This window comes from Calypte anna, chromosome 27 (assembly GCF_003957555.1).
Source record: "Calypte anna isolate BGI_N300 chromosome 27, bCalAnn1_v1.p, whole genome shotgun sequence".
Lineage (NCBI taxonomy): Eukaryota > Metazoa > Chordata > Aves > Apodiformes > Trochilidae > Calypte > Calypte anna.
Window position 1 is genome coordinate 4,920,686 of NC_044272.1, and position 60,948 is coordinate 4,981,633.

General features: G+C 62.6%; 6 protein-coding genes across 7 annotated transcripts in view; 1 reads left to right on the forward strand and 5 right to left on the reverse strand.

Moving 5' to 3' along the window:
* Positions 1-2,217, reverse strand: part of FMNL1 (formin like 1) — a 15,534-nt gene extending 13,317 nt beyond the window's left edge. The window contains 2 exon segments of the mRNA XM_030465884.1: positions 2,064-2,133; positions 2,135-2,217. Coding sequence (XP_030321744.1) covers positions 2,064-2,133; positions 2,135-2,217 — 153 coding nt within the window.
* Positions 2,218-7,983: 5,766 nt separating this feature from the next.
* Positions 7,984-13,088, reverse strand: LOC103529846 (myosin light chain kinase, smooth muscle). The gene is made up of 13 exons (XM_030465744.1): positions 12,992-13,088; positions 12,650-12,851; positions 12,079-12,159; positions 11,594-11,715; positions 11,154-11,244; positions 10,859-11,062; positions 10,207-10,424; positions 9,707-9,830; positions 9,481-9,633; positions 9,205-9,322; positions 9,035-9,125; positions 8,845-8,871; positions 7,984-8,024 (listed from the first exon to the last, which is right to left on the reverse strand). The coding sequence occupies exons 4-13, from the start codon at positions 11,607-11,609 to the stop codon at positions 7,984-7,986; spliced, it is 1,083 nt and encodes a 360-aa protein (XP_030321604.1). The 5' UTR covers positions 11,610-11,715; positions 12,079-12,159; positions 12,650-12,851; positions 12,992-13,088.
* An 8,042-nt stretch (positions 13,089-21,130) lies between these two features.
* HEXIM1 (HEXIM P-TEFb complex subunit 1) lies at positions 21,131-22,570 on the reverse strand. Its single transcript, XM_008495329.2, has one exon. The coding sequence runs from the start codon at positions 22,371-22,373 to the stop codon at positions 21,462-21,464; it is 912 nt and encodes a 303-aa protein (XP_008493551.2). The 5' UTR covers positions 22,374-22,570; the 3' UTR covers positions 21,131-21,461.
* Positions 22,571-24,028: 1,458 nt separating this feature from the next.
* Positions 24,029-30,107, reverse strand: ACBD4 (acyl-CoA binding domain containing 4). Of its 2 annotated transcripts, XM_030465902.1 has the most exons (10): positions 29,982-30,107; positions 29,754-29,874; positions 29,574-29,658; positions 29,384-29,504; positions 27,670-27,753; positions 26,637-26,743; positions 25,959-26,046; positions 24,938-25,098; positions 24,641-24,685; positions 24,029-24,269 (listed from the first exon to the last, which is right to left on the reverse strand). In XM_030465902.1, exons 1-10 carry the CDS (start codon positions 30,052-30,054, stop codon positions 24,159-24,161), a joined length of 996 nt encoding a protein of 331 aa, XP_030321762.1. In that variant the 5' UTR covers positions 30,055-30,107; the 3' UTR covers positions 24,029-24,158. The 2 variants fall into 2 exon arrangements, with proteins under 2 accessions (XP_030321762.1, XP_030321763.1); XM_030465903.1 differs by lacking the exon at positions 24,641-24,685.
* Positions 30,108-35,051: 4,944 nt separating this feature from the next.
* NMT1 (N-myristoyltransferase 1) lies at positions 35,052-49,455 on the reverse strand. Its single transcript, XM_030466003.1, has 12 exons — positions 49,113-49,455; positions 43,103-43,214; positions 41,827-41,971; positions 41,159-41,277; positions 40,148-40,239; positions 39,492-39,608; positions 38,885-39,055; positions 38,399-38,507; positions 37,127-37,297; positions 36,771-36,938; positions 36,381-36,518; positions 35,052-35,276 (listed from the first exon to the last, which is right to left on the reverse strand). Exons 1-12 carry the CDS (start codon positions 49,238-49,240, stop codon positions 35,256-35,258), a joined length of 1,491 nt encoding a protein of 496 aa, XP_030321863.1. The 5' UTR covers positions 49,241-49,455; the 3' UTR covers positions 35,052-35,255.
* Positions 49,456-49,674: 219 nt separating this feature from the next.
* DCAKD (dephospho-CoA kinase domain containing) lies at positions 49,675-58,264 on the forward strand. Its single transcript, XM_008495342.2, has 5 exons — positions 49,675-49,881; positions 51,946-52,060; positions 54,274-54,477; positions 56,096-56,183; positions 57,535-58,264. The coding sequence occupies exons 2-5, from the start codon at positions 51,949-51,951 to the stop codon at positions 57,812-57,814; spliced, it is 684 nt and encodes a 227-aa protein (XP_008493564.2). The 5' UTR covers positions 49,675-49,881; positions 51,946-51,948; the 3' UTR covers positions 57,815-58,264.
* Positions 58,265-60,948: the final 2,684 nt, after the last annotated feature.

A 60,948-nucleotide genomic window follows, 5' to 3' on the forward strand; every position in this document is an offset into this window, starting at 1 on the left:
CACCACACCCCTGCCTCACCACCTCACTTTTGTATTCCCGATTTCTACTTCCTGATGTGCAAAGAGGCACAAAAACAACTGCCCCAAGCAGGAGCATCCCAGCGTCCCCATCCCAGGAGGCAAGATGCTCCCCTTCCTTCACTCCATCCCAAAAAGGCACCTCGGCACATCCCAAGTCACTTGGCTTGGGGACAACCCTCCCACGATGCTGCCAATGTGGCATCTGCTGTGCTGCCCTAGCTGGGAAGGAGCCAGTTTTGAGGGAATAAAACTAAATTCTCCATTTCTTGGCAAGCCACAGGTTTACCCGACCCCTTCCTGCTGGTGCTTTGGATCCCCCTGGGCTCCACCGTTGGGGTTATTTTACCTGCCAGGTTTTGCCCCGCCAGCTCTCCCAGTTTAGGGTGTCCAGCTCAAAACTGGTTTGCACCAACGTGCTCTCCTGGCATCACCGTAACCATGGCAACGGGCTGGATCTGGACCACGTCCCACTGGGAGATGCCCAACCCAGCACCGAGCTCACAAACTCAGGAGGCGGAAAACTTGAATCCCAAGTTGAGGAATGAGGTTGGGGTTGGTGAGGATGGAGGGAGCAGCCTTGTCCTGTCCCCCTGGGGGTCCAGCTGCCCCCCCAGCATGGGAAGGGGGAAGGGAACCTGCTGAAGGCGGAAGCGAGACTGGGACACCCGATTTCACAAGATGCCTGCCTGGTTCCTGTCTGCCAACCCCCACCCCTGGGTCATCCCTGCTCCCTCTCCCTCGGGATGGAGGCACCAGGGGCCTGCAGCATCATTTTCCCCTTTTCTGATCACTTTTCAGCTCGCTCTTGCCAACCTGCTGTCACCTCCCTGCCGTTTCCTGAGGCCTCGCAGGGGTGGCGGAAGCACCCTGAGGTCCCTGTCCCCTCCTGTCACCACAGCACCCAGCACCCATTGCCCACATCCCCACCCTGCTCAGCCACCTCCCAACCTGCCCCGGCAGTGGATGTCCCACAGCACAGCCCCCCCTCTCCTAGGGGATTTTGGGGTCCTTGCTGAACCCTTCACCAGGTAGACAGCGGGGTAGAGGTGGCTGCTCCAGCTGTGATTCCTGTACCCAGATCATCCTATAAAACCCAGGAGATCCAAACAACCTTCCCAAGAAATCACATCAGGGCTGGGCTGGAGGATCCCAGCAGATCCCATTCCCAGCAGATTCCATTCCCAGCAGATCCCACCCTCACAGTGGGACCTTGTGCCCACCATGGGGTGGGTAACGGGGCTCCAGCTCCCCCCCCACGAGCTTGAGGCATTAAACACCATTAATAGGAATTATTTTTTTTCCCAGATCCCAGCCCAACCCTCCCCCACGGAACATTTTTGGGAAGGGCACGGAGAGGGGATGGAGCCCGGTGGGACCGTGGCGCCAAGGTCACGGCCAGCCGACCCTGCTCAAGGACGGGGGGTGGGGGGCAGCAGGGAGCTCCCCCCTCGGGGGTGCCGGGGGATGGTGGGTCCGGAGGGATCGGGAGCGGTGCCGGTGGCTCTGCCGGGAGAGGAGGAGGTGACAGCCGCAGCCCCGGTTGTCTGCGGCACGCTGCCGGCTCCGGGCCCTGCCGCTGCCTCCAGCCATGGCGGAGAACCGGGACCCGAGAACCGGGACCGGGGACGGGAGAGCTGGGGTCACCCGCAGAGAGCGGGGGGAGGGGGGTTCTGAGGAGGGGGGGCACAGGGGGACCCCCTCGGGCAGGGCCTGGCATCCCCCGGGGGGGTAAAAAAAATTAATGAAATGCTGCTAAATAGTAAGAAGGGATCAGTAACATCATCAGTGGTGTGGTGGCGATAAAACAACTCCAACAGTTGCAGTCTGTCTCCGGAGGATCAGGCCGGTAACGCTGCTGAGGATGCTGCGATGCCGATGATGCTGAGAAAAAGTCCGGGCAAGATTCTGCCCCCCCCCCCCCCCCCCCCCAAAACATCCCCTGAAGCGGGGGTGCCCCCCCAGCCCCCTTCCTCCCCAGCACCCCCCGTAAGGAGGGTACCCCCAGCCCCCCCCCCCCAGCCCCCCCGGAGCCCCCCACTCACCAGGGCCCTCCCGAATCGCTCCTCCAGTTCCGCAGCCGCGGGCATCGGCTGCCGGGCGGGCGGGGCGGCCGCGGGGGGGGGCCTGGGGCGGGCGGGGGTCTCGGCTCTCCCTGCCCGCAGCCCCCCCCTCCATGCCCCCGGCCGCGTTGCCCATGGCGGGGCGCGGGGTGGTGCTGGGCAGCGGGGGTGCCCGGGGAGGCTTCTCCTCCTCCTCCTCCTCCTCCTCCTCCTCTCTCCCCCCTTCTCCTCCGCCGCTCTTCGCCGCTTGCAACTTCTCCGGGGCGTTATTGCGCTGCCAACGCCTCCCCCCGCCCCCCCCCGCCCCGCGGGATGGGCTGAGCCCGACCCGGCCCCGCGGCCACAGCCCGGCGAGAGAGGCGGCACCGGCACCGGCACCGGCACCGGCACCGGCACCTGCCGGGGCTGCAGCAGCCCCGCTCCGCTCCTCTTGGGCTGGGCTATTTATTTTATTTTATTTTATTTTATTTTATTTTATTTTATTTTATTTTATTTTATTTATTATTTCCTTTTATTTTATTATTACTTTATTTACTTTACTTTGTTATTTTATTGACTTTATTATTTTATTTTCTTTTATTTTTACTTGCCTTTTAGTTATTCAATTATTTATACTTTTCAATTATATTTTATTTTACCTATTTTTCACTCCATTCCATTACACACTTTAAATTTTATTTCAGTTTTTATTTTATCATTTTCCATTCATTTCATTATCTTGTTTGACTTCAATTTTATATTGTAAATTTTATTTTATTTTTATTAATTATTTTGTCTTATTTGTTTGAATCTTGATTTTATTTTACTTTCAGTGTTTTTTAAATCTTACTTCAGTCACTCTTTCATTTGCTGTTTATATAATTTTATATTTATTTTACTCTCCTTTTTTACAGCATTTATTTCACTATTTACTGCATGTACTTTTATTTTTTTATTTTACTTCCACTTTTAATCTTATTTACATCACTATTTGTTCTGTTCCATACACATTCTTTTTTTCCCATTATTTATTTTTTATTTTCTTTTCCTTTTAGCAGTTCCCCCCCCACACCCCTGGGCTGCCCCAGCCCTGCAGCCACTTCACCCCCTCCCGTCTGGGCTGTTCGCCCCCCAGCAGGGGCTGCAAACCCTGCCCGGACACAGAGCTGTCACAGCACTGAGGTTTGGGGAGAAATCCTGAGATCTGGGGTGAGATTTGGTGAGATTTGGTGAGATCTGGGGAGGTCTGATAAGAGTTGGGGAGATTTACTGAGATTTACTGAGATTTGGTGAGATTTGGTGAGAATTGGTAAGATTTGGGGAGATTTGGGGAGATTTGGGGAGATTCAGTGAGCTCTGGGGAGGTGGCTGAGGTGTGGGAGCAGGGGGTGAGGTCAGAGGGGTTTGGGGTGCTTGTGGATGGATCCCATGGGACCCTGGGACCCCCTGTCCCCCACCCCACACATCCCTGGGCCCCATGGTGCCTGTGGCAGGGCGGGCGGTACTGGGCCAGGGCAGGCGGTACCGGGATGGGGCAGGCGGTACTGGGATGGGGCAGGCGGTACCAGGGTGGGGCAGGTGGTACTGGGATGGGGCAGGCGGTACCAGGGTGGGGCAGGTGGTACCGGGATGGGGCAGGCGGTACCGGGATGGGGCAGGCGGTACTGGGATGGGGCAGGCGGTACCAGGATGGGGCAGGTGGTACCGGGATGGAGCAGGCAGTACCGGGATGGGGCAGGCGGTAGTGGGCCAGGGCAGGTGGTACTGGGATGGGGCAGGTGGTACCGGGATGGGGCAGGCAGTACTGGGCCAGGGGAAGGTTCCCATCCTGCTCCACCATTTCTTGTCCTCCCCTGGCTCCCGGGCAGGGGACGTGGGACAGGGCCCAGGTGGCTGCCACCAGCTCCCTGGGGACACCGCGTCCTCCCCGGCACCTCCGGGGGTTTGGGAGGTGGGAGAGGACCCGTGGCAGCACCCGAATTGGGGTCACCCACATTTGGGTTTGCTCTGTTCTCCTCAGCTCAGTTTCGCTGCTGGAATCTCTGCGTTTCATTAATTATGTCAGCAACTCGTTAAATATTTTGCCTTTAATTCCCTGATCCTGGATTTTAAGGGAAGACATCACCACCCTCTGTGGGGATAGGGGTGGCCACACTCCCCGAGGGGTGTCTGTGTGAGGTGACACAGATGTCCCACACCAGGGACAGGCTCTGCTCTGGGGCAGGGGGTCTGGGGGGACCCCAGGGGTCTGTGGTCTCCCTCCTGCAGCTGGGTGAAACGTGGGTGCTGTGACTGCCACAGCTCCATCCTGGTGGGACACGGGTGCTAGGACAGGTCCTGGGCCGCCTGGGACAGTTTGATCCCATCATGTCCCCCAGCTGGGAGTGGGATGTCCCCTCGTCACGGAGCAGCAGGCAGGGGTGGGCAGGGGGGGGGCCAAGGGATCCATGTCCTGGTCCATGGGATGAGGCCATGAAATCAGAGGGAGAAACAAGGGCTGTGCCCTGAGCAGGACAGGTTTGGGGCCTCCTTGGCATGGGCCGAGCCTCACCATGGACCTGGGGTCCCTCTGACCCCCGGGGAGATGTTCCTGAGCTGCAAGGAGGGAGCCCAGTCCTGAGTTTGGAGTGCTGGGGGTTGCACCTTGGCCATGGCTGCCCCAGCACCCTGAGTACCAGGAGGGTGAGGGAGAGGAGTGCCCTGGGCACCCCAGGGACTGGGGCGACTCCAGAGCTGGAAAAACATCCAGAGTTCTGTGGTCCTTCACCTGGGTGACTTCAGGGCTCTTATCTGCTCTTCCACCCTGCAGAACCAGTCCTGGGTGCTGCACCCTGGGCTGATGAGTGTTGACCTCAAAGAGCCCCAACCACCAGAACCCAGTCAGAAGGTGGCCATGTCCCTTGGGAGGTGAGGACACCCCACATGGGTGTTCCTGAGCTTCCCTCATCACCAAAATTCCTGCGCTCACGGAGCTGCCTCTGCATCCAGCACTCCTCGAGTCTTCTCTCCTCCCACCACTTCTTTGCTGTTGGACTTGTGATTTCTGGAAGCTTTTCTCTGATGGTTCAAATCCCCTGGCTGTTACCTCCCTGCTAGAACAGTTCAGACAAAACCCAGAAACAACAGAACACATTCATCTTCAATACTTGCCCTGGGCAAATTTCTATTTTATCTCAGGAGGGTTGGCATCAGGCTCAGGTTTGTTTTCTTCATCACTTTCAGTTCACTGAAAGCCCCCAAGCAGGACACCATCCTCCTCTGTGGCTTTTTGCCCTTGTATTCACAGCTCCACAGATTTCTCAGCATTACCCCTACCCAGGAGATGGTTCCTCATCCAAACCAATGTTCCTAGGTCTGGGTTGTGAAGCCCAGACTGAAGCCTGGATTATCAGAATCTCTTGGCCCTGAGGATCCTGATGCTCCAGGAGCCCCAGGGGATTTGGCCAACTGAGCCCACCCCATGTACCCCCCCAGGAACCTGAGCCTTGGGGTGTCTGGGATGGGGGGGCTGCTCCCCCAGGCTCCCCAGGGGCATCACTCTGCCTGCGTGGGGCATTTCCTGTGCTTTATGACTCGTGGCTGAAGTGAAGGTCAACCCAAGAGTCCTTCTTGATGGAAAGATCAAGATCTTCATTCCTGTGCCTCCGAGATGCTGAGATTGGATTTCTATTTTCAGTCCTGCTGAATTTCTCAACAATTTTAATGAGTCCTGGGCCTAACTCTGCTCTTCACTCAGCCCATCACTCTCCAGAACCCATTTCTGTGCTGTCACCCACGGGGAGCAGCAGAAGGAGGAGACCCAGGTCCCTCCTGCAGCTGCTTCTGTTGGTACCTTGGGGTTTTCCACATAAAAACCAGAACTGCAGCAAGAAACCTCAGGCCTGGAGTCCTGGGAGATGGGTGTCAGGGCTGCCAGGAGGTTGGAAAACAGAGGAAGATAAACACAGTGTCCAACCAGAAATATTTTGGTGCTGTCATGTGGCTTGATGAGCCCTAACGTGGTGTTTGTTATCAGCTGCAGCTCCAGGCATTCAGCTGGGATCCCCAGGGACACGGCAGAGTCCAGGGCTGAGGAACGAGGAAAACAGGACAGAAAATGGGTAAAAAGTGGGATATGATGTGTGTGGACATGAAGGGAGGAGCAGGGGAGGAGGAAGAGGTTCCTTGGCCTCCCTCTGTTCTCCTGGGAAGGGGAAGCAAATGCCACGGGTAAAACAGGGAATAGTTTGGTTTGTTTATTTGCTTCCAAGGAGTTTCTGGTCCAACTCGGAGCAGCGAATTCACTTCTCCTGCTGTGGCAGCAGGGGAGGAACAGGAAAGAGGTGAGCTCTGAGCATTGAGAGAGGTGCTCAGACCCTGGGGGGAATGAGCCACGATGTGTGAAAACATGGAGGTGGCCTCAGCATGGTGGGGGGGTCCCCGAAAGGGCTCCTCATTCTCCAGCTGAAGTTCCCAGCTTCCAAACCAGGTTCCTTCTTCAGTGGCATCTCCTGCTCCCACCCAGGGGTGGTCCTGGGCACGGGACCTCCTGCATCCCCTGGGCAGAGGTACCCAGAACAGTGTCAGCCGTGGCCACCACCCACGGGACCAGAGCTGTGACACAGGAACTCCAGGCAGGGCTGGGTGCAGCTGGGGAGCTCCTGACACAGCAAGGGGACAACAGGGTGACAGCATCCCTCCCCCCTGACCCGGAGAAGAGCTGATGAGAGCCACAAAGTCTCCCAGCCCCGGGACCACAGGCACCCCAGTGATATCCCATCTCCAGAGGCAGCAGGATGCCCAAAGCCTGATGTGGGACCCTCCCTACGTGGTGGCCACCAGAAGGTTCTGCAAGCTGAGAGCAGGTTTTCCATGGCTCCTGTCCCTTCCATCCCTGTCCCATGCTCACTCCTGACAGCACCTCTGACACGTGTCCCCTCCGTGGATGTGAGGGGGTGGATTTGGTTCAGTTTAATTAAAACATTTTATTCCCCCTGCCCCTCGTGGCTTCACCCAGGAGGTGAGGAGGAAAAGAGGGGGAGGAGGAGGAGGAAAAGAGGGGCAGGAAAAGAGGGGCAGGAAAAGAGGGGCAGGAAAAGAGGGGCAGGAAAAGAGGGGCAGGAAAAGAGGGGCAGGAAAAGAGGGGCAGGAAAAGAGGGGCAGGAAAAGAGGGGCAGGAAAAGAGGGGCAGGAAAAGGAAGAAGAAGAGTGCCTCAGCCTTGCATTGCTGGCAGAGGGCTGGACCCTCCAGGGCAGAACCACAAGCAGGAGGGGAGGGTGACAGAGGCACAGGGTGGCTGAGGTTGAGGGGATCTCTGGAGGTCATCTGGCCCATCCTCCTGCTCCAGCAGGGCCCCCTCGAGCAGGCTGCCCAGGACCATGCCCAGATCATTTTATATCCTCAGGTGGGGGGATCACACACCCTCCCTGGCACCCTCTGCCCATGATCCATCCCCAGGTAAAAAACGTTTCCTGAGGGTCAGATGGAGCCTCCTGTGGCCCAGCCCATGGCCTCTGGTCCTGTCACCAAGCTGACTCTGGCTCTGTCCTCTCCCCCCTCTCCCTTCAGGTGGTCCCACACATGGATGGGATGCTCCTGAGCAGTCCCAGCTCCCTCAGCCTTTCCTCAGCATTCCATCACCCTTCACCGGATTCTCACCAGTATGTCCACACCTCCCTGGTACTGGGGATCCCCGAACATGACACAGATCACAGGGTGACCACAGAATGCTCTGAGCTGGAAGGGACCTTAAAGCTCCCTCAGTTCCAACCCTGCCATGCCATGGGCTGGGACCCTTCCTGCAGCTGCAGCCTCAGCCCTGCAGAGTAAAGGGAAGGAATCCCCATCCCCGAAGGAATCCCCATTCCCAAAGGAATCCCCATCCCTGGGGGGTTTCACAGCCGTGGAGCTGAGGGCCATGGGGCGGTGGTGGCCTTGTCAGTGCTAGGGGTAGAGATGGGCTTTGGGATCTCCCAGGTTGTTTCCTAGCAGAAGGATTAGGGTTTCTCAGGGTCCCCTTTCCCCACCTGCTGGTCAGACTCTGCCTAACACAGCCCAGAAACCCCTTCCCAGTACGGACACATCCTTGGGGCACGCACAACCCGGGGTCCCCAGCTGGGTGTCCCCCAGCCCCCGCCGGGTCCTGCCGTGTCCCCAGGGCAGGGCTGGGCACGTTTTTTGCAGGAAAGGGACTCCAGCCCCTGGTTTCTCCCCAAGCTGCCTCCACAGGAGGAGGTTGGAGGTGACACAGCAAGTTCTGGGTCCCCCACAGCCCTGCTGGTACCAGAACTGGCCCAGAAACAGGGAGAGCAGAGTCGCCAGGGATCATCCCGGCCCTTGCTGGGCTCAGGCCATGGTGCCAAACCCCCCCCTGAAGATGTGGGAAGAGTCTTGTGAAGCAGGGGCTGCTGGTGAGCATCCCCACCCTGTCCCTGCAGCATCCCTCCTGGACAGACAGAGGTGATGGATGGACCAGCTCCCAAAGGGAGACACAGCTCAGGCAGCTCTTTCCCAGCAATTATTTTTGGGTGGGTGGCAAAGAGCAGCACAGAGAGTGCAGAGATGCTCAGTGCTTTACTGGTGCCAAGTGAAGGCCGTGCTGAGGACAGCAGGCAGGGCTGTCCCCACAGGGACACTGTGGGAACCCAAGATCACCCCAAGAAGAGGAAACCTGGGGTCTGGATCTGGCACTTGGCCAGGCTCCTGGGGGGAGCTGCTGGAGGAGGTTTCATCTCCATCACTGCCTGCTCCCTGCCTGTCCTGGGGTTGCAGAGCTCACACCTCTCTCCTCCTCCTCCTCTTGGGCTGGCAGCTGCTCTGAGGAGCTGGGACCTGGTGGTGACAGAAGAGAAATGCCACACTGGGGACATGCCCGAGGGTTTGCTGGTGCCAGGACAGGTTGGAGAAGCTGCCCGGGACCAGAAGTTTGGGGTGACAAGGCAGAGAGAAGGGGGCTGGTGGGACACATTGGGATTGATGCTTCAGGGGCCATCACCTTCCTCATCCCCAGCCTCTGACACTCTCCTCTCCGGGCTCTGGGTCAGCAGGGTCAGCCTGTTGAGGGCCAGCAGGGCTCTGCCAGTTTTCTGGAGAGAAGAGAAGAGGAGAGGAGGAGCTCTGAGCCCCACCAGAACCATCCCCACATCCCCACATCCCCCTGGGTACCTGCCACTTGCGACGGGTCAGGAACTGCCTGATCCTCTCCTTGGAGAGCACCTTGGTGCTGCTGGGCTGGGGCTGCAGCCAGGGATGGAGCAGAGCCCCCGAGCTGGAGAGACGGCGGCTGGGGCAGAGGAGGGGGTGTCAGGGGGGGCTGCACCACCACCAGACCCTCAGGAGGTGGCATTGTCCCCTGGAGTGTCCCCTCCAGCCACCACATCCAGCTCTTTCCCCTCCAAAGCCCAGCCCAACTCTGCCCATGGGATCCCCCCCAGCTCCTACCCAGGCTCCTTCTGCAGCAGTTGCCCAATGAAGTTCTTGGCTTGCTGGGAGATCTCTGAGAAGGTCTCGTCCTCAAAGTCCCACTGGGCAGCTGTGACGTTGCTCAGTGTCTCCATGTCACTGTTCCCCAGGAAAGGGGACTCCCCGCTCAGCCTGGGGGGTGACAGGGCCATCAGTGGCAGCTCAGCCCCCCCAGCCTGCGCTGCTGTCCCCAGGAGGCACTCACAGGATGTAGCAGATGACACCAACGCTCCACATGTCCGTGGAGCAGCTCACGGGCTCAAAGGCCACCACTTCAGGAGCCATGAACTCGGGGGTGCCGTGCAGCACCTTCACAGGGGTGTCTGGAGCTGCAGAAATGAGGGAGACCACGGGGCAGGTGTGGAGCTGGGGTCTCCCTGGGGCACCCCAGCACCTCCTGGGCACATGAACCCCCACATCCAGGTGGAGCTGCCACCCCCCAGGACCCACTGCAGGTCTTGGTGCTCTCCTACACCATCTCTGGATGCCAAGAACCCCCAGAACCCGGGGGGTTTTGGGGTCTCCACCTCAGGGGCAGGGCTGGGGAGATGCAGGGCCCAGATCCAGCACCCCAGGGCTGTCTGTCCCAGAGGAAGGGGCAGAGGACATCAGGTTCCTCACTGAGGTGCCCAGGACAGGCCATGTCCCTGGGATGGTGACAGTCCCTGCCCTGGTGCCCCCCAGCAGCCCCCCCCCGTTGCTCACCCAGCTGCCGTGCCAAGCCAAAGTCGATGATCTTGAGGCAGTGGCTGCCGGGGCTGACGCAGACGATGTTCTCAGGTTTGAGGTCAAGGTGGACGATGGTCTGGTTGTGCATGAACTGCAGCCCCTCCAGGATCTGCTGCAGGTACTGGGCACTGCTGGGCTCCGTGTGCTCAAACTCATCGCCCACGATGCGCTCAAAGAGCTCCCCCCCCGCCACGCTGCAGGGGGAGGAGGTGCTGGGGACCCTGCTGGGACCCCAAGGAGGAGAAGCCCCTTCCCCAACCAGGGAACCCAGACCCAGTGCTCTGGGACCACCTCACCACTCATCTCCCCTGGGTCTGCAGGTTTCCCATCCATCCTGCACCCTATGCCAGCACCCCAGGGTGCAGGGACCCCTCCCCAATGTGCTCTGCTGGGGGAGGGCACGGTGCTGGAGACCCCCCTGAGATCTACAAACCCCAAAGACAACAAGCCCAACCAGGGAACACACTCAGTGCTCTGGGAGCATCTCATCACCCTTTTCTCCAGGGTCTGCAGACACCCCATCCATCCTGCACCCCAGGCTGCAGGGACCCCTCCCCACCCTCAGTGCTCTTCCTCGCAGGGTTCAGCACTGTCCCCCCACCCAGCCCTGTCCCTCTGCCCCACTCACTACTCCATCACCATCACCAGCTCGGTGGGGCTCTGGAAGGCAGCCAGGCACTGCACAAGACGTGGGTGATGCAGAAGGTTCATGAGCTCCACCTCTGCCCGAGCTGCCCCTTTCTCTCTTGCCGTCCTTGTCCGGAAGTATTTCCCAGCCCGGATTTTGCCGCTGGATTTTTCCTGCAGCCGGTACACGGTCCCGAACCTTCCCCTGGGGCAGAGCGAGGGTGAGAAGCCATCACCCCCCATCCCACATCCCATCCCAAATCCCCAAGCAGAGGGGGTGCAGGGTCCCCACTTACTCCCCCAGCTTCTCCAGCCGGGTGTAGAGATCAGAAACCTTCTGCTGGGTGTTGATGGCCACGTCGCAGTGCTCAAAGCTCCCCTCAGCTCCTGGGGGATGGGGCAGGGATGGAGCCTTCACAACTGGGGATCAGTTCCCTGTGCTCCCCCTCTCATGGTCATTTCTGTGCCCCCCCAGGTCTGGCCACCCTCCCCACGTGGAGTGGGACCCGGGGGTAGAGGCACCCAGGCTGGTGCCAGAGGAGCTGCTGGCAGAGCCCAGCACCCTGCAGCTCAGCTTGGGATGAAAGGATCAGGAGTCCAAGGGAAACAGGGCATGAAACAGGAGGGGATGGGAGTTGGTGTGGATCTGGGGGGGAGGGGGCTCACACCAGCACTGGGGTCCCCATGCCAGCACCTCCATCACCTCTCCTGGGGCAGTGCCCCTGCTCAGCCCTACCTGCTGCCTGGGCCATGCTGGTGCCACAGCTCCTGCCTGGGGGTGCTGGCACTGTTCAGGACGGGTGCTGGCACTGTCAGGATGGGTGCTGGATGTGGCCCCGGGTGCTGAGGGAGGTGATGCTGCAGTGTGGAGCCCCACGCTGTCACCCTGCCAGGAGAGACCCCCAGCATCCCCCACCCCATGTCCCCAGGAGGGGACCCAAAGCCCCTCAGCAAGGGGCCAAGAGCAAGAGGCCCCCTTGGCAAGGTCCCTTCTCAGGTGGGGCCAAGGTCACTCCCTGCCACCACTTTTCTCCTGCCACATCTTGCATCAGCCAGGAAATCCCCCGGAAAAGCCACATTTCTGGGGCAAAGGACCTGCTTCCTCCTGCACCTCCCTCCCCCCTCCATCCTCCCAAGGTTTGGGGCACAGGGTGATGACACCCAAGGGTGGCAGCACCCAGACCCCAACCCTCGAGCCTCAGTCACTGACCTGTCACTGACCTGTCACCAGAGGGTCCCCTCCTGTCCCAGGCCCCCCTCAGGTCCTTGCTGCTTCCCAGTCACTGTGGAGCCACCACGGAGCTGGGAAGGAAGGAGCAGTGCTGGGGGTCCTGACCCAGGAGGCTGAGGGTGTCCTGGGACCACCTCAGGGTGCAGCCCGGAGCATCCCTCCCTCTCGGGTGCTGGGAAGAGCCCGGAGCTCTCCTCCCCTTCCTTCCCAGTGGAGCCTTTCCGGGCTTGGGGGGTAAACAACCTCCAGCAGCACAGCTGAGCCCTCCCCGAACCCTGCCCAGCACCCTGGGCCCCCACCCCTCAGCACCCCCTTGAGGGTCACAAGTTGGGCTCAGCTGCCCGGGCAGGGACCTGCAGAGACCTGGCACAGCTCATGACACCGCAGAGCTCAACCCTCCCCGAGCAAATCCCGACCCTGGAGCTCCTCAGGATTTAAATCCCAGCCCCGCTCACACCCCCGCCCCCTCCCCACCCCCTCTGCGGCCGGATTCCCGCAGAGCTCCCGCACCTGAGCCTTATTCCCGGCTCCCACCCCCCCATCGCTGCCCCCAGACCCCACCCTGGGCTTGGGCTTTGCCCGGGTGAGCTCAGCTCCAGGCTCAGGGAAGCTGGGATGGAAGGGATGGGGTGCTGCAAAACTCCTCCGGGCCTCTGAGCCGGGCGGTTTGGAGGAAAACCGGGGTTTTTCGGCTCTTCTCTCCCCAAAAGCCACCTTGAGCAGCTGCTCTGGCACCCGCTGCACCGCCGTGCCTCAGTTTCCCCTGTTTCAAACCAGGAATAACACCGTGATTTCCTCCCGGAGCCGAATCCGAAGCCGGGGGTTGGGCAGTGGCCCCGAGAAGAGACCCTCCCCCTGCCCCCCCGTGTCACAGCATCCCTCGGGGATGTCACCCCCTGTCACCTGCTGCTCTGACGTTGGGTCCTGGGGTGATCCGGGGCTCTGCCAGCGCTGCCAGACGCGTCACCTCCGCTCCCGATCGGCACAAAGTCCGCGGCTGCAGCAGTGGCGGGGGACAAATGTCCCCAGGGGCACCGCGGCCTCGCTGCCTGCCTGGCCCTGTCACCTTGCCACCGGCGGGGTCGAGCTGCTGGGTGAGGGTGGTGTGGCCGGGGGTCCCCAGCGGTGTCCCCGGTGTGGTGACACTGGGAACCGATTGCTGTGCTGGGGACAGGAGCAGGACACGGGGATGGCCGGGATGGGGACAGGAGCAGGACAGCCCCATGGGAACGTGACAGCATCCAGCACTCAGACAAAGGGAAAACCCATTGGGAGCTGCTTCCCATCACCATTCCCCATCCCATCCCCATCCTCATCCCATCCCATCCCCATCCCCATCCCATCCCATCCCCATCCTCATCCCATCCCATCCCCATCCCATCCCATCCTCATCCCCATCCCATCCCATCCCCATCCCATCCCATCCCATCCCATCCCATCCCATCCCATCCCATCCCATCCCATCCCATCCCATTCCATCCCATCCCATCCCCATCCCATCCCCACCCCACTCCATCCCCATCCCATCCCCATCCCATCTCCTTCCCTCCAGGACAAGCCAGGAATCGGGGTCACATCCCCGGGACAGCTCTGTGACACCAGCCCAGTGTCCTCAGGGACGCCGCGGTGACCCCGGGAGGTGACAAGCCAGCACAGCCAGGACCAGTTCTTGTCACTAGTGTTTTTCCCAGTTCCCGCTGGGCACCGGGAAGGGCTCCATGGACCTCACCCCCACCCCTGCCCTTTGTCACACCATGGGTGTTGGGTTTGGGGACATGGCCCATCCGTGTGTCACCCACCACAGCCATCCCCCTCCCGTTAATTAATTTCCCCGGTTAATGAGTCAGTAGAGCTCACACCCGGGCGCTCCCGGGCTCCCCCTGGGCCATGGAGCCACCCGCAGGGAGGAGCCCCCAGCAGAGCCAGGGGGGGACTTCCAGGTGACCCCCCCGACCCTGAGCCCCTCATCCTCCTCCTGGGGACACGGGAACATGGGGGACACGTGGAGGGGACAGGGACATGGGGGACACAGGGAGGTAACCAGGGACATGGGGAGGGCCAGGGGACATGGAGGGTACAGGGGACACTGCAGGGGACACTCGGATCGGGGGGGACACTGAGGATCGGGGGGGACACTCGGATCGGGGCGGCCACCAGAGTCCGGGGGCCCCACAGGGGTGATGAGGGGCGGGGGGGGGATGCAGCAGGGGACATGGGGTGCAGAGGGGACCTGGGGCCACATGGGGGGACACGAGAGGTGGCACCAGGGATGAGGCCACACGGAAGCCACGGTGGAGCTGGGAGGGCCTGGGTACACCCGGGGGACACCGGGGGACATGGTGGGGACCTGGGACCTGTCGGGGACACCGAGGGACATGGTGGAGTGAGACACGTGAGGGGGGGACACGGGCGCCGTGGGGAGCGCTCAGGGGCCTGGGGACACCCAGAGGGCGTGGGGGGGCGTGAGGACCCGCGGGGGTCGTGGGGACCCGCGGGGGGGGGAGGGGCGGGACCCCCGGAGACACCGGGGAGGGGGGAGCCGGGGGCGGGGCCATGGCGGGGGGCGGGGCCTGATGTGCGCGTGTTGGGGGCGGAGCCATAGTAGGGGCGGGGCTACAGGCGGGACAATGGCGGTGTCATGAGTGGGCGTGGCCACGCCAGCGGTGGGCGGGGACCGTTGGTTTGTGGGCGTGGTCTGAAGTGCGAGGGGCGGGGGTCGTTGTTTGGTGGGCGTGGTCATTGGGCGGTGGGCGGGGCCATTGGGCGGTGGGCGGAGTCAGGTGGGGCCCCAATGGGGGGGTCTGGGGGTGACCGGGAGCGGGTGGGGACACCGAGAGTGATGGGGACACTGAGGGTGATGGGGACACCGAGGGTGTTGGGGACACTGAGGAGGGGACACTGAGGAGGGGACACCGGGGCTCTCTGCAGAGCTGGGACCCGGCACTGCGCTCCCCTCCCCAGCCCGGTCCCGGTGCTGAGGTCCTGGCCCGGTCCCAGGGGGGGGCAGCACCACCCCAGGGCTCTGCTCTGCACCCCCTAAACTGCAAACCCGGACCCCAAAACGCTCCGGGGGGAGTCCCCCCCCATGCCATGGGGGACAGGACAGGACAGGGACAGGACGGTGCTGCCGGACGGGGATGTCCCCAGAATATTCCCGGGAGGTGTGGGAAGGGTCCCAGCACCCAGGTTTTGGGGTGCTACAGAGGGCAGGAGCAGCCCCGGGTGGCAGCTGGGGCGCTGGGTGGTCCCGCTCGGGCACCCCGGGGTGCTGGGGACTGAAACACAGCTGGGGAAACCCGAAATAAATGGGAAAAAATCATTCTGAGGGCATCAAACATAAAACGTGGCAGCACCTGGAGCTCAGGGCTCAGGGGAGGTGACACTGCCACGGGCACTGGGGACACAGCCAGGACCCTGCAGGGCCAAAAAAACCCCCAAAAAAACCCAATTCCACCTGGGCCAAAACCCAACCACATCTGGGGACCTCAGAGAGCTCTGGTGTCCCTCCAGTCCTTAAATCCACCTCGTGCAGTGCTGGGTGCTGGGTGCTGGGTGCTGGGTGATAGGTGCTGGGTGCTGGGTGATGGGTGATGGGTGATGGGTGGTGGGTGGTGGGTGGTGTGGGGTACAGGGCAGGGACCCCACAGCTGTGTCCTGTAGGGCTCTGAAGGGACAGAATCCTGGGGATGGGGACATGTGGAGGGGTCAAACCCTGCCCGGGGACCTGCGGGTCCTTCAGCTGCCCAGGGCACAGCTCTGACACCTCTGCCTGGCATGGAAACCCCCCCAAGGCAATTCCCGCACCATTCCTGCCCCATTCCCGCACCATTCCTGCCCCGCCAGCTCAGGGGGTGCTGGGGGGGTGTTCAGGGAGCACCCCGGGGGGGTGGCTCTGTCCCCCCGGGAAGATCCCAGCCTCTCCCAGACAGGGAGGTGACAGGGAGAGGTGACAGGGAGAGGTGACAGGGACAACCCCTCTGGAGGAGCACAGGGGCTACCCCGGGGCCACCCCAGGGCCCCCCCAGCTCGCCGGCTCCGTGTCACCCATTGTCACCACCCCCTGGCACCGGGGCCATGGGGGACGGGGGGATCCCCAGGTGACATCTGACCCTGCAGAGGGGGTTCTGTCCCCACAGGGGGGGCCGTGCTGGGACACAGCGGGTCCGTCCCCCTCCCCCTGCACATTTTACGCCATTTGGCCCATTTTACACCGTTCCTGCCGGGCCCTTTCCAGCACCAGTAACTCCCACCCATTAAAACCGTAGCACAAAGGGAACTTTCTGATTTGGGGGTTTTCCAGCCCAGAATGAACTCAACCCCTCCGTGTCCTCCCAAAGCCCCAAACTCCACTCAGAAGCTCCCAGCAGCCAATTCCCTGAATCCTTCACCCCCAAACCCCACGGGAACACCCACACCCCCCCCCATCCCCCCGGGACAGCCCAGCCCGAGAGCTCAGCCTCTGCACGGAGATTTATGTTTTCCCTTTATGCTTTATTTATTATTTATTTCTTTATTCCTCTCCTGTGCCCCGCTCCCCAGCACACACATCACAGCCTGAACCCCCCCGGGAATCCCGGGGCCTCCTGCCAGGACGCGTTCCCGGTGCCAGAGGGAATCCCGCACCGGGAGGCACCGGGCTCAGCTCCCGCCGCGGCTCCGGGGCTCCCGGATCCAAGATGGAGCCCGGGCTCCCCCCGGGAGGAGCAGGAGGAGGCACAGCTGGGATTGGGCTGGGACACCTGGGGGGAACCACTGCCCCCCCCGGGATGTGGCTGCAAATCCCGGCCCAGGGCCGGTTCCGAAGCGAGAGAGGCACCGGGGGGCAGCAGGAGGCCACAAACCCCTCCGGAGCTGGGGGTTCCCTCCGAGCCGGGCCCCTTCCCGGAGCCCCCCACCCCCCTGGGCAGCTCCGGTGGCACCGCGGGGCCGGGCAGCACCCGGGGCCGCGTTCCCGTTTCTCTATTCCGGGCCAAACCGCCCTCCCGGGGCCCTGACCACCCAACCCTGGCTCTGCCCGCCCTGCGGAGCCCGCGGAGCTGGGGCTGCGGGTCCCCGCTCCCTCTGCGCCCGTGGGGCCCGGCCAGGACCGAGCGGGCACCGGGACCCGGACCGGGAGTTGGGCCAAGCCCCCGTCAGGCCCCGGGCGCCTATGGCCATGGCAACGCGCGGCACCGGATGTAGCGCTGCCGCTGGGCATCACGGGACAGCGAGTCCGCGGCCGCCCCCTCCCCGAGCGCCCAGCGCGCCGCAGGACTACAGCCCCCACAATGCCCCGCGGCGGGATGCGCCCCTCCCCTTCCCCTTCCAACATCGCTCCCATTGGCTCCGCCGAGCCGTCGGGCAGCGGCACGGAGGCTCCTGATTGGCGGGCGGGCGGCGGGGCTGAGGCGGTGGCTATGGCGGCCGAGCGGGCGGTGGCGGAGCGGCCGCCGCCATTTTGTGTGTGTGCGGGCGGTTCCGGGCCCCGCCGCTCCGCTGCCGAGCGGGGGGTGCGCGGTGCGGCGGGGCCGGTGAGCGGCCGGGGACCGGCGGGGGCGGGGACTCCTCCTCCGGGGTGCCGAGTCGGAAGCGCGGAGCGGCCCGGCCGGACCTCCCTTTCCCCGGGAGCGCAGCGCGGGTCTCTCCGCCGGCCCTGAGGCGGCAGCGGCCCCGCTCCTCCCGGCAGGGTGCGGCCGGGGCTGCCGGGAGAGCCGCGGCTGGAGCCGGGGAAGCCCGGAGCGGAGCCGCGGCCTCCTCCCGGGGACTGGGGGTGCGGCGGGGCGGGGGGAGGCCCAGCCCGGGCCGGGCGGTCCCGCCGTGGCTCAGCCCCGGCCTCCCCCGGAGCGCTGGGACAGGGAAAACCTTGGGTTTTCTAACGAAATCCGCGTCGCGGTGTTGGCCCGGCCCGGCCCGGCTCCCCGCGGGGCTGGTGCCTGCCTGGCCCCGAGAGGAGCGAAGTGGGGAGGAGCAGCAGCGGTGGAGATGGAAATGAGGGGCTGGGAACGGGTCCGGAGCGGGGAAGCTGCTCCGGGCATCGCACAGAACCGCGGCGGGGGCAAAGAAAAAAAAAAATCCCTGGAATTGAATCCTTTGTTTCACACGTTTTGGCCGGAGCAGCGGGGTTCTCCCCGGGTGGATCCAGTGGATCCCAGAACATGGCCTCCAGCAGCTGCTGTGTGTGTGCTGGGGCCGAAGGGAAACTTCCCGAGCTGATAATAAAGTGGAGCAAACCTTGTGCTGGAGATAGAAATGCCCCTCCTGTGGCTGGGGGAAAGCAGGAGACAGCTGGGGGGGTTCCTGTGCTGAGTTAAGGAAAAAAAACCCAAACTGGTTCTTTTTTGGAAGAAAACTAATTTTTTTTTTTTTTTTTTTTTTTTTGGTAATGAACCCACCCCTCGGTGCAGGGCAGCTTCTGGGCTGGCAGGCTCTGCAGGGGCTCAGGCATGGAGCTGGGGTTGCTGTGAGAGCCTCAGCCACGTTTCCTTCCCTCTCGGGGGGCAGATAATGCCAGCTCATCCCGGGTGTCAGCAGGACTTGGTTTGGATGTGAAACAGGGAGATTTGGGAGGCTTCTGGTGAAAAACCAGATTATTTTACAGTTATGCACTTGGTGGTGTGGGGTTTGTTGATGGGGTTGCTTTGTTGTTGTGACTCTGATGACAGTTTCTGACCTGTGTTGCTTATTGGGCCCTGAACTCAGAACCTTGGTGGTTTTTAGATTCTGCATTTCCTGACAGGTTTCTTGTCGGGTGCTTCCACACTCACACGGCAGCCCAAGATCTAATTTCAAGTTGATTTTGCCAAACCAAAGGGGTTTTGCTCTGAGCTGTGTCCCTCACACCCCCCGGGGTTGTTGGTGGGAGGGGGCCAGGGCCTGGTCCTGGCAGCTGAGGTTTGGTTCTTACAAATGGACCAGAACCTCCTGTGAAGCCTCTGTGTGTGCAGAGCTTGCTGTGCTGCAGTCTCCTCTCTTTTTTTTTTTATTTTTTTATTTTATTAACAGAGTGCTGCTTATCTTGCACCACGGGAGTCACCAGGAGATCCCAGCCCACTGGGTAAGTGGCTCCTGCTCAGCCCGGGCAGGTAACGAAGGTCAGTGCAATTAGCAGGAGGTAGTTAGGGAGCAGTGGGATTGCTCCGTGAAACCCCAGGGAGAGGGGCAAGGAGCAGCCCAGGGCAGGGTTGGGGGTTTTGGGGTTTCACTTCACACCCCGGGGCTGTCACGATGGATACTTCCTTTTTTTATTATTAATTTTTATTATTTTCTTGCAGCCTTTTCAGGGAGCTCCTCTGGTCTCCCACCCCTTCACCCCTGCCTGGGGGGTGAGGGCTGTGCCAGCCCGAGGGGGGCTCAGTGCCTCCCCCTCCCCAGCCTTTTCCTCAGCATGTGGGGGACCCCGGTGAGGGGGGGGGTGTCCCTGAGTGCCCGTGTTCCCTCAGGAGCTCTGGGGGGGCAGTTGTGGGGTCAGGGGGTGCTGCTGGCTCAGACAACCCCAGGAATGATGTGCAGGCCCCGGGGCTGCCGGGCTCAGCCTGGACTTGTTGGGACTCGTTCGGAGGGGTTGGTTACCTGCTGCCCTCTGACACCACCCAGCAGCTCCTCGGGTTTGTGTGGGATTTCCCTGAGCTGGGGGGATGGGGAGGGAGGTGTGGGGGAAGCACACGGGGGGTTCGGGGGTCCCCATGGGGCTGTGTCTGCCCGGAGGTTTGGGCACAGGAGCTGTCGGCAGGGAGCAGGAGGGGAGGGGATCGTTACAGTGCTGGAGGGGCTCCTGGAGGTCTGATTGCTGCAGGATTTGTGGAGAACTCTTCCTGGGAGTTAAAGTAACAACTTGAGGTGAGTCCAGCCCTGTGGTGCCTGAGCTGGGAAACAGCCCTGGCTGGAACACCCCCCACCCCCATCACCCTTCCCTAATATGTTTTTGTTACTTAGTGTTTCCCCTTAGCCAGGTCCCAGGACCTCCATTTCATGGCTCCTGAAGCAGACTCCTCCTGGCAGGGCCCTGCCCCAGGACATCACCACCATGGCAGCAGGGACAGGGAGCAGGAAGGGGGCCTTGGGGGGAAATCCCTGGAGGGAAGGAGCCCGGGGGCCTGGGCACTGCCCCCCAGCCCTGGCTCTGCCCCCCCAGCCCTGGCTCTGCCCCCCCAGCCCTGGCTCTGCCCCCCCAGCCCTGGCACTGCCCCCCAGCCCTGGCACTGCCCCCCAGCCCTGCCTCTGCCCCGTGCTGATGGGGCAATGGGGAGGAGCTGGGTGGCTACCAGCCTATGGGGCAAATAGCCCTCCAGAGGTTCCTTGTTCCCCCCTGGAGTGGGGTCAGGGTGGTGTTAAACCCCCCCAGCAGAGCCCCCCCAGCTCCCCACTCCTCAGCCATTGATAAAAGCTCCTTTTCCACCACTCTGTTGGGGTGGGGTCACCACAGCTGCTCCCCAGTTACCAGTTACACATTCCCAGTTTGGACCTAATGCCCTCCAGGAGTTTGTGGGGATTTAATGCAATTCAGTCCAACTCTCTAATTTATTTGTTTTTCCCCCCAGAACCCCCCCAGCTGCCTGGCCCTGCTCCTGCCGCTCCCCTCCCGGGGAAGGCTGAGCCCTCAGCCCGTCAGCCATGTCACAGCCCCAGCACCACAACTTTTCCCTGGGCCACTCCAAAGCTTGAAGTTTCTCCTTTAGTTACCCCTAAAACCCCATTTTTAGCCATTTTTAGGCCGTTTGTGCCCAGATTTCAGGTTCCTGGGCCCAGTTCCTCCAGGCCTGGGGGGAGCAGAGCTCACTTGAAGCCAACCTTGCAGCAAACAGATCCCAGGTTATGAAGTGTCCCCACTGCCCAGACCACTCCAGGAGCTTTTCCAGGGATTTTTAACTATTTCAGCTCACAGAGCAGGGTGGGAACTGAAGATCAGTGGGGGAAAAGAACAGAAAGGGCTAAGGGGGAAATTTCAGCTCCTTTTAACCCAACACCAACAACCACCGAGCACTTAGAGCACCATGAGAATGCTTCAGAGTGAGTTCCCTGCTGGAATGCCAGGCAGAGTATTCTCTACAAATCACACCAAACCCGTTACAGTTACAAGTAATTAAATTTATTAGACCTCTGTATTTTTTATAGTCAGTTTTGGCCAATTTACAGCTTTCCTGGGGATCTTTTTTTTTTTTTTTTTTTTTTTTTTGGTTTAGACACACAAAAAAACCCCAACCTTAAAATCAACTCATAAACCAAGTGTCACAAATACATCAACCCCACCGTCCCTTCACAGCACCCCAACGCAGGAGGGGCCTGGCCCCCCCCCGCGCTTTCCTCTCGTTAAAAAGGGTCCCCGCTCTCTGTACAAGGTGTAGCCTGTGACACCACCGCTGTAAAAACCCCCCCGTGTCCCCCCCGCCCCCCAGTGTCACTCCCCCTGCTTGCAGGGGTCCTGCCCGCTCAGGTCCCTCTCCCGCAGCAGCCGCAGGTTCTCCGCTCTCAACCTGTCCACCTCCAGCTCCAGCTGCCGCACCCGCGTCTCCGTCGCTTCCCCCCCGTGTTTTTTGCTCTCCATCCTCAGCCGGTTGTTCTCCTCCTCCATGCGGGAGAGACATTTCTCCAGCTCCAGGTATTCCTTCACCAGCTCCTGCTTGCTCATGTTCTGCAGGCTCTCCACATGGTACCGCTCGTAGGTCTCCGAGAAGTCCCTCTGCAGAAACTCGCTGCCGTCGCCCCCCATCCCGTCGCTGCCCCCGTCCTCCTCCGCCGCCTCCTCCAGGAAATCCTCCTCGCTCGTGTCGTCCGACTTGGCGGCCGCTCGCCGGGGGTACAGCCCGGTTTTCAGGTCGGGCTCCTCCTGGTCGTGGTCCTCCATCAGGAACTGCGTGGTGTTGTAGGGGGCCACCGGTTGCCCCTTGGCGAACATCTCGGCGCGCAGCCGGGAGGCGCGGAGGCTCTGCCGCTCGTCGAACTGCTGCTTCTCCTCCCAGCTCAGCTTCGAGTAAGGCTTCCAGCGCCGCTTCTTCTTCGACGGCCGCCGCCGGTGCTTCTTCTTCACCGGCCACTCCTCGGTGCGCCCCACCGAGGGCCGGTACCGCGGGCCCAGGCCGGGACGCGCCGCTCCTCCCGCCGCCGGCCGCCCCTCGGCTCCGCCCGCGCCCTCCGCCGCCTCCTCCGCCCCGGGGGCCGGCAGCCGACCCGCCTCGCCGTCCGCCGCCTCTCCGCGCTCGGGCTCCGGCTGCGGCTCGGGCCGGGACTCCGGCTCGCCGCGGGGCTCCGCTTCGCACTGGGGCTCGGGCTCGGGCTCCGGCCCCGGCTCGGCGGACGCCGCGTCGGCCATGGCGTTGGGCTGCGCTCCGTCGGGGACCGGCGCTACCCGCACCGCATGGGGCCCTCCCGACACCCTCCGTCTGCCGCTGCCCTCAGGCCGCCCGGGCCATGGCGCGGGGCCCGGGCCCCGGGGGTCACCGTCACCACCGGCACCGGCCGCCGAGGGGTTAACGCCGCCGGGCCCGCCCCCCCGCGCGCATGGCACGCGCCACCGCCTCCCGCCACGCCCCTCCCCGCGCTCCCACCCGCCGCCGCCGCCGCCGCCTCCCGACTGCCGCTCCCCGCCCGCTCCCCCGCCTCATATACCCGCGCGCGCCCCGGCCCCGCCCCGCGCAGGCGCGCTGCTCGCCCCTCCCCGCGGCACGCGGGGACCCGCAGTGCCCCGCCCCCGCCGCGCGCCCGCCGCCGCCGCTACGGTTCCCCGCACGCGGGCGGCGCCGCCGAGCGGCCAATGGGCGGGCGGGGGGGGCGGGGCCGTCCGGCGGGCGACGCCCCCTGGAGGGGGCGGGAGGGCGGTGCCCGTTGGCCGCGGAGGACGCCGCTCTCGAGCGGCGCAGCCAATCCCGAGGGCCGGGGGGCGGGGCCGGCACGTACCACGCGCGGAGGGGGCGTCCCCCCCACCCGGGGCCGCGCGCGCCTCGCGACCTTCAGGGCCGCGCCGAGGGCAGCGCGTGCGTGGATCCCCCACGCGCCTCCCCACGCGCGCCCGTGGGGCGGCTCGGAGGAGCGCGAGCCCGCGGGGGGCGGGGCTGGGGCTGGAGCGGCCCCGCGGAGGGAGATGTAAACAAACCCGGGCGGAAACAAGGCCCGGCTTAAAGGCGCCGCGTCCCTTTCTGTCCAGGGGCGGAGCTGCGCTACAGAACGCCTGGGGCTGCCCGCGGGGGGAGGGGGACAGGGGGGAAGGGGCACCCTGGTCTCGCCGCCCCCCCCCCGTGTCCGTGTCCCCCCCCGCACAGTTCCCGTGTTACCCCCACAGTGCCCGCGTCCCCCCTGCCACGGTCCCAGGGGCCCCACGGCCGGGGGCAGAACACCCCGAGAGGACCCGTGGCCCGGGGGTCCTTGGGGGAGCCGTGGCTGGGGGGCCATGGAGGGGCCTGTGGGATGCGGGGCCTGGGGCACAGGGAGGGGGTGGGGACACCCCGGGGGGGGGGGGGTTTGTCCCACGTTGTGGCCGCAGAACGGGGCCTGGCCCAGGCCCCCCCGTCGCTGCCCACCCCCCCGCAGCCCCCCCGGCCCGGGGGTCACGGCGTGGAGGCCCCTGGGGAAGGCGCCGTTGGGGGTTCTGCGGGTCCCCAAGAGCCGCCCCCACACCCCGGGTCGCCGCCGTGGGAGTCCCCGGTGAGAGCCCCCGCCGGCGGGCAGCGGAGCGGGGCAGGGGCCCGGTGCCGGTCCCGGTGGCACCGGAGGCCTCGGCTCGGCCGGTGCTGCCCACAGCTCAGCGGGAGGAGCGGGCCCGGGGACAGGGCCGGGCCGGGCAGGTGCCACCGTGCGGGGACAGCGCGGGGGGAACAGGCGGGGCCGGGGGCTCTCCAAAGGCAACTTTAATTGCGGCGGGGTGACTGCCCGGAGCCCCGTGTCCTGCCACCCGCGGACGGGAGCGGGGGGATCCCCGGGGACGCGCTGGGGCGGTCCCACCCCCCCCTCCCGGTTCCCGGTTCCCGGTGCCGTCCCGGCGCTGCTGGCGGTGCGGGGCGGGGGTCCCGCAGGAGCCCCCGGGCTGCGTGAGGCGATTCCCGCGTCAGCCGGTGGAGCCTCCCCGGCGGGCGAAGCGGTGGGGACACGGCTGTCACCTCTGTCACCTCTTCCTGCCCTGCCAGCGGCGCAGCAGCCACTGGGTGATGAAGGGCCAAGCGAAGAGGAAGAGGAGGGTGTGCGGGGACACGGGCAGGGGCCACGGGGACGCTGCCTGGCGAGAGGACAGAGAAGAGGGGGTGTGAGGAGAGGGACAAGAGTGTCACGGGTGTCACCAAACATCCCCCTCCCCCCCGGTGTTCCATCGAGAGGCAGGTGGCGGGAGGTCACTGTCACCGCAGCTCTCTGTCATCCTGTGGCCATCTTGCATCAAAACTTGTCCCTGGTGCCCAGGTGCTGGGGACACGGCCCCAGGGATGTCACCTGCTCCCCAGATCAGGGACCCTTCCCCAGCCTGTCCCCTCATGCCAGATCTCCAGGACCCACGGTGTGCAGGCAGCCAGGCCCTTTGGGGCAGGCTGTGGGGCAGCAGGGACACCACGGAGCAGGGACACGATGGAGCAAGGGACACCATCTCCAAATTACCTGTGAAGGGAGTGCCTGGCCAGGGCCTGTCCCCCCCCTGTGCCCCTGCAAGACAGGAGAGGGTGTGGGGTGTGAGCAGGACTGAGCCCCCGAGATTCCTGTCTGCACTTCCACTTTCCACCTGCACCCCCATTCCCTGCCTGCACCCCAGATCCCCGCACTCCCATTCCCTGCCTGCACCCCCATTCCTTGCCTGCACCCCAGATCCCCGCACCCCCATTCCCTGCCAGCACCTCACTCCCCGTCCTACCCCAGAGCAGTCCCGGTGGCCCCGCAGTGGCCCCGCAGTGTCGGTACCTGCTGGGCCGTGCGGGTCTCCAGCTGGCTCAGCCGTTCCAGCACCCTCCTCATGTCGTCCTGCAGTGCCCGCACCGTGCCGGCCACGCGTGTCTCCAGCTCTGCCGGCAGCTCCCGGGGCAGCGCGGGGCCGTCCCGCCCTGTCCCGCACTGCCGGGGATCTGCGGGGACAAAGGCGCTGGCAGGGGGGGTCCGGTGGGTGCTTCCCGCACGCTGCCGGTCCGGCCGGCACCGCGGCTGCTCCAGCCCAGACGTGGCAGTGGGGCTGTGCGTGGGGACACCTCCCCGGGCAGCAGCCGTGGCCGTGGGTGCCAGCTGAGCCAGCAGCTGCAGGAGGGGCAGTGGCTCTGCTGGGGGGGACCCCTGGGCCTGTGCCCGCCTCCCCCCGGGCTCCAACCCCCCCTGGCACATCCCGGGCAGCCCAGGAAGGGTCTGAGGAACACCGGAGGCAGTGGGCAGTGCCAGAGGTGGTGGCACCAGGGATGAGGGTGACAATGCCACCTCACCACAACCCCCAGGATGTGTCTGACAGACACCAAGGTGGGCAGGAGGCTCCTTGTCCCCGCTCAGGGCCTGGCTGTCCCCAGATGCCAGCAGGGATGTGGGTGGCACTGCAGGAGCAGGGTGTCCCCGGGCCTGGCTTCACCCCCTGCCCCCCAGCAGTCAAAGCCCCTGGCAGTGGTGACCACAGGCAGGAGCTGGGCTCCACACTCCTCCCACTCCCAGCAACCCCAAATGCCCAAGTTCAGGGAATTTAGCACTATTTTGGGAAGCAGGAGACACAAGGGACACTTCCTAGGAGAGGAGACACGGAACTGCCGGGGTGCTGGCAATGGAGAGGGGACACTGCACCCTCCTTATGGCTGCCAACAACCACCCCTGGGGGCTGGAGCCAAACCCTGCTCCCTGATGGTGCCCACAGCCCCCAACCCCCCCTCTCAGCCCCCCAGACATCCCCTGACACCCCCCCCCGTGGGGTGGTGGTCAGGGAGCAGCAGAGGGACCCAAATGCTTCACCCACCTCTCGGGGTGCTCCTGCCCTCTGCTCTTCGGCCTTCGCCCCCCTCACCCTGCCCGCCGGGGGGGCACAGGCCCAGCGGGCACCCAGCCTGTGCCAGGGGAGAGGAGAGGGGTCCTGAGCCCCCCGGTTCCCTGCCCGGGGGCTGGGGGGGGTCCTGAGCCCCCCGGTTCCCTGCCTGGGGGCTGGGGGAGCACAGCAGCTGAGGATGGGGCACTGGTGGTGCCTCTGCCCACTGGGGTGGGGATGGAGAGGGGGCAGCTCAGAGCCCTGGGGAGGTGCTGGAGAGGGGCACAGAGCTCCTGTGAGAAGGAGGGTGGGCAGGGGGCTACTCCCCTAGACCCCCACACCCTGACCCACACCGTGACACCTCGGGCAGTGCGGGGAGCAGGGCTGTGAGGGGCCCACCCAGCCTGTCTGGGACTACCAGCCTGGCTCAGCCCCACGGCCACCAGTGTCCCCTGAGCCGTGCTGCAGGGGTGAGGGGCCCACGGGTGTGCACTGAGGGGTCCTCAGCATCCCCCCGGTGACAGGGACACAAAGCTCAGGGCCAGGCTGGCCTGGGGCTCACAGGTGCCCAGGAAGGTGACACCGAGGGGCTGGGTGGCAGGGTGGTGGTGGCAGGGCAGGGGGGGCTGGTGACACGGAGGTGGCAGGGCAGGACCCGGGTGCTCCTGTTACCTGCTCGGGCTCCACCTGCTCCAGGGTGTCACAGAACACATCCCCCTCCGAGTCACTGGTCACCGGGCCACCCTCGGTGGCCTCTGTGGCCGGAGCCAGCCCGTCCCCTGGAAGGGAACACAGGGCTCAGGGTGGCACAGGGGTGGCACAGGGGTGGCAGGGCCGTGTCCCCAGGGCAGCACGGTGACAGATGTGCAGGCAGCACCCGCCAGCACCACACCGGGCAGGAGCAGGGGGAAACTGAGGCACGGAAGGTGCTGGACTGGCTCCGCACGGCTGCCCGGGTGGTGGCTCCGAGTCCAAGGACCAAACTCCCCCTTTCCCTGTGGCAAAGCCCTGGCACAGGCACTCCCTGGCACGCTGCCATGGCAGGGGGGGGTTCTCTGCCCACACCCCGGGCGATCCAGGGCTGCTGGGAGCCCTCACACGCTGGGTGGCACAGTGTGACCCGCCAGGCGGGTGGGGACACTGCCCGGCTCCCCGCAGGCTGGCAGCCCGGGCGCAGGGGGACGGGCAGGGCCTGGGTGCTCGGTGACCATATATGATCCTGGGGGAGGCTGGGAACCGCCTGCCCGGAGCATCCTGCCCGGAGCGGGGCACGGGCTGGGGCTCCCGGGGACGGCAGAGCCGGGGGAGCCCCACGGGTGGGTGTGCGAGGGGCAGTGGGGACGGGCGGGCAGGGGAGGAGGCAGGACGGGGAGGGGATCGGAACGGAGCTGCCGGTGCCGGGTAGGGATGGACGGGGCTGGAGCGGAGGGCGGAGGTTCCCTCCTGGAGCACTGGGGGTGTTTCCCCAGTTTTCCACAGGGCACAGCCTCGCCCTCCCGCTGCCCTTGGGCACAACCCGGCCCCTTTGCCCCGGGAAGAGTCCAAGCAACACGCCCGGGGCTGCCCAGAGCCGGAGCCACGGGAAGCTCCGGAAAGGTCCCGCTGTCCGGGAATGCCGGTGGCAGCGGAGCCGAGGCCGCTGTGTCCCTGCCCGGTGCCTCCTCCCGGGGTCTCTGCTGGGTGCTGCCACGCCAGGGAGACCAACCTGGCACCTGCTGCCCGTCCCGATGCTCCCGGGGGGTTCCGGGGGGCTCCTCCTGGCTGGGATCGGCTGTCGGCTCCCGGCTGCCTGCAGGGAGGGGAAGGGGCAGGGGTGAGGGGCACCGAGGGGACAGTGCCCGGGGGCACCGAGGGGACAGTGCCCGGAGCTGCCAGCACAGCGGGGGGACAGGGACACAGAGGGATGGCAGGGACTGGGGAGGGGCTGGACCCCTGTGCGGGAAGGAGGAATCCATGGGAACTCCACCCCTGCCCAGACCCTGCCCCACGCCTGGGGGTGCCAGGGGAGTCCCTGTCCCCAAGCCCCTGTGGCACAGCCTCTGTCCTTGTCCCCTGGCAGGGCACACGTGGTGACAAACAGAGCCCAAGAGGAGTGGTGGCTGGGGACACAGCAGCCCCCAGAACAGGCTGGGGGTCCCAGCCCTCCCCCCGGAGCCCTGGGGATCAAGCTCAGCCACGTTTCCAGCAGCCCCAGGACTTTGCTCTCTGCTGCTGCCCGGGCAGGGATGTGGCAGTGCTGCCCCCGGGACCCACAGAGCCCAGCCCAGGGGACTGAACCCCCCAGGGGGATGAGGGCAGCCCCCACCCCACACAGGAGCCAGGGCTGCTCTGCTCAGGGAGAGAGCAAAACCCCAAATCCCTACTCAGTGCCTGTGCTGCCACCCCTGAGCACTGCCAGGTTCATAGAATCCCAGAATCCCAGACTGGTTTGGGTTGGCAGGGACCTTAAAGCCCCCCCAGTGCCACCCCTGCCATGGGCAGGGACACCTCCCACCAGCCCAGGGGGCTCCAAGCCCCATCCAACCTTCAACACTGCCAGGGATGGGGCAGCCACAGCTTCTGGAGGCAACCTGGGCACCCAGGGGCTCAGCACCCTCACCCCAAACAATTTCTTCCTAATGTCTGTGAATATACCCCAAAAGTTCATCTGCTGCCCACCTCACCCACTGGAGGTTGGCACAGCCAAACCACTGACGTGCAGCTGGCAGGATCCCCCTGAAGCTGCTGACACCTTTCTGACCCCTCACATCCAGCCCCTCACTCCTTCAGAGGCCTCCCCCAGTCAGACCCACTGAGCACTGCCCTGCTCTGGGGGTGGAACGGGTCCCCAGCCCCCTCACAGCAGGAGGCAGCAGCCACAGGCACAGAAAAGGCTGGGAATGACCCTTCTCCTGCACAAGGGGGTCCCAGTCATCCTGTTTTCAGCCTTGGTTTATCCCCATTCCCTCTGGCAGGGACTCTGCAGCCTATCCCCATGTTTACAGCCACCGCTCCCTGTGCAGAGCCCGGGGGTGCTGCCAAGAGCAAGCCCAGCCCAGCCCCAGCTCTGCTTTCGCTCCTCAGGGATTCGGTGTCTGGAAGCCAAAATCTCTGAATTTCTCCCCTCAAAGTTTTGTGAGGAGAAAACCCAGACTTGAAAAGACCTGAGCCACTTGAAGAGGAGCCTGTTTGGAGATGCCCAAACAAGGACCTTGGCAGCAGCTGCCCCGTGGCAGGAGGGTCAGGCAGGATCTGCTGTGTCTGTTCTGTCCTGTCCCCCTCTCACAACAAATGTGTGCTGGGGAAGAGCAGAGCCCGGAGGTGAGGGCTGTACGGGTGCAGAAGCAAGCATGGGACAGCAGGAGTGAAGTGCCAGGAGACAGAAGTGTGTCAGAGGAGTGAGGGATGTGCTGGGCACAGGCACAGCAGCTCCCACTCACCCCCTTTCCTCTTGAAGAAGGTCTCAGGGGGCCGGGGCATGTCGTGGATCACCTCATAGAGTGGCTCAAAGTACCTGAACATCTCCTCCGTTGTCTCATCCATGGGCACTGTGTCGATGACCTAGGGAGGGGACAGAGCTTGTGACGGGCACCAAGCACCCCACAACCCCTCTCTCCCCCTTCCCATTACCTTTTGGGCCACCTTCTTCATCTCAGCCACATAAGCTGCCATCGCCTCCTCCTTGGACATCTTCCCCAGGCTGTGCCAGGCGTCCCTGGGGGTGACAGGAGCTGTGAGCTGGAGGGGAGGGGGGGGAGTAATTCGGACCAGAAGTGGGGCCACCCCAACGCCCCCCCCCGGGGGCCTTACCACTTGTACCGGCCGATAGGGTCCCAGAAGCCGGGTCTCGGGCCTTGGCATCGCCCCGCCGTCGCCTGCTTGTAGTAGCTGTAGAACCGCAGCATCTCCTCATAGGAGGGCCGGTACGAACCTATGGAGGCGACACATCAGCGAAGCCGGGAACGGGGCCGGGGCGCTGCGGCCGCGGCCGCCGCCGCGGCCGCAGCTCCCCGGCCCCGTTCCCGGCTTCCTACTCACCGCTCCGGGGTAGCCCTTGGATAACCTGAACAGCAGCTCGGAACTGAGCCCCGCAGTTCGCCGCCTCCTCCATGGCGCTGACCCCGACCCCGTCCCCGCTGCTGCCGCTGCTCTGAGGGGAAGAGCGCGGGGAACCAATCAGCGCCCGCCTTCAATCGGGCCCTCAGCATTCTGACCAATCAGAGCGCCGCTTCCGAATCGGGACGCGCTGCCCCCTTTCCCGCCCCTTGGCTCCCCGGCGCGTCGCAGCCAATGAGGAGGCGAGGAGACAGCGCCCCCTGCTGGGAGAGGGAGGGATGGAGGGAGGGGTGTGGGGCGCCCTCTGGTGGGATGAGGGAGGGACTGCAGAGGGACAGGGACAGGGACAGGGACAGGGACAGGGACAGGGAACGGGGACGGGGACGGGGACAGGGATAGGGATAGGGATAGGGATAGGGATAGGGATAGGGATAGGGATAGGGATAAGGATAGGGATAGGGACGGGGACGGGGACGGGGACGGGGACAGGGACAGGGACAGGGATAGGGATAGGGATAGGGAAAGGGATAGGGATAGGGATAGGGATAGGGATAGGGATAGGGATAGGGATAGGGATAGGGATAGGGATAGGGATAGGGATAGGGATGGGGACAGGGACAGGGAACGGGGGCCGGGACAGGGATGGGGACGGGGACAGGGATAGGGACAGGGATAGGGACGGGGAGCATCGGGACAGGGACGGGGACAGAGAACCGGGACGGGGATAATGAGCATGGGGACAGGGACAGCCATAAGGAGCATCGGGATAGGAACAGGGACAAGGAGCACTGGGGCAGGGACAGAGCACAGGGACAGGGAAAATGAGCATCGGGACAGGGACAGCCATAAGGAGCATCGGGATAGGAACAGGGGCAAGGAGCACAGGGACAAGGACAGAAACAGGGATGGGGAGAGAGCAGAGTGAGCATCAGGACAGGGACAAGGGCAGAGAACCGGGACAGGGATAATGACATCGGGACAAGGACAGGGACAGGCAGCATGGGGACAGGGACAGCCACAAAGAGCATCGGGATAGGATCAGGGACAGAGCACAGGGAGAGGGATATTGAGCATCGGGACAAGTACAGGGAAGGGACAATGGGCATCAGGACAGGGACCATCGGGACAAGGATAATGAGCATCGGGACAAGGACAGAAACAGGGGCAGTGAGCACCGCGATAGGGACAGTGACAACAGGAATTGAGAATGCGACAGGAAGCACAGGGACAGGGACTCAGAGCACCGGGATAGGGAGAGTGGGAGTGAGCATCGGGACTGGCACAAGGAGAGAGATGGTGACAATGAGCACTGGGACAGTGACACAAGACACTGGGACTGGGGTGGGGAGTGGGGAGACCAAGTACAAGGGACAGTAACACTGAGTAACAGAACAGGGCACTGGGACAGTGACACTGAGCACTGGGACAGTGCTGCAGTGCAGCAGGCACAGAACACTGCATGGGGACACTGCATGGGGACACTGCATGGGGACACTGCATGGGACAATGCTCAGCTGCGGTGTCCCCAAACATCCCCTGGTGCTCCGGGACATTGCACCAGGGCACAGGGTGACACGCGGGGACAGGGCACTGGCCCACCTGGGGCTGTGCAGCAGCAGCACGGGTGTCTCCGTGGGGCAATGCCGTGGGGTGACATCCTGGGGTGACATCCTGGGGCAATGGGGCTGTGCTGTGGGACACCGGGACAGTCATCCAGGAGAGGGGGAGGGGATCCCCCGGGAGGGGGGGGAGCTCATTCCCGGTGCTCACCGGGACACCGGCTCCTTCCCGGCCCGGCCCCGGTCAGCACAAATGGTTAACCCCGCCCGGGCTGAGATGCGGCTCCTCTCGGTACTTCCCCGGTCCCGGCCCCGGTTCCGGCGGGGCCGCCCAGCTCCAGTCCCGCCCCAGCCCCATCCGCCACCGCCTAGTTCGGCTGTACCGGACGGGGAGCACCGGGGGTACCGGGAGAACAGGGAGCACCGGGAGAAGCGGGGGCACCGACGGCACCGGGTGCACCGGGGGTACTGGGAGAACCCGGAGAACCGGGGGCACCAGGAGAACAGGGGGGTACCGGGGATACAGGAAGTACCGGGAGTGCACCGGGGGCACCGGGAGCACCAGGAGTACCGGGGACACCGGCCCCCACCATGATCTGCGGCAGGAGGGCTCTTCCCGAGCAGCCCCGCACCCCCCCGCACGGCCCCGGTGTCCCTCGGCCCGGCAGAGCCCTGAGGAAAATGGGTGAGTCCCGGGACAAGGGGGGCACCGGGTGGAGACCCCGGGGGGGCTGTGCCGGGGGAGGTCCTGGTGTCTGGGAAGGTCCCGAAGTGGTTGGGGACCCCCATGGCAAGGATGGACCCACATGGCCAGGAGTGTCCCCAGGGTTAAAGGGGACCCCCATGGCATAGTGTCCCCAAGATAGAGTCCCCAGGCAGGAAATTGTCCCCATGGCAGGGAGTGTCCCCGGAGCTAATGGGGTCCCCCAGATCAGGACAGGGTCCCCGTGGCTGGGAGGGGTCCCAAAGGCAGCCCCAGAATAGCTGAGTATTGCCCAAGATGTTGGGGGGCAGCAGGGTTGGGGTTTGGCCACTTCACAAGTGACAGGAGCCCTCCTGCTCAGCGTGTTCATTGTCCCCATGGCTCAGCTCCAGCTCCCTGGAACCCTCACCCCATACCCTGCCTCAGTTTCCCCACAGATGGGTGTCATCATCAGCTTGGGGGCTCCCTGGCCCCACGGCATCTCAGGACCCCCCCAACCCCCCGGCAGCCAGAGCAGGACCCATGGGTGCCCATCAGGGTCGTGGTGTGGCACTGGCGGTGGCTGGACAGGGCAGGGACCCCCACCATGGAGTGGACCCCCACACCATGGCCCGCGGGTCCCCCGAGGCCACCGTGTCCCTGTGCCCGGCCCCGCTGCCAGCACCGACCCGTGATCCCCCGGCGGGGTTTGGGCAGGATTGGGGCGGGATTGGGGCGGGATTGGGGCGGGATTTGGGCGGGATTTGGGCAGGATTGGGGCGGGATTGGGGCGGGATTTGGGCAGGATTGGGGCGGGATTGGGGCGGGATTGGGGCGGGATTGGGGCGGGATTTGGGCAGCTCTGCTGGGTTCAGCCCCTGGGCTGTCAGCGATCCAGGCTCTGCCAATGCCCTGACAGGTCCTGTCGGTCCTGGACAGCCACACGGTGACCCAGAGGGACATGGTGGCTTGTCCTGGCTGTCCTCTCCTGTCTGTGCTGTCCATCCCATCCTGTTCCATCCCATCTCCATCCCATTCCCACCCCCCAGGGGACAGTGACCCATCCCCATCTCCCCTGGTGTCCCCACACCCCAGGGGACAGTGCTCCACGGCAGCACAGCAGGAGCCAGCCGTGGTGGCCCTGGGGACAAGAGTCCTGGTCCCCTGGGGTGGCCTTTGGGACACAAGTCGTGGTTCCCTGGGTGGTCCTGGGGACATAAGTCTCCGGGGTTCGTTGTGGGGTCCCCTGGGTGTCCCCCAGCACCCAGGATGTCCCACAGGATGCTGATGGATGGGGGAAATGTGGAGGAACCTGCATCACCCCCCAGGATGGGGACAACCAGGATGGGGTGGCCAGGCCACCAAAAGCCCAGCACAGCCCTGGGGGGAGAGAGGGTAACAGCAACTCCCAAAGTCACCATCCCCAGCCACATCTGATCCCACCATGGGCTGCAGGGACAGTGCCATCACCATGAGGTCCCCAGGAGGGCCCTGCTACCATGCATCCCCAAGGGGACCCCATGGCCCCATGTCCCATGGCCGGGGGCTGCATTCCCAACCCACAGCCACAGATTCACACCCAGTGTCAGCTGAATAAAGGTTTTTTTTGAACAGAGCCTGTCCTGCTGTCCCTGTCACCTCCCGGGGCCCCTGGGGGTGGGATGGGGGGGGACACAAGGGCTGAGGTCACCCTGAGACACAGCACTACCCATGGGTGCTGCACCCATGGCAGGGGGCACTCATCAGAGCAGCCCCCAAAATGTGAGGGAGGAGCGGAGGGTCCTGCCAGACACCCCCACCCCCCAGGAGGGGACACAGGAGGGGACACAGAGGTACCCTGGTGGCACGGGGGGGGAGGTGCTGGGCTCCTGCTGTGTGTGTCCCACCCCAGGGCCCTGCAGCTCCAGAGCAGGGAGGGGACAGCGGGTGCAGGGCTTCGGGGTGCAGTTGGGAAACCTTTGGTTGGCAGGGCTGGAGCTCTCGAGGGATTTGGGGGGGCAGGGGTCCCCTGGGGTCCCCTCAGGGTGGGGAGGAGAGGCTGCTGCCTGGGGGGTCTCAATGGGATGGGGGAACAGAAACCTTGGAGGTCACAGGAGGGGTTGAACAGGAGAGACCCTGGGGGTGGAGATGCCCAAGGTGGGGGGCAGGGTGGGGGCTCCTCCCTGCATCCTGCTCCAGCGTGTGTACCCATGTTCCCACACCTCTATCCATGTCCCAGCATGTATATCCATGTTCCACGTGTATCCATGTTCTCACAAGTGTATCCATGCTCCTATGTATGTATCCATGTCCCAACGTGTGCATCCACATTCCCACACCTCTATCCCTGCTCCCACACTTCCAGAGGAAAGCAGCAAAGCAGAGACCCCGGTGGGGCAGCAGTGGTGATGGATCCTTCCCCCAGTGATGGAGAGGAAAGACCCCACAGAGTCAGAGAAGGGCTGGGTGCCCCCTGGATCTTTGGATCCCCCCCAGGATCTCGGGATCCCCCTGGATCTTCAGGTCCCCTCCGGATCTTTGGGCTTTGCTGCTGCTGTGGGTCCAGCACCCGCTGAGCTCGGAGGTTTGGAGCAGAGGGGAGGAGCAGGATGAGGCCTGGTTTGCACCATCAGCCCTTGGGAAGCTCCCGATCCCTCTGTGGGGATGGGGAAGCCCAGGGAGCAGGGATGGAGCCCAAGCCCCCACGGTGACCCCCCCAACCCCCAGGCACAGCAGAGCCTCTGCATGGGTTGGCCCCGGGGAGCAAAGCTGGGGAGCAGTGGCCTCCAGCCAGAGGAAAATGTGATTCGTGCCAGTGGGGGAGAGGAAAGGTTTAAAATATATATAATATAGACTTTTATTATTCACCCGTTAACTCCAGTACACGCCATTCCCAGCCAGGTTCAGCAGTTACATTCCCTTGATCACCTCGTCAGGAGGATCCCATGAAAACCAAAAGACAGGAGAGGGCTGGGGGTGGTGGTGGCTCCGGGCCGTGGTTCCTCCTCTCCCGGTGTGGTTCCGGGCAGGGCTGGGTCACTGCAGCACCAAACCCACCTGGGGGGCACAGGGCACAGGTCAGGGGGGTGGGCTGAGGGGTGGGAGGGCTCAGTGTGGTCCCTGGGGGATACCCCACAGGTTTGGGGATGTTTGGGAGCAGGGAGAGCTCTGGGGCTGAGGCCAAATGGGTGCTTGGACCCTGCCCAGCCCCATGTGGGGAGGGAAATGTTTGGGGTGTGAGAGGGAATCCCAGAATGTCAGAGTTGGAAGGGACCCCAGGGACCACCTGCTCCAACCCTTCTCATGTTATTGTTTGTCTGGGATGTCCCAGCACCCACTGAGCTGAGACTTCAAACTTTCCAGAGTGGGGGAATCCACCCCTTCCCCTGGGAGACCATTCCAAGGTCTGACTGTCCTCATGGGGAAACATTTTCATTTTTGTTCAAGAGCTGCAGGGGTGGTGAGGTGAGGTGAGGGTGTTCCTAAGCCAGGAACAGCAACAGATTTGGGATAAGCTGCTTCCCACCAGCCTGGTCCTGGGACAGGACACCCAAGAGCAGCCCTGGTACCAGGCTGGAGAGAAAAAGGATCCCTGAAACCTCCCGGAGCTCCCTGACAGGCTGGGAGCAAGGCTGGGGGGAGCAGATCAAGTGTCCCCCCCCCTGTGGAGGAGACCAAAGCCTCATCACCACCATTCAGACCTTCCTGAGCTGCTGGGGCCCAGCCAGGAGGCTCCTGGTGCTCCAGCACTGCCCTCTCCGAGGCGCTGAGCACCTCCAGGGTGGGGGCACAGCACCCACTGGGTGCTCCGTGTGATGGCTGGGGGGACAAGGTGACAGCTCTGCCACCCTCTGTCTCAGCTCCTCATGGCCACCAGGTCCTGCCCAGGGGCTACCGAGGGGCTGACAGCACCATGAGAGGCTGACACCCTCCGGGGTGACAGTGGGTCCCTTGTGGGTCACCCTCCCAGGTGACTGTCACAACCACCAGTGTCCCACCTGGCACCCTGCAGCCTGTCCCCTCTGTCCCTGCCTCCCTGATCCTGTTCCAGCCCAGGACAGCCCCAGGGACAGGCTCTGAGCTGCACAGGACAGGTCCCCAGAGCCTGGGGACACTGGTGACAATCTCCTCTCCCTTGGGGGACACCCCCCAGCCACTGACCTTCTCAGGTGCCATGCTGGGACACTTCCAATTGTAGAGATAATACTGCAGGTTCCCATCCCCGATCCCAAACTTCAGCTTCTCCAGGAAGGTTTTGTTTTCCATGAGATCCAGTGCATTGAAGACGTCGAATCCTTTCTGCACAGGGAAGAAACCATCAGCTCCACCAGCCAGGTCCTCCCCCCCATCCTGAGGCACGTGCCTGGCCCTCATCCCAGCTCTGCCCCCCGTCCCTGCTCTGCCCCCCATCCCAGCTCTATCCCCATCCCATCCCTGCCTCCCATCCCTGCCCCCATCCCATCCCTGCCCCTGATCCCATCTCTGCCCCCCATCCCATCCCTGCCTCCATCCCATCCCTGCCCCCCATCTCTGCTCTGCCCCCCACCTCACCGACTTGGCGAGGATGAGCGCGTCGCTCATGAGGTCGATGAGAGGGGTCTTGGTGTGGACGTTGTAGAAGGAATAAGCAGCTTTCAGGCTCTTGTGAGTCGGGTGGTTCATGATGGTGGAGGGCAGGGTGTAGAAGCTCAGGAAGTCTGTCACCTCCCCTGGGGCACTCTGGAAGGCACAGGGGACAGGGTCAGTCCCTGCACCAGCCCAGGTGCTGTGTGAGCTCCTCAAACCCTCCCACCAGGGAGAGCTTCTCCCCCCAGGGCAGTGCCCTCCCTGCTCTCTCCCACAGCCTGGCACACACTCTCCTAGGAGCAGCAGCCCAGGACACCCCCCAGCCTGCTCCTGCCCCTCACCTCCACCACGAAGGTGTCGATGATGTTCTCCTGAGGTAGGAACCAGTGCTCCACCTCCTCCCGGCTCATCACGGGCATCAGGTGGAAGAGCTTCAGGTACTCAGTCAAGAGCTTGTGCACAGCAGGGATGTCCCTCTGCTCCATTGGCCTCAAGCCGGGGGTCTTGGGAGTCTGCAGGGTGGGACACGGTGGCTTTTGTCACCTTGGGGCTCTCTGACACAGGGCTGCTCCCACCAGCCCGTTCCCAGTCCCACTCAGTGCCCCCAGCCCTGCTCAGCTCAGACACCCAGCAGGAACCAAAGCCCCAAGAGCGGGGTCAAATCCCTCTGGAAGTGGCTCCTGCCCACCAGAAACACAAGCTCTATGCTTCTCTCCAGGTTCCTGCCCCAGGAGCCACAAGGAACCCCCTGATGTTGTTCCCAGTGGGACTGGATTCTGAACCCAGGCTGGGAGGGCTGAGCAGAGCCCAGGAGCAGCAGCAGGATCTGGGGTCCTGCACAAAAATGGGGTGGGGGACACAAAGCAGCAGCTGGGCTGGGGGCAGGTGCTGTGCAGGAGCACAGAGCAGCTCTTGCCAACCAAACCAAGAAGCTCGACTGACAGAAGTGCCACCAAGGTCAGGGAAGGTGGTGGCAATTTTGATGCTGTTTTTGTTCCCTAGCAGGACAAGTGCAGTGACAGAACCGAGGGGTTTGACTGAAGGAGGGACCAACCCAACTCCAGGGCACTCCCAGGCTGTGCTTGGGGAGATGAAGGCTGTCAGATCTGCCTTCTTGTTCGACCAGGAGGACAGGATATGACTCACCATGGAACAAAAGTTCACAGGCTTCTCTAGCTGCAAGAATTTGCCTTCAAAATCCAGGTATCCAGGCAAAAATAAATCAACAATAAATAAAGTACAATGCCTGGGCAGAGTCACTGATTACACAGAACAAATCCCAGCTTTCCAGGCAGGACCTGCCCTCAGCTGAGACATTTGTGTCTCCAGTTCCCAGCCTCGCCCCTTGCTCCACAGGGAGTGATTCAACTAAATTTAGATCTGAGGCAGAAATCCTTTGGGGTGAGGGTGCTGAGCCCCTGGGTGCCCAGGTTGCCCCCAGAAGCTGTGGCTGCCCCATCCCTGGCAGTGTTGAAGGTTGGATGGGGCTTGGAGCCCCCTGGGCTGGTGGGAGGTGTCCCTGCCCATGGCAGGGGTGGCACTGGGGGATATTTAAGGTCTCTCCAGCCCAAACCAGTCTGGGATTCTGGGGTTTTCCTTCCTGCCTCACACACCTCGGGCAGGCGGTAAAGCTTCATGGTACGTTGCATAGTCATGTTCCTGCTCAGGTGGGAAAACTTCACCTCAATGAGCTTCCGAGGATTCAGGGAGCGGTGCCAGTACCTGCAGAAACAGAACCATGGGGGGAGACTTCCCCTGGGCAGCAGGATGGCCACACGGGCAGGAAGGTTCCCGGAGCTGCCAGGAGAGGGCAAGCAAGCCCAGGGCCATGGGGTGGCCAGGAGTTCCCTCAGGGAAACCCAAGAGTGTCCTGAAGAGCCTGTGCTGAGGGAAGTCCTGCCTGGTGACACACCAGCAGCTTAAGCAAAGCCACCAGAGTTAGTCCTGTGGTGTGGACTAGGCAGGACTGTGTGGGGAGGAGAAACCTGGCCTGGGATCCATCCCTCCCATCCCAGGGAACACCACACAGACCACGGAGAGGATCCCAGCCGGGGAAGCTCTGCAGATGGAAACCTGCACGGAGAACCAGAGCCACTCACCTGCACGTCCCCACAGGCTTTGGCAGCACCACTCCTGCTGTGTAAACAGCCTGGAAGATCCCCTCCAGGTGCACCCTCCGTGTGATCTCACGGATCAGGACCGGAGCCACCCGTTTGGAGCGCAGCTTTTTGTGGACACAGAGGAAGTTGATCTCCACCATCTTCTTCTCTCTTGGGAAAGAAAGAAGGCAGAGTGTGAGTCCTGACTGGCCTGGGAGGGTCAGTCCAGCACCCTGGGTAATTCACCTCCCTGCCTTTCCAGAGAAAGAGGAGTCAAAGCCTTGGGGAAGGCTGAGGGGCAAGGGCTGGGTTTGGAAAACTCTTCTTTAAGCTGTTGCCGAAGGTTTTCCCAGGGATAAATAAATGGTCTCCATCCAGCTCTGGAGGATTTCTCTAAGAAAAAGCTCTCATTTGTTGAGGAAAAGAGCCTTCGTGTCTGCTCACTGCAAGGCGTCCTCACACAGAACCTTGCTGCCCCCCCTCTCCCAGGCTGAGCACCCCAGGTCTGGCTCTGCCGCTCAGGGAGGACCCCACAGCCAAACCTCCCCAGTGCTCCCAGGTCACCTCCCGTGCCACAGGGTGAGGAATGTGGCTGAGCAGCACTCACGTGTCATAGATGTGGATGGTGGCAGGGATGGCACTGATGAACCCCACCAGCTTCTTGCTGGAGACAACCCGGACCCCACAGTGCCACTGGGGCAGCCACCCCGGGGGACGCAGAGCCCTGGAGAAGAGAAATGGTTCACAAGTCACATCACAGGTCCCCCATGTCCCCAGCATGCTGCCCCTTGATGCCCTGTGTCCTCCTGCTGCCTGGCACGGTGGGAGGGTGAGGGTGACAGTGGTGTGATAAGCAGGACCTCTGGGATCCACTCCTGCTCTCCACGGCCAAGGGACATTCTTGTGAGTGACCCAGGAGGAAAATCATCTTCCTCTATTTGTGAACACCCTGGGGAAACACCAGCTCTGCTGCAGCACATCTGAGTGTCACTGCTCTCACTGTGCTGGGGCACCAGGAAGCTCCTCAGCTCCTGGGGTCATTACAAACACTCCAGGGATCACATTAAAAAGGAAAAAATATTCATTTTTAGGCTCCCGCATCCCAAAGCAGCCAGAGGTGGACTGGGCCAGGAGAGACACAGGTCTGTGGGACACGGTGACAGACAGCATGGAGCTGTTGGGAAGAAGTGACAGGATAAGCCCAGGTGGCTCCAGCACTGTCAGCAGGACCAGGAGCACCCACGCAGAGGTGGTGCCACTCACCAGAGCAGGAACTCGGGAGAGTAATCGAAGCGGAACATGTTGTCATCATCCTCCACGTAGTTCTCGTTCAGAAGTGTGTACAGCTCCTTCAGCTACAGCAGGAGACACCAAGCAGGTCAAGAACCTTCTTTATTCAGCCACCACAGGCCCCAGCTGCCCTCAGATGGCCCCTGAACACTTCTGGTGTGGCCACAACAATGGGAGCCACGTGTGGCCACGTCCCTCCTGGCTCCGGAACCGGTGCCGGAGCGGGGTAAGGATCAGGACACACTGATAAGTCCTGCAGCCCTCGGGTCATCTCCCAGGGAGGTGGGTCATGGTCTGGAGGGTCTTCCTAAGAAAAAATGCCCAGGTTTGGGCATCCTTATGCTTAAAGAGCAGGTAGAGAAGTCCTAGTTCATCCCCATGAAGAACGAGGCCAACGTGGGATGGGGAAGAGGGAAGTGCAGGGTGGGGATGTGAGAGCTGCTGGGAGCCATGGAGAGATTGGGGGTGTTGAGGCTGGAGGAGAGAAGGATCCCATGGGGAGACCTTAGAGCACCTTCCAGTGCCTGAAGGGGCTCCAGGAAAGCTGGGGAGGGACTTGGGACAAGGGCCTGGAGGGATGGGATGAGGGGGAAGGGTTTGCAGCTGGGAGAGGGGAGATGGAGAGGAGATCTTGGGCAGGAAAGGAGGGAGGGAGAAATTCTTTGGGGTGAGGGTGCTGAGCCCCTGGGTGCCCAGGTTGCCCCCAGAAGCTGTGGCTGCCCCATCCCTGGCAGTGTTGAAGGTTGGATGGGGCTTGGAGCCCCCTGGGCTGGTGGGAGGTGTCCCTGCCCATGGCAGGGGTGGCACTGGGGGGGCTTTAAGGTCCCTTCCAACCCAAACCATGGATCCAATGAAGTCCATGGAGATGGTGGTGAAGGATATGTTCCCATCCCCAAGCCCATCTCTGTCAGTCCAGGCATGGACCTGCCAGCCATGCAGAGGTGATGCCCTCCCAAGAGGTCTCTGCCCAGCTGCAATACTCACCACAGCCCTGTCCCCGAGGTCCAGAGCATCCCAGGTGAAGCCCTGGGGCAGGGTGTATGGCTCCTGACGGATGTTGTCCTTGTCTGGCTCTACTGGGCCGTGGGTGTTCACCACTTCTCCTGCAAGGGGGAGCAGGGAGTTGTGAAGATGCTCTCTGCTCTGTGCATTCAGTCTCCATGACCCCTCAGTCCAGTGACCAAGGTCCCCCCCATCTCCCTGCCCAGGTGCTGGGATCACCACGTCACCCTTTGGGATGTGCCACCCAGTCAGTGTGACACAGGGACACAGAACCAACAGGAGGAGCTGACCAGGGAGCTGAGAGGAGGTGACCAAACCCACCTGGAGCAGGCTGCTCAGGGAGGCTGATGATGCCCCCTCCCTGGAGGTGCTGAGGGTTGGAGGAAGCCTCGTGCAGCCTGGGCTGGTGGGAGGTGTCCCTGCCCATGGCAGGGGGGGCAATGGGGGGTCTTTAAGGTCCCTTCCCACCCAAACCATCCTGTGATCCTATGACTTGTGTCACAGATGTCTGTGAAGCCCTCAAGGGTCAGCAGTGAGAGGACAGCCAGACATCTGCTGGCCAAACCCCACTTTCTCTGAGGTTCTTTGCTCAGCCTGGGGACCACAAGGTTTCTCCTGAGAAGCAGGAGTTGGTGAGAGGCTGCACATACCCAGCTTGGGCACTGGCTGAGTGTCCCAGAACTGGTAGCTCCTCTTGCTGGCTTCCTCCATGGTTTTGGCAGGGCCCTGACCTACAGAGAAGAGCTCGATGGCTTTCTGAATCTCCTGGATCCTCTCAGCAGGTAAAGAGTTCATCTGGGGGCAGAAGAGGAGGGAGGGGAGACAGAATGAACAAACTGAGCCATCAGGGCTGTATTTCAGCTCCTCAACAAAAGAAGCTGGAGCTGCCCCAGCCTCGGGGTGTTGCAGGGGGTGCACCCTCTCCCCAGCCTCCTGCCTCACCCCCAGGACTGGGTTCCAGCACTGCTGGGTCACTGGAGCTTCAGCAGCTGCCTGGAAATGCTTTCAGCTCCAGCCAAGGAGGGTGCTGCAAACACCTCAGGAGCAAACAGCTCTGCTGGGCCAACCTTCACCCAGAGCCAGGAGGGCTCTCTGGGGGCTTTTTCTCTCTCTGCCTCATTCTCCTCCACCTCAGCTGGGTCCCTGTCTGCAAAGTGCATCTCCCAGAGGAGCTCCTGGGTGCTGTGGAGCAGGACAGGGTGGGGAGGCTGATGAAGGATTTGTCCTCCTGCCCCCTGTGCAGACCTCAGGCAAGGGGGAGCAGCTCTGCCCCCAACGCTGGGACCTTACACTGAAACACCCCAACCCCCAATTTAATGCTCTGCAGTCAAGAGGGCAAGATATTCTAAATATTTGGATGGGAGAGGAGCATCAGAGAGAAAACAGACCTGAGGGGTGTCCCCTGCCACAGGACCAGAGGGGACCAGCAGGCTGGGAGGGTGCCAGCCTGTCCCCAAGTGTCCCATGCTCCTTCCCTCAGCACTGGCTGCTCACCAGGGTGAGGAAAAGCCCAGAGGGGTCAAGGAGCCCCTGCCCTGCCCTGGCTGCTGCTGTGGTGTTCCCAATGCCAGCAGCATCAGAGATGTCCCCAAGCAGCAGGGATAGCAGGGAGGTGGCAGGGGGACCATGGCCCTTCCCTGCCTGCCAGGAGGGGACTCAGAGGGGTCAGCCCAACCCTCCTCAGCACAGGGTGGTGGCTCAGGGTGTCCACCCCAGGAGCTGTGTCACCCCTGGGTGCCCCCCAAACACCTCCTGCAGCACTGGGGATCCCCACGTGTGGAGCCAGGCTGGGAAATGACTCCAAACCCTCAGGTTCCTGAGCAGCCAAGTGCCCAAAACCAGGAGTGGGAGAATCCTGCCTTGTCCTGAGCTGTGTCAGAGGGCTGGGGACAGGGCCGGCAGTGATGGCAGCAAGGGGACAGTCACCTTCCCTGGCTGGTCCTGAGCCTGGTCAGGCTGATCTCCTCCTTTCTCTTTCTTCCTTTTGGGTTTCTTTTTCTTCTTTTTGGCTCCACTGTCATTTGCTGGACTCAAGCCCCTGGGGAAGCAAAGGAAAAGCACTGAGCCTCGGGGTTGTTCTTTTGGAGAGCACCGAGGAGGTTCCTGAAGCTTTCTGAAGGAAATGCAAACTCCTTGCTCTGATCCCCAGCTCCAGGAGGGGGACACAAGGTGCATGGGGGGTGGAGCTGGGGTGTTCCCTCCCCAGCCCAAAGGGGACAGCACCAACGTGTCCCACCCCATAAGTCCCATTTTTGCTGTCACATCACCCTGCTCAGCCCCCCATGCCCAACCCCCAGCACAGGTTTTTTTTCTCCTCTCTGAGCCCAAGGATGGAGGTGGGAGCAGCAAAGGTTGGCCCAGGGCTGGAGATGTGGCAGTACAGCCACATGGAGGGCACCTGGTGACATCAAAGTGTCACTGCCAGGCAGTGATGTGGGGACAGAGGTGGCAGTTCTGTTGGGAAATGATGGTGTTATTAGATTTCATATTGTTATGGTGGAGCTGGAAAACTGAGTCCAAGCAGCCCAGAGCCCCTGGGGATGGTCACCCCAAAGTGACAGAGCCCAGTGATGGGTGAGTCTGGCACTGACCCAGCACAGCCCCAGGGATGTCCCTGCTCTGGGGCTGCAGCACCTCAGCCCCTGCCCTGCCACTGTCCCCAGCACAAGGTGACATCTCATGGCTCAGGGGGAGATTCAACCCCAGAGACCCCAGGAATGGGATGAGGGGAGGGATGGGGGGGGACAGGGACACAGGGACACAGGGACACGGGGACACGGAAAGCCCTGAACCCCCAAACCCAGCCCTGTCCTGGGCTGGAGCAGCTCTGGAGCCAGGGGGAGAGAGTTGGGGGTGTTGAGGCTGGAGAAGAGAAGGATCCCATGGGGAGACCTTAGAGCACCTTCCAGTGCCTGGAGGGGCTCCAGGAAAGCTGGGGAGGGACTTGGGACAAGGGCAGGGAGGGATGGGACCCTGCGAGGGGGAAGGGTTTGCAGCTGGGAGAGGGGAGATGGAGAGGAGATCTTGGGCAGGGAGGGAGGGAGGGAGAAATCCTTTGGGGTGAGGGTGCTGAGCCCCTGGGTGCCCAGGTTGCCCCCAGAAGCTGTGGCTGCCCCATCCCTGGCAGTGTTGAAGGTTGGATGGGGCTTGGAGCCCCCTGGGCTGGTGGGAGGTGTCCCTGCCCATGGCAGGGGTGGCACTGGGGGGGCCTTAAGGTCCCTTCCAACCCAAACCAGTCTGGGGTTCTGGGATGGGAACCCACTGGGGCAGTGTCCAACTCTACTGCAGCACAGGCAGGGAAAGGAGACAGCCAGGAGGGGGATGAGGCTTAAAAAAAATCCGTGGGCTGAGCACTGAGTTGTGAAACCAGGAAAAAGTGGAGAAATGGCTTTAGGAGGATGTGGAGGTGCAGAACCCTCCTGTGATGGGGAGGGGACAGCAGCTGTGGCCCCAGGGGACACGGGGTGTGGAGCTGGGACACATTTCCTGCAGCCACAGCCTGAAGGGCAGAGGGACAGTGCTGGGTGTTTGTGGGGAAGATTCCCACCAGGTTACACACCAGGAGACAGCAAAGGGGCTGCTGAGGACCCCCCCTCTCTGAGCAGGGAGAGGAGCAGCCCCAGAGCTGGAGCTCTGCAGGATCAGGGCCACGGGGGCCATGGGGGCCACGTCCCCTCTCCTCCCAGCCCAGGAAGGGGCTTTACCTGCAGGGGGAGAGCTCAGCTCTGACCTGGCAGCAAAAGCAATGAGTGCAGCAGCAGTGACACTGCCCTCAGTCTGGTGACAAATGCAGAGTTGGGTTTCAGCAGGGTGACAGCTGGGAGGTCCCCAAGCACCAGGAGCCCCAAAACATCCCCACGGAGCAGCAGGAACCACCCCAACCCATTCCTTACCCTCAACCCAACAGCACCAGGGGGTTGTGCCAGGAGCTGCCCCAGGACACAGCCACACTTCCCTGGGTCCCCCCCTCTCTGGGATGCTGCAGGTGGCAGAGGTGACACACAAAGTCCTCCCAGCCCCTGTGCTGGCACCAATTCCCTTCATAAATCAGAGCCATCACCTCCCAGGTAACAGCTCTGGGAAAAATCCTCCCTGACTGATGAGCAAAGCCAGGGTGACCTGGGAGGAATCAGGGTGGGAAGAGGTGGGAGGAGGAGCTGCATTCCCAGGAACATGGATGGGGAAAGGCTCCTGTTCCAGCCAGGAGATGGAAACCCACCCAGCAGAGTTGGTTCCAGCAAAGGAAATGGAGGAAATGAATGGAAAACCCCAATGGTCCTTTCAGCTACACCTTGGGAAGCAAGGATTATTGGTGTTTGTTATTAAAAAGCCCATTTAGGAAAGCAGATTTCTTCTTCTTTATGCTCTGCTGCAGCTGCAGCCCCTCAGGTGCTCCCCAAAGGAATGAAAATGTCCCAGCAGTGTCCTGGGACCCCCCAAAATCCCAGTCCTGCACCTGACCTTGGGGAGACCTTGTGAGTGTCCCCAAGTACCTGAAGGGTGGGTGCAGGGAGGATGGAGCCAGACTCTGCCCAGTAACTCCCAGTGCCAGCAGGATGGGCAATGGGCACAAGCTGGGACATGGGAAGTTCCATTTAAATAGGAGGAAAAAACTCCTGTACAGTGAGGGTGCCCAGGGAGGTTGTGGAGTCCCCTTCTCTGGAGAGATTCCAAACCCCCTGGATGCAGCCCTGGGGGATGTGCTGTGGGGGATCCTGATTTAGTGGGGAGTGGGAGTGGGTGATCCCTGGGGGTCCCTTCCACCCCTGACACTTCTGTGGTTCTGTGACCTGTGAAGCTGTGAGGGCTTCACCCCCTGAGAAGGAAGGGTTAATGAAGGCTTAATGAAGGGTTAATGAAGGCTTAATGAAGGGTTAACTCCTGCCCCACCACCTCCCCACTGCCCCCCCAGCTTTTCCCCTCCTGTGCCACCCTCCCAGCCCCAGGGAGAGGTCAAGGTGGGGATGGGCACTTGGCTGCCCCCCACAAAACATCTCCCACCCCCAGTGGCAGTGGGACAGTTCCTGCTGTAGGGAAACACTTTTCCCTCCTCCCAGGAAAGACATCACCCCCCATGGCCATGCACCCCCTGTCCCTTCTCAGGACCCTCCCTGAACGTGAGAGGGGGGCACAATAAGCCCTGTGCAGGATTTACCCCCCCTAACCTGAGTCACCCCAAAAAGGGACCCCGGGAAGCTCAGCAATGAACCCGCAGGGCCTGAGGGTCCTGCCCAAGCCCAGCAATCACCAGTTGCATCCAGTAACAAAGTGCTGTGTCACCTGCACCCTGGCTGCTCCCTCTCTATTCCTGGATCCCAGGGATTTATCTCTGCAGGGTGGGGGAAGGAAGCAGAGCTCTGCTGCAGCCACCTCCCCTCTGTCCCTCCCCAGGCCCCATGGGCAGCTCTGGGGGGGCTGGGGGGGTCTCCAGAGCCAGGGCAGAAGGTTATTCCCTGTAGTGTTGAGGCTGTGGTGACCAAAAAGCCTTTTTATTGCCCAAACCAGAGCTGCCTCACACCTCCAGCTCCAAACGGTGCCAAACGCTGCTGATTCCACCCCAAAACCCAAACTGGGCTGGCATGACAAGGGTTGGGGGGTTCTGGGGCTCTGGGCAGCCTGGCAAAGGTCAGATGGGAAGCTGCAGATCCCTCCTCTGGATTTAGTGCTGGAAAATCCCCGTGCCAAGCCTGGGGCTAATCAGGACAGCACTTAGGGGGTAATCTCGTTAGGGGAAGGAGGCTCTGCAGAGGGCACAGAGCTGAGGGCTTGTTGTGTTCCCTCAACACCTACACCTGAAACCCGAGTGTCAGACTGTGAGATGTCCCAGGAACACCCCGCGGGGTGTCAGAGCAGGCAGGGAATGCGGGCAGGGATTCCTGACCCTTGTGCTTTCCCCACACCCCACCCAGCAACAACCCAGATGGTTCCACAGGACCATTCTCCAACTTCTCCCACCCAAACCTTTTCCCCGGGGGGTTCTGTCAACCACAGAGCTGTGGCACAGGGCTGGGACACTCAGATCCTTGGTGACAATGCCACTGACTCGGGGTGGCACTGGGGAGCCCCTGCTGTGTCTCTGCCTCTCCCAGCAGAGCCCAGGGACAGGACAGACACCAGAGTGTGAGCAGAGCCAGAATGGGATTATTTTAACTCGGGAAAGCACCTCAGAGCACTGCAGCACTTCCCAGTGAAGGAAACTCAATTCCTCTTTCCTGTCCTTAAAAGGAAAGGAAGCTTTGCTCTCACTAAGGAATAATTTCATGTTTTAACTCTCTGAGCCAAGATCCAGTGGCTCCCAGCACGACCTGGGCAGGGGCAGCTCTGCCAACCCCAGGGGCTCAAAGCACCTCCCCTGCCCCACACCTGGGGTCCCAGGGACACCGACACCTCCAGGGGACACGGACACCCCCAGGGGACACCGACACCCCCAGGGACACCGACAGAACTGAGGCAACCAAGCCAGAACCCCCCCTTCCCCACTGCTTGGTCCCCTCTCTCTCAGGTGGGTCCCGTCAGGCTTTGGAGGGGGACAGGAGACTTCCCAGAGAGCTCTGAAGCCTCCCTGGCTCTGCTGTGCCCATCAGCCACGTTTTTAATGTTATTTCCTGAAGGATCTGAACTCTCCCAGGGGATTTGCTGCAGGGCACTTCCCAGATGCAGCTCAGTGCTCACAAGGACCAACACTGGAACTCCTCAGGGCTGCAGAAGGTGCAGAGCCCACAGCAGGGTCTGAAGAGGGCCCAGGCACAAACCTGTTCCTGGCAGAGGGCAGCTGGGAAATCACAGTGATTAATCACCAAATCACAGTGATTAATCACCAAATCACAGTGATTAAGCACCAAATCAGAGTGAATTAAGCACCAGTCTCCTCTCTGCTCAGCTCTGGTTCCCACAAACCTGATCATGTCAGAGGAAAGAAAAGAAAAACCTCCCCAAGCACTGCTAACCCCATGAAACTGAGGCACTGTGCCACACCCGGGAGGCAAATAAAACCTCAAGGGGAATCTGGGCTGTGACGGGAAGAGCCTGGGGGGTAATTCCTGCCTGACCTTTTATCCCCTGGGATTCCTGGGCAGGTGGAATTGCCCACAGGGAGCAGGAAGAGCTCTGCAAGCCCTGGGCCTGCGGGCTGGGAAAGCAGCTGCTGGGGCACCAGGGAGGGGGAAGAGGAGCCTGGTGAGACCCGGAGGTGTGAGGCACACGGCAGGAAACCTCTGGAAACCTCTGGAAACCTCTGGACAGCTGTAACACTCCGTGCCCTGCCACATGCCAAGCCAGAGGGAAGGAAGACGAAGCCTTTCCCGCAAACCCCGGGCACGGCGAGGCCGTTCTGTGTCTCCGTAGTGACGGCAACGAGGAACCCCGGGACCGGGCCAGGGATTCAGAACTTACCGACCCAGACCCGGTCCGGTCCGGCTCCCCGCACCCTTTCACTCCCCGTGCCACGCTCCGGGCAGCACCGGGAGGGCCGGGCCGGGTGTGGGAAGCCCTGGGCTGTGCGGAGGTAACGGCGGGACCGGGCTGCAGCCCCGGGCTCCTTCCAGCCCCCAGGGGCCACCGGCTCCGGGAAAAGGCGCCCAAGCACCGCAGCCCCGCGGGGACGGGACGGGGGAACGCGGGGGGAGCCGTGCTGCGGGACGGATACGAACAGCGCCCAACCGGGCTCATTTCACCCCAAAAAGAAGGCCCTGGACCCCCCTTCCATCCCTCCCTCCCCCCGCCTCCCGCTCAGCCCCGGCACACGCTCCCGCAACAGGCGGGACCGGGAGCAGCCGCCCCGCCCCCTCGGCCAGACTGACGGGCGGCTCGGCCAATGGCCGTGCGGGGTGCTGCCTGCCGACCAATCAGAGCGCGCGGGGGGCGGGGCGCCGCTCACTTCCCGGCCGCTGCCGCCCCGCTCTGTCCCGGCTGCCGCCCCGGGCGCGGCCGCGCTCACCCGCGGTGGGAGCCGCGCTCCGCCTCGTTCTCGCAGTCGCTGCAGTGCTCGTGGTCGTTCTCCTCCGCCGGCGGCCGCGGAGGCCTCACCGGTGGCCGCCTCACTGCTGTCTCACCGTCGTCCGCCATCTTGAAACGGGGCCCGGGCGCCTGCCGCGCCCCCGCAACAAAGCGCAGCGCGATTGGGCGGCGGCCCGCGGGGCATGCCGGGAGCCGTAGTCTGCGCGGGGCCCGGGCAGCGGCTGCCGGTGGCTCCGGTCCGGGAGGGCCCCTCACCCCGCACACGCTGCGGGGCCCAGAGCCGCCGCCCCTCCTCCCGCCGCCCGCCCCGGGCCCTGCCCGCAGCCCCCACCCGCTTCCGGCACCGGGGGCGGGCCCGGCGCAGCGAGGGCACCGCCGATTGGCTGGGAGGGGAACGCCCCTGTTGCCCCCATCCAATAGGCGGCCGGGACACTGCGGGGCGGGTGAAGGCGGAAGGAGGGCCGGGGCGGAGGGCGCTGGGAGCGGATCCGCCGCGGTCCCGGCGGGCTGGGCCGAACCCCCGGGCCTCGCTTGCTCCGGCATGACCCGGCCTGACCGCCCCCTCCACAGACACCGGGCTCGGGCGGGCCCGCGGGTGTTCGTGTCCCGGCGCCGGGCTCGGTGCCCCCGGGACAGTCGGGGTCCGGCCCGGTGAAAGCTCTCGCTGCACGGAGCTTGATTCAGAACCAAGCGCAGGGGCCGGGGGGGTTCGCGGGGGCTGCTGCGGGAGCGGCTGTTTCCCCGCCAAGGTAACGGGGTGGGTGGTGATGATTCCCCTTGGATTGCAGCCTCGGGAGCCGAACTCCGGCTCGGTCCCTGCCCCGGGCCCCGGCGGGAGCTGCGGAGGGGAGCAGGACGAGCACTGTGTGCCCTGTGTCCCCTCACCCTGGGGGGATCCGGGGGGGGGCAGCTGCCACCTGCCCAAAACCAGATGAATTGGGGCAGAGTTGGGGCAGGGTTGGGCACCTCAGCCTTCCCAAGTCACCTTCTCAGAGCTTTGGGTCACGTCTCCCATTCCTCACAGCAGGAATAACGCTGTTGCCCAGTCTCATCAGCCTCCTTTTGGCTTTCCCCACCTTTGATCCAGTTTGTGCAGGCCAAATACCCCAAAACTGGGTGTACTGAGGGGGAAATGGTTTTGGCTCCTGCCTGTAACACCTGCAGGAGCTGCTGGCCTCACTACCCGTGTGCACGGTTCAGCCCCGGGGCTGTTAAATATTTATACATCATACCATGAACCTGATTTATCTGCACAGCCCCTGGCAGCACAAGTGCTTTCCAGCCCTGTCTGGTTCTGCTTCCCAAGCTCACCCTTATCCCTGCAGCAGAGGAGTGGCACGGAGGGAGCAGAGGGTTTGGGGACTGATCCCAGGTGAGGCTGAAGGCCTCGGGGTGCTGCAGCCACCCCTGGTGTTTGCAGAGGTTTTTAAGTGTATTTGAGATCCCTGGGCAGGGCAGCAGCCCCCAGGCCCAGCTCTGCTCCTGCAGCCTTTGCAGTGTGGGATCCTGCCAGGGAAGGTGGGATTTATCCTGCTGTGAGGAAGGGAGAAGCAGCCCCCGTGTCCTGGGGAGCATCCCGTGGGCTCGAGCTCTACATCAGCCTCCTCCAGAAGCACTGAGCTTCATTCCAAGTGCCCTTTCTGATTCCCTGTGGATTCCCCCTCCTTGCTGCTGCAGTTAACCCCATCTGTTCTCCTGGCTTCTTGGAAGGGGAAATGAACCCCCGTGGGGCTGCTGCTGGCAGGTGCTGCTGCTGCTGCTCCAGCTCCTGCTCTGACTCCTGCTTCCCCCTGCCAAAAGGACTCATCCACCCCTGGGGCTGCCTGCTCGTTGTAGGGCTGAGTGATGACAGAAGGAATTGTATTTTCCAGCAGCAGGGAGGCAGTGCTGGGGTTCTGGGGTTCTGCCCAGCCCCACAGAGCTGCTGGGGGGTGGCTGTGACACCAGAACTGAGAATGATCCTCAGGTCACTGGGGCTTGGGGGCTCCAGAGGGAAGCTGGGGCTAAGGAGCCTCGTGGTGCTTGGTGTCACCCGGGACAAGGTGACAGCCACACTGGGGCTGTGTCCTCTGGAATTAACTGCACCAAGCCCTGAGCTGGGGCTCTGCTCCCCACAGCCCCCCAGCCTGCCCTGCTTTTGGGGTGCTGGTGCCACCTTGCCCAGAGGAGCCTCCACAGCAGAATTCAGTGACCTGCAGGGCCTGGGCTGCATGGGGAGAGATCAGAAACCACGAGTGGGTCAGCCAGGGACCCCCCGAGCTCAGGGCCATCCTCCAGAGAGGCTCTGCCTTGGTGCTGTGTTTGCAGCCAGAGCTGAGTGCCGGGAGCCGGGATGGATCCTGACGGCTGGGGTGGTGCGGGGTTCCGGGAGGCAGGGAGGGGGTTTCCCATCCCGGTGGTGTCACAGGGGGCTGAGCTCCTCTCACCTGGGGAGATCCAGGAGGGCTCTCCCTCCCTCCTCACCCTCCCAGCTCTGGATCCAGGCTGGGATGTTCCCTGGCTTCCTCCCCCGGCTCTGGGTGCGGGTGCTGCTGGGGAGGGATTCCCGGAGGAGCTCAGGGCTGGGGCAGGCTGCACCCCCGGAGTCAGCAGCCCCCAGGAACCCTCATTTAACCCTCATTTAACCCTCATTTAAAGCTTTGCAGCTTGTGGGACGGGCACCCGGCTCAGAGGGGACCCAAAACCATCCTACGAGTCCCGGTAGCACCGTGAGGAGGAGCTCTGGCTCCGGCTGGGATGGATGCGGGCTGTGCAGGGGGTCAGGGGGCGGCCCGGTCCCGGGGGGTGTCCCACCCATTCCCGTCTCCTTCCAGAGGATGTTCCTGGTCGGGCTCTCGGGGGGGATCGCGTCGGGGAAGAGCTCGGTGGCGGCGGTGCTGGGGGAGCTGGGCTGTGCGGTCATCGACGCCGATGTGCTGGCCAGGGAGGGTGAGTGCGGGGCTCCCGGGTGCGGGGAGGGATGCGGGGAAGTGCAGACAGCAGAGGGTGCTCTGGGTACATCCGAGAAGCGTTCCCGGGCCCTGAGGCTGCGGGGAGCAGCGGTGTTCAGGGGCATCGGCACCGGGATGGGTTTTTAATAAGGAAAAAGAGAAGTCGGTGTGGTAATAAAACCCCGGGAACGGGAGGTCTGGGCCCGGGGCTCCCTCTCCTGGGCCGCGGTGCTTCCTCCTGCCTGTGGTTCTTGTACCGTGGGTGCTGTGCTGGTGTCCCCCCGGGACACCCCTCCTGTGGCGTGGGGACAGCAGGGCAGGGCACGGACACGCGTGGAGGAGAATTTCCCACTGCTGGGGGTGCTTGGCTGGAAATGCTGAGGGCTTGGATCACACTGGTGAGTTCGTGTGCTCAGGAAAACCAAACACACCAAACCAAACCAAACCACCCCAAAAAAGGCTCCAAATGCCCCGGATCAGAGGGAATTGTGTGTGTGTGTGAGTGTGTGTGTGTGTGAGTGTGAGTGTGTGTGTGTGTGTGTGTGTGAGTGTGTGTGTGAGTGTGTGTGTGTGTGAGTGTGTGTGTGTGTGTGTGTGTGTGTGTGTGAGTGTGTGTGTGTGAGTGTGTGTGTGAGTGTGTGTGTGTGTGAGTGTGAGTGCATGTGTGTCTGTGTGTGAGTGTGTGTGTGAGTGTGTGAGTGTGAGTGCATGTGTGTGAGTGTGTGTGTGTGTGTGTGAGAGTGTGTGTGTGTGTGTGTGAGTGAGTGTGTGTGTGTGTGAGTGTGTGAGTGTGTGTGTGTGAGTGCATGTGTGTCTGTGTGTGTGTGAGTGTGTGTGTCTGTGTGTGAGTGTCTGTGAGTGTGTGTGTGTGTGAGTGTGCGTGTGTGTGTGTGTGAGTGAGTGTGTGAGTGAGTGTGTGTGTGTGTGTGTCTGTGTGTCTGTGTGTGTCTGTGCACAGCCCCTGTCTCTCTCTCTCTCTCTCTCTCTGTCACTCTCCTGGCTGTGGAAAAGCCCCAGAAATCCCGATCTGTTGCCTCAGCAGGACTGGAGCAGCCCCTGGGTCAGCTGTGAATCCCTGTGCCACGGGGCTGCAGAGCAGCTCCAGCTCGGGAAGGGCTGGTTTGGGGTGGTTTGGAGTGGTTTGGTCTGGTTTGGGGTGGTTTGGAGTGGTTTGGGGTGATTTGGGGTGCAGGAGGTCTGGGGGCCGTGGTGCAGCAGGGTCAGGCTGGAGTGCCCGGACCTCCCCCCGGAGCCCCTCGAAGCCGTGATGCTCTTAAGGTTTTATTGCTCTGTAATTCCCTTGGAAGCGCCGGAAATCTGCTGGAGGTGCTAAAAGCCCTCGGGGAGGATAGGGAAACAATCCAGATACTCAGCATCGGGTTTCTACCAATCACTTCATTTTCCTCCCAATTCCTTTTTGATGTGTGTTTATTTGCTACCCGGATTTCTCCCACCCTGCAGCTGCCTCGATGTGAAATTCACGGGAGAAAGAAATTGCTCTTAAAGACTTTTATTAGGTTGGTCTGAGGTTACAAACCCAACCCTGGATTTTGGGAGAGAAATTTCCATAGGCTCTGTCATCCTCTGTCGTTAGCCTCAGCTTGAGCTTAATTATGGTTTTATTACTGAGTCCTGTTTTGTTGGGGCCTTTTTTGGTGGCTTTAAAATTGCATGTTTGGGTAACGTCAGAGTCCCTGCAGATTCCTGTGGGGAATTGATCTTTTAGAACAATTTCTGGGCTCGTTCTCATGAAGGATTTGGCAACTCGAGGTGAAAGACAGTAAAGCAAACTTCAGCAGCAGCCAGGCTGGGTTCAGCGGGTGCTGAAGTGTTGAAATAAAATAAACCTGATGCTGGTCCCGGGGCTGTTGGGGTCTCTCAGCTCAGCTCCTCGCTCTGCAGATGGTGGGACCCAGGGGCTCTCAGCCCCTCCTCACCCCCAGCAGCAGCAGGAGGGGGGTTGTGGTGCTGTGTTAATGCTTGCAGGGTGCTTTAATGTCTCTGGTGCCAGCCCAGGAAGGGACCTTGGGCTGGGAGGAGGGGGTTTTGCAGCAGGGAGGGCAGGAGTGGGCCCTGCTTGGCCTCAGATGCTGGGAGCTGCTGCGGTGCCCGGGAGGAGAGGCAGCGTGGTTATTTAATGAACAAAACTCATTTGAGGCCTCTTGCTGATGCAGAGCCTGGCTCTAACCTCGGGCTGTTTCCTGTTATCAGTGGTGCAGCCCCAGTTCAAGGCCTATCAGCAGATCCTACAAGCCTTTGGCACCCAGATCCTCTTGGAGAATGGAGAGATCAATCGTGAGGCTCTAGGAAACATTATCTTCTCCCAGCCTGAGAAACGGCTGCTGCTCAACTCCATCACCCACCCGGAGATCCAGAAGGAGATGCTGAAACAGATCCTGAAGTACTTTGTGCAAGGTAAGAGATCCTGGTGTCCCTGCCCGGGCAGGATCCATCCCTGCTCACTCTGCCCTGGGTTTTTAAGGGTCCCTTGGAGAGAGGGACGAGGCAGGAGGCACTGAAGTGACATGGAGTGACACTCTTTGGAGGCTTTATTCCTGCCCTTCACCACCTCCTCCTGCTGTGGTTTCCAGCACATCCCTGGGGCTGGGGAGCAGCCCTGGGAGGCCTTTCCTGAGGTTCCTCTGCTGGGTAATGTCACACCTCCCAAACCACCCAAATATTCCTCCCTGCCCACAGCCTCCTCGGGCTTGCCTGAAAGCTGCAGAGCCCGTTTTGTCTGGATGAGGTGAGAGGCACCTGACAGCCCTGGGTTCCAAAGTCCCGCTTTTTCCCCCGATAAATCTAACAAATGGAGCTGTCAGACTGGGTCAGATCAAACGCCAGATAAGATCAGTGTCCGGGTTCCGTGCAGGCAGAGGGATCTCTAACGGAGTCAGCCAGGTTCTGTGGAGCTTATCAGAGCTGAGCCCTGTGACAGCTGAAGGGGCCTGTGGAGGAGGAGGAGGAGGAGGAGGAGGGAGGAAGCAACAGGCAGGAGATCTGGGAGCCAGGGCTGGAGTGTTGCTGCTGCTGCTATCCTGCCCCTCGGCGAGCACCATGTGCCTTCAGCTGCCTGCTTTGTCCTCATTAGTCAGGATTTAATGATTTGGGATGGCTGGATGCTGTCTCTGAGGATGGCTGCGTGCAGAAAGCTCGGATCGATCCAACTGGAGGGCAGTGAGAAGTCTCTGGGTGGAGATGCTGTTAAAATGGTGGCTTCATGGACAGTGATGTCTTTGTCAGGGTTTTTATTGCCGTGGCCAGCTCCAGGAGGGGAGTTGGGTTATGAGGAGGAGACATCAGCACAGCTGGGGGGTCAATAGTGGAGTACATGTGGGGCAGTGAGGTCCTGGCTTGCAGCTTTCCCTCCCTCAGACCCCAACATCCCCAAATGCTGCTGCTTGTGAAGGGCAGGGGGAGATGGGGAGCCTGGGGTGGGCTGCAAGGCCCTGTGGGAGACAGTGGCTGCTGGTGACAAGCTCTGCCCTGCCTGGTGACGGGGGTCTGAAGCCAATCCTGGACACTTTGGGTGAGGTTTGGGCCCTGGAGGCACCCCCAGGTTTCAGTGGCAGAGCTGCCAGAGGTCTGCCAGGATTTCCTTGTTCCTTGTGGAAAAGCAGAGCTGTTTAGCCAAAGCTTTCCACAAAGGGAAGAAAACTGAGCTGGGAAACATCCACTCGAATCCCTGCAGCCTGGGGAAGTCTTGGAGGGGAGAAAGAGGAGAGCAAACCCTGCTGTGGGCACTGCAGAGCCTGGTGACAGCAGCAGCCACTTCCATTTCAGCTCCTTGTTTCAGCTCCTCATTATATTTTTCACAGCTTCACCTTTGGTCTGAGATCATCCAGGTTTGGGTTTGTTGGTTTTTTGTGGTTTGTTGTTTTTTTTTCCTGAAGTCTTGGCACTAAACCATTTCCTCCCTGCAGGAGGGAGGAGGGGAGGCAGAGGCTGTGCTGGAGCTGGTGCAGTTGGAGCAGGGGGGTTGGGGAGCACAAGTAACCCCCTACCCTTCCCTGGGGTGTTCTCCTCTCTGCAGGCTATCACTACGTCATCCTCGACATCCCCCTGCTCTTTGAGAACAGCAGCTTGACCAGGTTTATGAAATACACAGTCCTGGTGTATTGGTAAGTGCCCTGGGAGTCCCCCCCTCTGTTAGAGGCTGGAGGGGACTGTCACCTCCCTGCCTGGGGGGTGGGTTTGGCCTCCCCCCTTTCCACACACCAGCCCTTGGCTGTCAGCCTCAGCAGCAGCACAGTCCTTCACCTTTTACCAAAAACCTGGCTTCATTCTGGGGGGGATTTGCTGTCTTTGGGCCTTCTCAGCCAGAGCTCCCTCTGCTGGGACAGGGCCTGGGGCGCTTGGGTCACAGCAACCCCAGGCAATGCCCCAGGCTTGGGGCAGAGTGGCTGAAAAGTGCCCCACGGAAAAGGTCCTGGGGGTGCTGAACAGGAGCCAGAGTGTGCCCAGGGCCACCAGCATCCTGGCTACTGTCAGCACTGGTGTGGCCAGCAGGAGCAGGGCAGGGATCATCCCCTGTGCTGGGCACTGCTGAGGCTGCACCTCCAATCCTGGGGTCAGTTTTGGGTCAGAAAAGGGACACTGAGGGGCTGGAGGTGTCCAGGGAAGGGAAAGAGAGGTGGGGAAGGGTCTGGAGCAGAAGTCTGCCCAGGAGCAGCTGAGGGCCCTGGGGGTGTTGATCCTGGAGCAGAGGAGGCTGAGGGGAGACCTTGTGGCTCTCTGCAACCCCCTGAGAGGAGGTTGGAGCCAGGGGGGGTCGGGCTCTGCTCCCAAGGAACAAGGGATGGGACAAGAGGAACTTTTGGCACAACTCAAGTTGTGCCAGGGGAGGTTTAGGTTGGAGCTTGGGGACAATTTCTGCCTGGAAAGGGTTGTCAGGGCCTGGCCCAGGCTGCCCAGGGCAGGGCTGGAGTCCCCATCATCCCTGGAGGGGTTTCAGAGCCTGGAGATGTGGGGATGAGGGACATGGGGCAGGGGTGGCCTTGGCAGGGATGGGGGAAGGCTTGGACTCCAGGATCCTAAAGGGCTTCTCACACCAGGAGGTCCCTGTGTCCCAGTGTCCCAGCCTGGGGCTGATCCTCAGGATCCAGAATGAAGCAGGGGGCATCCCCCACACTTTCTCAGAACCACTGAGTCCAAACAGAACCCTGAGATCCCTGAATGCTTGACCCCCGGTTTTACTGGAAAGGGCACACCCCTCATGTCCTGTCCTGTCCCCCCCTCAGTGTGTCCCCCTATCCCTCAATGTCCCCCCCATCCCTCAGTGTCCCCTCCTGTCCCTCAATGTCCCCCCATCCCTCAGTGTCCCCTCCCTCAGTCCCCTATCCCTCAGTGTCCCATCCCTCAGTCCCCTATCCCTCAGTGTCCCCTCCCTCAGTGTCCCCCCCTGTCCCTCAGTGTCCCCTCCTGTCCATCAGTGTCCCCCCCTGTCCCTCAGTGTCCCCTCCTGTCCCTCAGTGACCCTCCCACCCAGCTCCAGCGCCTGATGAGGAGGTCCCCGGGGCTGTCCCAGGCCCAGGCCCAGGCCCGGATCTCCTCCCAGCTCCCTCTGGAGCAGAAGCTCAAGATGGCCACGGACATCATCGATAACAGTGGGGAGTGGGAGAGCACCCGGGAGCAGATCCTGAGGCTGCATTCCCGTCTGGAGAGCTCTTGGAGCTTCCTCTGGGCACGGCTGGCACTGGGCATGGCTCTGGGGGGGCTGCTCTGCCTCCTCCTGCGGGGCCTCGGCTCCTGACTCCCCCTGCTCCCTGACCACATTCCCAGGCTTGGGAAGGGCAGGGGGAAGGAAGCTGCTTCCCAGAGCTCTGCCAGAGGGATCCCCACCCAGGGGGGTGAACATGGGGGACTTCCAGCACCATCTCCCTTTTCCCTTCATCACACTCAGGTTCTCACCCTCCAGCTGGGGTGGGAATGGCTGCGGCCCATGGGGGGCTCCAGGATCCTGTGTCCCGTGATGGGCTCCAGGATCTCCTGTCCCATGGGGGGCTCCAGGATCCTGTGTCCCGTGATGGGCTCCAGGATCTCCTGTCCCACTGTGGGACTGCAGGGATTTTGGGTGCTGTTGTGTTTTCCAGAACCTTGTTAATGGTTATAAATATGTAGAGGTGAGTGGCAGGAGGATGGAGCCAGGCTCTGCTCAGGGATGTCCAGTGACAGGACAAGGGGTGCAAGCTGGAGCAGAGGAGGTTCCCCAGAAACATCAGGAAAAACTTTTGCAGTGTGAGGGTGAGGGAGCCCTGGCCCAGGCTGCCCAGGGGGGTGTGGAGTCTCCTTCTCTGCAGACATTCAAACCCCTCCTGGACACCTCCCTGTGTGCCCTGCTGGAGGTGACCCTGCTCTGACAGGGGATTGCACTCCAGGGGCTCTCGGGGTCCCTTCCATTCCCTGCAGGAGTGGGGGGGTCTCTCAGGCCCTGTCCCTGCCACTGGTGTCCCCAGGGTGGTCCCTCCTGGCTCACAGCCCCCCCAGGCTGGATTGAGATGGGGGGGATTTTCCCTTTTTTCACTGTAACAGGTATTACATCTGCTGGGGGGGTCACACAGCACCTCCCTTAAGGTAGGGGAGGGGTCTCCTCCCTGTTCACCTCCTTCCTCTCTGCCCCCATCACTTGGGGTGAAGACCCCAGACCCCCACCCCAGGTACCCCACACCTCAGCTCTGGATCTGAGGGGGTCTGAACCAGCCCCAGCCCCTCCCGATGTTGGGGTTCCAGCTGTTGGAGTTCCCGGGGGGGTCGGGGCTCTTGGCCCCAGGATTAATAAAGCTCCGACCCGCAGCCCCCGCACTCGGCTCCTCCCCGCGCTGCTCGGGAAAGGTCAGAGCTGAGCACACAGCTCACGGCTCAGCCCCGCACGGAGAAAACGGGGGGGAGCACGGCTGCCAGGGGGGCTGGGGGCTGGGATGGGGCTGGGATGGGGGCTGGGGGGATGGGATGGGGATGGGGTTACAGGCTGCGGGGTGGGGTGCAGGCGTGGGGGGCTGGGGTCTTGAGATGGGTGGCTGGGGTTCTGTGATGGGGGTCTGGGGTTAGGGGAGAGGGGGCTGGGGTCCTGAGATGGGGGTGTGGGGTTTTGTGATACGGGTTTGGGATCAGGGGAGGGGGGTCTGGGGTTCTCGACATGGGGGTCTGGGGTTCTGGGGTGGGGGTACCTGGGTTCTGGGGTGGGGGTCTGGGGTCCCAGATGGATGCCCTGTCCCAGTGCCACCCCCATCCCAGTGTTTTGGGGCCGGGGGGCATTGCCCACCCCTGCACAGGGTGGTCCTGAGGCTCTGGGCTCTCCCCACCCCCTCAGGATGGTGGCCCAGGTGACAGGGACACAGCAGAGCTGTCCCCAAGGCACAGGGACCTTCCCTGGGGTGTCACATCCCTGTCCCCTCCTGGAGCCAGGCACCCCCCCAACCCCCCCAGCCCAGGGGTCCCAGGACCTGGAGCCGGGGGGGTTCTGGTGTCGGTCCCTGGGTGGGTGCTGGGTGCCTTGGGTGCTCACAGTGGCCGTGGGTGGGGGCCTGGAGGGCAATGGGGGAGGTGGGGGAGACACCCCCCCCTGTCTGAGCCCCCTGTGCTGGTGACACATCTGCTGCCACCGTGTCCTGTGCCCCCCCTCCCCCGTGCCCCCCCGGCTCTGTGTGCAGCCCCCCCCCTCCCCCGCACGGCCAATATTTACCCTGCTGCAAATTGGTGCTGAATCAATTGTGCTGCGGCTGCTGCAGGGGGCTCCTGACAGGCAGACACACACACCCCTGCAGCCCCCCCTGCTGCAACCCCCCCACTGCAACCCCCCCACTGCAACCCCCCCACTGCAACCCCCCCACTGCAAACCCCCCACTGTAACCCCCCCACTGCAACCCCCCCTGCACGCTCCCCATTGCATCCCCTCTTGCAACCCCACTGCATCTCCCCACACCCCCCCTTGCAGCCCCCCCGCTGTACCCCCCTGCCCCCCCATTGCAACCCCCCGCTGCACCCCCTCCTCCATTCCCCCTCCCCCCTTTGCTGCATCACCCCCGGACCCCCCTCCGCACCCCTCCCTGCACCCCCCGCACTGTGGTCCCCCCGGTACCCCCTCCCTGCCCCTCCCCCAGTGCTCCCCTTCCTTGGTGTCCCCCCCGGAGCCCCCCCTGTCCCGGTGCCCCCCCTCAAGCACCCCCTCTCCCGAGGTGTCACCCCCCACATCTCGAGGCACCCACTGAGGGGAAGGAGAGGGACCCACAGAGAACCCCCCCCCCTTCCCCCGTGGCTGTGGGGACAGGGGTGACATTCCCCAGTGGGTGGGGGTCCCAGTGCCCGGGCGGGGGGGTCCCCAATGTCACTGTACGGCCCCCGCGGTCACAGGTGTCACCGTCCCTCGTGTGTCCCTGCGGAGTGGCATGGTGTCACTGTCACTGCATGGCCCCCGGGGTCACGGGTGTCACCGTCCCCATGTGCCCCTGGGGAGTGGCAAAGTGTCACTGCCACCGCTCATGGGGTGTCACACGGTATCACTGTGGCCGCACAGTCCCACTCGTGTCACACCTTGCTGCCGCACAGCCCCGCAGGACTGGACGGTGTCACTGCTGCTCCCCGGGGTGTCACACGGTGTCACTGTCACCGCGCAGTGCACAGGGTGTCACTGTCACCGCGGGGCTGCCCGTTGCCACGCAGTGTCACTGCAGCTCCCGTGGGTTGTCACACGGAGTCACCGTCAGTGCCTGATGCACAGGGTGTCACAGAGCGTGGTGTCACTGCATGGCCCACGGCGTGTCACCGAGTGTCACCGTCACCGCTGTCCCACAGTGTATCACCCACTGTCACTGTCACTGCATGGCCCACGGCGTGTCACCCAGTGTCACCGTCACTGCATGGCCTGGGGTGTCACACACTGTCACCACA

What these genes read in the sequence shown, in the direction of transcription:
- LOC103529846 (XM_030465744.1), bottom strand. An exon ending in AGAGGCTGGGGATGAGGAAG is followed by an intron (nt 8,872 to 9,034) that starts GTGATGGCCCCT and finishes TGTCACCACCAG; the next exon opens with GTCCCAGCTCCTCAGAGCAG. An exon ending in CTCCTCAGAGCAGCTGCCAG is followed by an intron (nt 8,025 to 8,844) that starts CCCAAGAGGAGG and finishes TCCTTCTGCTAG; the next exon opens with GAAACAACCTGGGAGATCCC.
- HEXIM1 (XM_008495329.2), bottom strand. Translation starts at nt 22,373, where the DNA reads ATGGCCGACGCGGCGTCCGCCGAGCCGGGGCCGGAGCCCGAGCCCGAG.
- ACBD4 (XM_030465902.1), bottom strand. Translation starts at nt 30,054, where the DNA reads ATGGAGGAGGCGGCGAACTGCGGGGCTCAGTTCCGAGCTGCTGTTCAG. An exon ending in TGAAGAAGGTGGCCCAAAAG is followed by an intron (nt 29,505 to 29,573) that starts GTAATGGGAAGG and finishes TCCCCTCCCTAG; the next exon opens with GTCATCGACACAGTGCCCAT. An exon ending in GCCAGGCACTCCCTTCACAG is followed by an intron (nt 24,270 to 24,640) that starts GTAATTTGGAGA and finishes TCCTCTCGCCAG; the next exon opens with GCAGCGTCCCCGTGGCCCCT.
- NMT1 (XM_030466003.1), bottom strand. Translation starts at nt 49,240, where the DNA reads ATGGCGGACGACGGTGAGACAGCAGTGAGGCGGCCACCGGTGAGGCCT. An exon ending in TCAGCCAGTGCCCAAGCTGG is followed by an intron (nt 41,278 to 41,826) that starts GTATGTGCAGCC and finishes TCCCCCTTGCAG; the next exon opens with GAGAAGTGGTGAACACCCAC. An exon ending in CCAGCATGGCACCTGAGAAG is followed by an intron (nt 35,277 to 36,380) that starts GTCAGTGGCTGG and finishes TGTGCCCCCCAG; the next exon opens with GTGGGTTTGGTGCTGCAGTG.
- DCAKD (XM_008495342.2), top strand. Translation starts at nt 51,949, where the DNA reads ATGTTCCTGGTCGGGCTCTCGGGGGGGATCGCGTCGGGGAAGAGCTCG. An exon ending in CGATGTGCTGGCCAGGGAGG is followed by an intron (nt 52,061 to 54,273) that starts GTGAGTGCGGGG and finishes TCCTGTTATCAG; the next exon opens with TGGTGCAGCCCCAGTTCAAG. An exon ending in CCTGAAGTACTTTGTGCAAG is followed by an intron (nt 54,478 to 56,095) that starts GTAAGAGATCCT and finishes TCCTCTCTGCAG; the next exon opens with GCTATCACTACGTCATCCTC.